At 47.3% G+C, this 68,639-nt stretch overlaps 5 protein-coding genes across 24 annotated transcripts; 2 read left to right on the forward strand and 3 right to left on the reverse strand.

Moving 5' to 3' along the window:
* Positions 1–856: 856 nt before the first annotated feature.
* On the reverse strand, positions 857–9,527 carry TPPP2 (tubulin polymerization promoting protein family member 2). Of its 6 annotated transcripts, XM_067028868.1 has the most exons (6): positions 9,299–9,527; positions 7,959–8,643; positions 7,420–7,661; positions 7,017–7,170; positions 6,059–6,196; positions 857–1,622 (listed from the first exon to the last, which is right to left on the reverse strand). In XM_067028868.1, exons 3-6 carry the CDS (start codon positions 7,590–7,592, stop codon positions 1,401–1,403), a joined length of 687 nt encoding a protein of 228 aa, XP_066884969.1. In that variant the 5' UTR covers positions 7,593–7,661; positions 7,959–8,643; positions 9,299–9,527; the 3' UTR covers positions 857–1,400. The 6 variants fall into 6 exon arrangements, with proteins under 6 accessions (XP_066884969.1, XP_066884970.1, XP_066884968.1 ...); XM_067028869.1 differs by having other exon boundaries at positions 7,420–7,598; positions 7,959–9,527; XM_067028867.1 differs by having other exon boundaries at positions 7,959–9,527.
* Positions 3,776–4,589, forward strand: RNASE13 (ribonuclease A family member 13 (inactive)). The gene has a single exon (XM_059057454.2). It carries the CDS (start codon positions 3,776–3,778, stop codon positions 4,235–4,237), a length of 462 nt encoding a protein of 153 aa, XP_058913437.1. The 3' UTR covers positions 4,238–4,589.
* A 2,210-nt stretch (positions 9,528–11,737) lies between the features above and the next one.
* NDRG2 (NDRG family member 2) lies at positions 11,738–20,640 on the forward strand. Of its 15 annotated transcripts, XM_067028872.1 has the most exons (18): positions 11,891–11,966; positions 13,402–13,464; positions 13,601–13,667; positions 14,388–14,468; positions 14,810–14,851; positions 15,240–15,345; positions 15,577–15,697; positions 15,880–15,942; positions 16,903–16,963; positions 17,166–17,252; positions 17,446–17,502; positions 17,678–17,781; positions 18,237–18,281; positions 18,577–18,628; positions 18,869–18,916; positions 19,169–19,204; positions 19,358–19,409; positions 19,653–20,640. In XM_067028872.1, the coding sequence occupies exons 4-18, from the start codon at positions 14,394–14,396 to the stop codon at positions 19,817–19,819; spliced, it is 1,116 nt and encodes a 371-aa protein (XP_066884973.1). In that variant the 5' UTR covers positions 11,891–11,966; positions 13,402–13,464; positions 13,601–13,667; positions 14,388–14,393; the 3' UTR covers positions 19,820–20,640. The 15 variants fall into 15 exon arrangements, with proteins under 15 accessions (XP_058913398.1, XP_058913403.1, XP_066884976.1 ...); XM_059057420.2 differs by lacking the exon at positions 13,402–13,464 and having other exon boundaries at positions 11,746–11,966; XM_067028875.1 differs by lacking the exon at positions 13,402–13,464 and having other exon boundaries at positions 11,881–11,966; positions 14,303–14,468.
* Positions 20,641–27,544: 6,904 nt separating this feature from the next.
* SLC39A2 (solute carrier family 39 member 2) lies at positions 27,545–29,473 on the reverse strand. Its single transcript, XM_059057461.2, has 4 exons — positions 29,289–29,473; positions 28,980–29,110; positions 28,687–28,734; positions 27,545–28,250 (listed from the first exon to the last, which is right to left on the reverse strand). The coding sequence occupies exons 1-4, from the start codon at positions 29,401–29,403 to the stop codon at positions 27,618–27,620; spliced, it is 927 nt and encodes a 308-aa protein (XP_058913444.1). The 5' UTR covers positions 29,404–29,473; the 3' UTR covers positions 27,545–27,617.
* A 1,150-nt stretch (positions 29,474–30,623) lies between these two features.
* On the reverse strand, positions 30,624–37,552 carry METTL17 (methyltransferase like 17). Its single transcript, XM_059057410.2, has 14 exons — positions 37,416–37,552; positions 37,111–37,264; positions 36,888–37,022; positions 35,930–36,008; positions 35,612–35,693; positions 35,240–35,313; positions 34,683–34,777; positions 34,210–34,280; positions 33,912–34,019; positions 33,437–33,505; positions 32,694–32,744; positions 32,131–32,223; positions 31,720–31,904; positions 30,624–31,644 (listed from the first exon to the last, which is right to left on the reverse strand). The coding sequence occupies exons 1-14, from the start codon at positions 37,494–37,496 to the stop codon at positions 31,539–31,541; spliced, it is 1,383 nt and encodes a 460-aa protein (XP_058913393.1). The 5' UTR covers positions 37,497–37,552; the 3' UTR covers positions 30,624–31,538.
* Between the last annotated feature and the right edge of the window lie 31,087 nt (positions 37,553–68,639).

Raw genomic sequence — 68,639 nt, forward strand, 5'->3', positions numbered from 1 at the left:
GCTCCGCAACGGGAGAGGCCACAACAGTGAGAGGCCTGCGTACTGCAAAAAAAAAAAAAAAAAAAAAAGTAATCAACGTGGGGCATGACTAATAGAAAGCTTGGTGAAGATGAATTTAAGTCAGGTGTTAAAGAGGGCTCTAGATTGGTAGAGTGGGGATGTGGGGAGGTCACTTGGCTCATCTGGGGAATATAAGACTTTACAGGGCTTCCCTGGTGGCACAGTGGTTAAGAATCCACCTGCCGGGCTTCCCTGGTGGCGCAGTGGTTGGGAGTCCGCCTGCGGATGCAGGGGACACGGGTTCGTGCCCCAGTCCGGGAAGATCCCACGTGCCGCGGAGCAGCTGGGCCTGTGAGCCGTGGCCACTGGGCCTGCGTGTCCGGAGCCTGTGCTCCGCAAAGGGAGAGGCCACAACAGTGAGAGGTCCGCATACCACCAAAAAAAAAAAAAAAAAAAAAGAATCCACCTGCCAATGCAGGGGACACAGGTTTGAGCCCTGGTCTGGGAAGATCCCACATGCCATGGAGCAACTAAGTCCGTGAACCACAACTACTGAGCCTGCGCTCTAGAGCCCACGAGCCACAACTACTGAGCCCACGTGCCACAACTACTGAAGCCCACACACCTAGAGCCCGTGCTCTGCAATAAGAGAAGCCCCCACAATGAGAAGCCCGTGCACCGCAAGGAAGGGTAGTCCCCACTCACCAAAACTAGAGAAAGCCCATGCGCAGCAACAAAGACCCAACGCAGTCAAAAATAAATAAATAAAATAAATTTTTTTTTAAAAAAGGCGGCTTTGCAGATGTTAAGTGAGTTGGGGAAAAAAGTGAGTTGGTATAAGACCTGGGAGACCATATCCAGTTTTCCATTTATATATTGTTTAATGGCTAAAAGTCACCTCCATATTGACCATCTCATTTTCTTGCAGCCTCATGAGGTAAGGAAGCCTTCCATTTTATAGAAGAGGAAACAGAAGCTCAGTAGGTTATCTGAGATCAAGTCCTAAACTCTTTCCTTTACTAAGTGCTGTTCCGTCTCTGTAACACTGTGTGCACAGGTGAGGGGTGGTGGGTGGGTAGGAATGAAGAAAGAAGAAGACAAAGGGCATGAAAAGCCCCTTTCTCTTCCAAGGGAAGCTGCAGCCTTGAGCAAATAAGGAAGAGGTGGCACATTCTGAGGCTGGGGCCACAAAGTGCTAGCTTCCTCAAAACAAAGACTTGAGTCAGCCAGGCTCAGACACCGCCCTGCATGGATTCCCACCAGCCTGAAGGATACAGATGAGCCACCTGCCTGTGTGGGCTTTATCCTCACTTACTTGGCTGTGCACACTTCCCTGGGGAGGTGCTCCAAGCAGACGCTTCTTAAACAGGACGTCCGGGCTGATCTTCACATGAGCTGGCTCAGCGGAACTGACGGGGGTGAGAGCGGGAGGAGAGAGCAGCATGCTGGGTAGAGGAGATAACGTGAGCCAGAGGTGGGGTGGGCACCAGTGGGGGAAGCAGGCAGAGATGGAGATGCAGTTGGAGACATGGTGGCAGCCAGGTCATGGAGGTCTTCTGTCCTATGAGGTGTAGAGTCCTCCTGGAGTTGGAGAGGGTGTGGTGTCCAGGAGAGGGGAAAGCCTGAGCAGCAGAAGAAATAAGAATGGAAGAGACTGGTTCGGGAAAAGTTTTAGTTAAGATTGTCAGGGCTGGGACTTCGCCGGTGGTCCAGTGGTTAAGACTCCGTGCTCCCAGTGCAGCAGGCCTGGGTTCAATCCCTGGTCAGGGAACTAGATCCCGCGTGCCGCAACTAAGAGACGCATGCCACAACGAAGATCGCATACGCCGCAACTAAGACCTGGTGCAGCCAAACAAACAAATAAATAAATAAATATTTTTAAATAATTAATAATTTAAAAAAAGATTGTCAGAGCTGCGTGACTGATGGACTCATGCTCGGATTGAGTTCTCATCATGTGCCAGGCCCTGGGCTAAGAGCTCTTGATATACATCTTAATGAATCCTAAGACTGCCACGAGGTACAGAATATTATCCTCATTAACTGATGGAGAAACTGAAGCTTATACAGGTTTAGTGAACTTAGACTGATGGTGTACAGCCTGGAAGCAGTAGAACCAGGATGCAATTCCTGGTCTGTTTTACTAAAAAGCTTTGCTCTTAACCGCCATGCAGTACCGCCTCCAAACAGGTGGGATTAAGGAGGGGGGGGGGCGTCGAGGACCACTCTCAGATTTCTTGCATAAGTAACTGAGGAGAGGGACAAGGCACAAGGGAAAGCGAGCTGGGGAAGGATGGGTTCAGTTTTGGACTCTGCTTTGTGCTGTCAGAAGGAGCAAGTTTAAGGGGGCTGTGAACCAGGAACACCCATGCGTCTCTCTCATGCGCCCCCCACCCTTCCTGAACTACACACTGGCCTTGGGACACTCAGCGTTCTCTGTTTTGACTCCCTTCTCCCGCTCTCCAGGGAGAGAATGGTAAGCTGTCCTAAGCCCACAACCTGGACAACAGGTGTGTGGAAGAAAGGCTGAGAGGCCTGTGGGCATCAAGGACTGTGGCTGGCAGGCTCTAGGGAGCTGGCTCTTTGGTTCTGATGAAGGGGCAGGTGTTGACGAAAAAGAGTTAGGAAAAAAAAAAAGAGTTAGGCCCTTTTTTCCAACATGACAAACTACAGCAAGAATCTGATCTGCTGGACACAGGCGGTCCACACCCCCTCAAGTCCAGGCTATGCTGTCTAATCCCACCTGACAAATTTGAGGCTTCAGGGTCAGCATGCATAGATTTCCAGGAGTGCTGTGACTCTGAGAGGGCCTGAGGTTACAGGTGAGAGTGTCAGTGTGATCACGATTGGAGTGAAGTTGATGGTGGGGATGGTGGCGGGGTCCACACCGAGGTCTTTGATTCTCAGCCCAGCACTCAGGCAGGAGGCCCTTGTGTACCTGGCCTCCGGGCATCTAGTAAGTGGGATGAGAGAGCAGAATACCCTCTGTTCTCTGAGGGTCAGGAATAAGCAGCACTTTGTTCCTCAGGAACATGACGGTGCTTTCCTTGTCACCTTTCCACAGGAGCATGGCCTATGAACCAGAGAAGACATCAAAGGAAACCCAAGAACTTCGGGACTTCTCGCAAGGAGGCTGGAACTAAGTGTTCTGATGACACCAGAGAGGAGGAGACCAGAAAGCAATGTCTCTTTCCTCCCCCTCATCCACCCCCTTCAGCACAGGGGCTCCTCAAACCCAGAGGACACTCTTTCCTCCCAGACTGGTCTTCATCCAGAAACCTTTCTAGCCTCTTCTTACCTTTGGGCTGTCCTTGGCCTCAGGAAGGAAGAATCCCACCCCTGCCCTGCTGCCTTCCAGCTCCTGTCCTTCCACTTCACTCAGAGAAGTGTAGCTGAGCCTGTCCCTTCTGGACCCTCTGCATTTTTACCAGAAGGACTAACTGGGCCAGGGATAAAGGGGAAGTGTCTCTCACCCAAGGACCATTTGGACCTCGTATTTCGTAAGTGTTACAGCTCCCGGACTGGGTGAGGCTGAGACCCTAAGGTAGACCAAGCTAGAGGTGGCTGACCAGATGGGTGACCTTAGGCAAATGTCTCCTCTCTCTGAGGCATGAGGACTTGGGCCGGATGATCTCTGAAGGACAGTCCAGCTTTGAGGGCATAGGGGAAGGCACATGGGGAAGTCTGGGGGCACACTGGAAGCTCTGGGAAGGGGCAGACAGCCACTCGAGACCCACCTCTGCTTCCAACCACCTTAACTCTGCCAGCAGGAAGAATGGCACCACCTGTGGTCCAGCTCCTGTTCCTCCAGCTTGTTCTAGGGCCAGCTTTGGTCGAAAACATCCAGCTACAGCTTGCCATCAAGAACTTCCGTACCTTACATATCGACTATCCCAAGGTTAACTACGCAAAGGGTTTCCGGGGCTACTGTAACGGTCTGATGACCTATGTACGGGGCAGACAACAAAGCTGGTATTGCCCAAAGATCCATTATGTCTTACATGCCCCACGGACAGCCATCAGGAAGTTCTGCAAGTACAGCGAGAGCTTCTGTGAGAATTACAACGAATATTGTACAGTCACCCAGGACTCCTTCCCCCTCACAATCTGCTCCCTGAGCTCCAAGCAGCCACCCACCAGTTGCCACTACACCAGCACCCTAACCAACCAAAGGCTGTATCTGCTCTGCTCCCAAAAGTATGATGCTGAACCGATAGATATCATTGGTCTCTACTAGGGATGGGAGGTGTTAAGTCTGAACTAGCCCCCCTACTGCCGCTACAGACCAGCCTGTCCCCACTCCTGAAGCTCTGATCCCTGGTACAAGGCTTCCTTCCTGGCTTCAAAGGTAGGTAGGATCCCCTCCCAAGAGACCAGGGAGATAGGAAATGTGTCCAGAGCTTTGGTCACCATGCAAAGTTGTACTGTCTTCTAGGCTCTTTCTAACTTGTTTATCTTCCCCCATCACTCCTGCCACCACCCTCCCTCTCCCACAGACAGTTTCACCCACCCAAGAAGCTGACTGTGCCCAGTTGGCAGTGACTGTCCATCTACTGGGCCAGATCCTGTATCGTGGCTGGAGGCCCAGAGCCTCAGCTCACACCATGGTACCAGTTCCGAGTCTCAAATTCCCATCCCTGCCTGCCACCCTTCCCTCCTCAGTCTTCCCTATTTCCCTTATGATTCCCTCTACTCACTCACCCACACGGTAGGTATCTCTAGCTATAGGGACCTACCTGAGAGTCTTAGACTCATATTAGCTTCATTTCTCCAGGCCACGCCCCCTCCCCCGAGCTCTCAGTCTGCTCCTCTCTATGGAATCACTGATTTCCTCTTCATGTAACCTGTCCTTTCTGTCCTCCTTCCACCATGGAGCCCAGTGCAGTCTCTCCCCTACACACCCAACCTCTTTAGTCACCCTTTATTCTTCTCTGACCTCTTTTCCTTCCATCCGTCTCAGCTTGGTTCACTGGAGTTCCAAGTTATCTTCTCCGACCTATTCCCCCCAGATTCCTGCATCCTTTTACTTCCCAACCTCCTCCTAACATCCCCCAAACTCCAGAATCTGCCTCTGACAAGGCAGGGGTGAAGTGGGCCCAGCTGTAGTCACAGAAGGTTTTAAAACCATATCTGAATTATGTAAGATATAACCATTGGATGAAACTGGGTGAAGGGTACATGGGACCTGTCTGTACTTTTTGCATCTGCCTGTGAATCACTGCAAAATAAAAAGATAAAAAAACACATCTGAATTAGTTCTGATTTCATTCCTTTTTCCTCAATGCACCAGAACTCCTACTCTCAGAGTCCTGGAGGCCACCCACCTCTGGCTATCTTCCTGGGCTACCCTTGGCAGTCAGTAGGATCTTCCATTCCATGTCTACCATGATGGAGGTGGGGTGGGGGTACAACTCAGTTCCAGGCTGGGTGTTGAAAATGGATTCTCCCTCCCCGTCAGCTCTAGAATAAACTCATAACAGGAGTTAGGCTAAGTAGATCTTTGGCCCACCCTCTCTGGTTTCTATTTCTCCCCCAACAAAACATGGATTGCAACAGATGAGAAAGGTGGAGGGACTGGGAAGGGTCTAGGTGCTAATACCTGGGTCCTACTAGCTCCAATCAGGAATTTCTACTCCCCTTTGGCAGGTCGAAGGGGATGGATATCAGTATTATGTGAACACAAGTAGCAAATACTTTTGCCTTCACATCTAGCTTCTCTCTTATCTCCAAATATATTCCTCAGCCGTGTTCTTAGAAGCAGCTGTTGAAGGGGATGCCACCTAATGGCGGGGAGGCCAAGTAGAGTAAAGGGTGTGGTGCTGAGAACCCCCATCCTTGGGTTTCTCAGCTCCTCTCTCTGTCTCTGCACCAAGGGGCCCTTCTTCCCTCACCCTGGTGGAAGACAGAGCCCATGAGCTGCTGCACACACAGATGTTTATTGTCCCCCAAGCTCCCCGGTGTTAAAGATGCAGGGTCGAGGGCCGGCAGGCTAAGATGAGGCTACTCCCTAGTTGCTGTCCTTCTTATCATAGGTGCCAGCACCCTTGTAGCCACTCACGTAGCCGGAGCTGTCAGTCATGTCCTCCCGTCCCGCGATGCCTTTGCCCTTGCCACTCTGGTCAAAGCGCTCCTTGTGGGTACCCGTGTACTTGCTGGTGTCCGTCAGCCGGCTCACCCCTCCCACCGTCGTTGCTTTCTGCAAGCCAGAGGAGGAGGCGTCTGAGCCCTCTCCCTTCCCCTCCCTTCTCTAGAGATGGCCTTCTAGTAGTTTGACTAGTTCTCAAAGCTCTTGTTCAACCCTTGGCATGGTCCTGCTTGCTTAGGGCCCAGGTGCAGCTGTAGGCAGGAGCTATAATAAGAACCATGCACTTGTGAGGAAGAAATCTGGTGTATGGGAATGAGTGTGGTGGGGTGTGTGTGTGTGTGTGTGTGTGTGTGTGTGTGTGTGTGTGTGTGTATTTTTCTGCTTCCAGAGGAGCTATTTTGACTAGGCTGCAGCCAGAGGACTTCAACCCCAGACCTAAAACACAAAGTCTGTCCTGTTGGGAAGGCCCTATTTGAAACCTAGAATAGGAAGAGCTTTTAGTAGAGAGGGGACAAGTAGGGAACAGAGGGCGGGTGAGAGGGAGGAAGTCAGATATTCCACCTTACATAAGAGCAGGAAGAGGAGTGTGGATCAGGTACCAAGTCGTCTGCACTCAGTGTCCCCCAAAAGCCACCAGGCCCTAGTTGCCTGGCCCATATCCTGGACGCTTGGGAATGAGTCTAAATTTTACTATTAAAATAGCTGTGGACCTTGGGTAAGTCATTTCCTCTCACAGTTTCCTCACCTCTGAAATGGCTTGATGATCTCTAAAGTCTGTTTCAATACCAACAGTGCCCAGAGGCCTTCTGCCCTATCTCCCTGCAGTGCTGCTATTGGCAGGGGTTAGGGACATCGGCAAGGAGGAAGGGACACAGGAGCAGCAGGGACTCAGGGAAGTAGGGTCAGGGGTCAGGAATGAAGACTCACTCACAGTAACACCGGTGGTAGCTGGGTCCTTGCCCTCCATGAGTCTATAAATGTTCTCCAGGGCTTCATCTGGGCTTTTCCCCTTGAACTGCTTCTGGCCCAGTTCTTTCATTGCTTCTTGGAACTGTTGGAAAGTGATGGTTCGGGCATTCTTGGTCCTGATCAGTCAGACAGAAATCCAGGAACTCAGGAACATGAACTCATCACCTTCCAAGGTCCAACCCTCCCCTTACTCAGACAGGGCCTCTACACACTGAGTGCCCTGAGGACAGGGACTAGCACAGTGCCAGGCACCCAGTAGGTGCTCAGGAGACACATTACAAATGTTCCACCACAGAAACCCTCCCACAGCCCACCACCTTGTTAGTTCTACTCACCACCCCCCGCTCCCGTCTCTGGTCCCTTACTTGACTTTGCTGAACACGATGTCCACGTCAGTGGAGGTGACCCTCTTGTTATCCATGATGCCACAGTCTTTGCACAGCTTGGAGAAGTTCTTGTTGTTCATTTCAGTGCCACTGCTTGACGATTCTCCAAAGACAGCAAACCGCTGGAATATTCTTTCTGCTTCTGATGCCATGGTCAACTGGAGGTGGGGGAGGACAGTATGGGGGGAGACTCGGGGGTGAGGGAGGAGGGGAAGGGAGAACTGAGGAGTAATAATGATGAAAGTTAAAGTAAAATCAGAATCAGCAACAGGAACAAACCCCCTTTTTCCTCTCCCTCCCTCCCCCCTTCCCTCTGATTCCCATCTGACCTACTGTTCCCAGTACGAGGGATAAGTGTGTGCAGATCTGTGGGAGCCGGCTGGCTGGGGAGGCTGTGTGGTAGTGGGAAGACTGGGGAGAAGAGGGAAGCTTCTATGACCTCAGCAGTGTTTGTGTGACATCATTTTCAGCCCTTGTTACAGCCCTAATCTTTGGGAGTGGGGTTCTTAGGTCCCTACCTTGCATGCTGCATTGAGCACGTTGCCAACCTCCTGATCTCTGCAGGTGATCAAGCTTCCCTCATGGTTTCAGCCCCGCTTGACCCAGTCCTCTGGGTCTTGATCAAATTGCCTTATGCTCTGTCCCTCAACAAAAGCTGAGGAGAGCTCAGGGAAGGAGTTAATGGAAACAGGTTGACATCAGTCCAACATTGTCCTTTTTTCTATTCTCCAGGCCCAGGTTCATGACCAACATGGAGAATCCCGCTGGCTTTGGCAGACCAGGTGTAATAGGAGCTTTAAATGGCTTCCAAAGTTGGGCCCCACGTGGAAAGAGCACGGGCCTTGGAGGGTCACACGTCTGGGTGGGTCAGAGTGAGGTTGGGCCTCAGACCTTAGAAAATTTTCTGTGCAGGTCAAGGATGTTCCTTTTTTGTTTGTTTGTTTTGTTTGTTTTTTATTTGGGGCTGTGCAGTGTGGCTTGTGGGAACTTAGTTCCCCGACCAGGGATTGAACCTGGCCCCAGCAGTGAAGGCACTGAGTAACCACTGGACTGCCAGGGAATTCCAACACCCCCCCTTTTTTTTAAAGTAATGCTATAATTTTATTCAGTTTTTTCTAAAGTGTTGTTTCTTCTTTCAGAAGGGGTTTCTCTTTGGCCTTTTCTCTGGCTGGAAACCATACAGATGAATGAACTTCAGGGCCCCTAAAAGAGACCAACTAGGTTGGTGACATTCCTCTTCTTCCCATCTAATCAGTCACCAATTCCTGTAATTTCCCTTGTCTTACAAATCCACTCCTTTCTTTCCATTGCTATTCCTCCCACACTTTATTCAAGTCCCTGTCATCTCATATCTAGTTGATTATCCTGACTTCTAAATGACCTCTTTTCCTAAGTTAAATGCTTCACCCCTATCCACCCCATAATCCATCTCTTTTAAACACCCCATCAGATTAATTTTCACAGAACAATTATTTATCCATTGCTCCTACTCAAGAACACTCTATGGATCTTCAAACCTTTCTGAAAGGCCAAACCTTTTTGCCTGTCATTCAAGGACCTTCACACTTGGCTCCAATCTACCTTACCAAACATCACCCACCTGCATCAACATTACTCTTCACCTGGGGCCATAATGGTCTAATCATTATATGCTTCAGAAGCTACCTGAAGCCTAGTGGAGAGAGAATAACCTTGGAGTGGAATGAATCTGGGGATTTCAGTCTTAGATAAGTCATCTACTAGCTGAGCGGCCTTGGGCAAGTCACTAAACATCTCTGAGCTTTAATTTCTTCATCTGTATAGTGAGGACAATATTACTTACTTTATATAGTATTAGGGGATAATATATGGGAATTACCTTGCACATAGTAGGTACTATTCAATTCATCAAAGTCACTTGTGTATTTCTGTCCCCAAACTTTCCTTCATGATCTCTCTCTGCCTGGATAGAATGCCCCTCCTTACCATTCAAGTACTCCATTGTTGTACTCTTCATAGGGTTTACCCTAGGAACAAAACCCTTTTCCTGGGACTTCCCTAGTGGCACAGTGGTTAAGAATCCGCTTGCCATTGCAGGGGACACAGGTTCGAGCCTTGGTCTGGGAAAATCCCACATGCCGCAGAGCAGCTAAACCCTTGCGCCACAACTACTGAGCCTGTGCTCTGGTGCCTGTGAGCCACAACTACTGAGCTCGCGTGCCTAGAACCCATGCTCCACAATGAGAAGCCACCACAATGAGAAGCCCGCACACCGCAACAAAGAGCAGCCCCCACTCGCCACAACTAGAGAAAGCCCGTGCACAGCAACAAAGACCCAACTCAGCCAAAAATAAATAAGTAAAAAATAAATTCATAAAAAAAGCCCAAAATGAAACAGCTTGAGCACTAGTTGCTTTAAAAGAAAACCAACCCTTTTCCTCCTCTGAATTATACTAAGATAATGGTTCCTAGCCTGTGGGCTGCAGCCTCCTGGGGCAAGGGTTTCTGAGTTATTGCAAGGACCTCTGCAATCTGTATGTACACAGAAGACTGGTCGTTGAGTAAATAATAAGCTCTGCACATGTAGGTGCATAGATGCATAGATGTTGCGATTATCAGAAGACTGAACAAATTTATTTGAAAGTATTGCTGAATTCATGGTTTGTCCCCGTTGGGATTCTAAAACCATCATTTGGAAATGGAAATCTCTGATCTCCCACGTGAAAAGAATGGGAAACTATTGCTATAGGACTTATTGTCTAAACAATTAATTTATATATACATCACTTCTTAATTTTTTCTATCTTTATACCTTCACTCAACTACTGGATCCTACACTCTAGAGAGGGTATGAGTAGACCTCACCCTTCTTTGAATTCCATCTATACAGTGACTTGCATGGAGCAGGTACTTAAAACTGTGGCTTACTGGAGGGTATAGTTTGAAGCTGCTTCTGGCCCAAGAGAGGAAATTAGAGCCAGAAAGTATTCTTGTTGGGCCACTGACACTGGGCCAGGCTGAGACCTGCCCTGACAAGGAGGAACCCCATCTCAGATCAGAAGCAGCCTCGTTACTACCTGCGGCAGGCTGAGACCCCAAGCCTAGGAAGCAAACAGATCCCAGTGGAAATTTCCCAACTCCTGTCTGCCCTACGCCCCTGCGTCGGCCCCTTATCAGGTTCCCCCTGAGTCATCCTGACCCAGAGACGAATTTAGATGCTGGAACCTCCAGGTCCTTCCCTCCCCCACTCCAAGTAAGACTACTTTAGACACATCAGAGGAGGCTGCCGACAGAAGCTCTCACCCTAGGCTCTCTTTCTCCCCCAGTTGCAGTCAGGCTGGGGAAATCTCTCTTCTGTCTTAGGCATCTTTATCTATCTATCCCAATTCCAGCAGGCTTTTCCTTGTCCGGGAGGGTGTTAAAATGACATCCAGAGGGGAGAGGGGACTGGGAGAGGAGCCAGGGTGCCCAGCTTCTGTGCCAGTTTCTGGGTAAATAGTTATGAACGGAGTGGGGGAAGGGAATGGAGGAAAACTTGGGTGCTCCAAATTGGGGGATCTAGGGAGATCCTTTAGATGTGGGGCTGCTGAAAGCTGGGCTTGATCCTGACCGGTTCTACTCTGGGTCACCTCCTCCATCTTGGGCCCTCCTTTCCAATAGACCCTGCCAAGTGGGGATGAAAGGGGCATTGATGTTCCTTGGATGGGATTGGGTCGTGAGTGGTGAGGGTGGTGGTGGTGGGCAGTTCCCAGGCAGGAGGGGGCAGGCAATTTGGGGGTCTTGGGGGGGAGCAGTCTGAGCTGGTGTTGCAGTTGGCAGCTCCAGTTCCATTGGCCATTGTTCCCAACTGGCCTAGCGCCCAGCCCCCGAAATGGCAACTCGGGAGCCAGGCTGAAGGAGGATAGGGTGGGGACCTCAGTGGGGGAGGGGGCCTGGAAGGGGTGCAGGTGGGGAGAAATTCAATCTGGTGTCCTTTTGTCTAACACAACTTTGAGTCTCTTTAGCCACATAACGATCCCCTTCTGGGTGTATTTCCTTTTAGGGGCACAGGGAGGGTGCATATAAGTGGGGGGAGGGCAGGACGAGTGAGGGGTCCAGGACGTCAAACCCACCCAGGCCCTGAGAGACGCAGCAGTGCCTGAGAAACCAGCGCTTGGGCAATGCGATTCCGCCGGGCCGAGCTGGCCTCACCGTCCTTCTCTGGGCCAGACTAGAAGGGGTTAGCACTGAAGCCACAGGGTCTCTTGGGTCCCAGCCCAGGACACTGCGTCCTCCCCAAGCCCCCACTCCACCTCCACAGAGTTAACTCCACCCCTGCGCCTGTTTACCCAAGAGTCAGAACCCCTGGGGGTCCCTGGCCCCTCCTCCGCCTCCCCTTAGGGCCTTGACCCGGGAGTCCCCGTTGGCCATCCTCTCTCCCCCCTCCCGCGATCTCCCTCTATTTATAGCGGCCCCCCGCACTCCCCGTCCCCCCTCCCCGCCTTGTTTTCCAACTCCTCAGGGAGCGGCCGGAGAGCAGGCGTCGGGACCCTGCGGAGAGAGAGGAGGTACCAAGGGCCCTGGGAGCCCCGGAGCTGGAACTCCTGCGCCCTCGACGCTCCCACCTCCAGCCCCTACCGCCCAGTCCGCGCAGGCACACCTTCCCCTCCCAGCGGGCGAGACCCCCGCCTCCTCAGCAGCGATCCTCCCTTAACCTAGTATTCTGTTTCCGGGCGGGTGGAGTCAAATTCGTGGGATGCCAGCGCCCTGGATTCGCCTCCCTTTTACCCGTCCCCACCTCGGAGTCTGGGGTGAAGTAAGGAGCCTGAGTGCGACAGGCAGAGCCAGGTCACGGGCGGGGGCAGTGCTGCGGGCGGGCGTGGGGATCCCCCGCGGGACTAAGGGATCCCCGCGTACCCCACAGCCGCCCCGTTGCGGGTAGCCGGGGCCGGAGCCTGGAAGCACCCAGCAGTTTGCTTTCCTTAGCGCTCCCTTTGGGCCCCCAGCAGAGCCCCTCCCAGAGCGGCAGGCAGCCTGGGGCGGGGGGAAGGGGGGCGTGTTTACAGGGGGTCTGGGGCGGATCTGCGGGGATCCGGCGGCCCGTGGGCGGGCGAGGGCGGGCCGGGGGCGGGTCTGTGGGGAGCCCGAGCCGGGGCGGGCCAGGGAGTCAAAGGCAAGTGAAGGTGGAAGCGGCCGCGGCGGCAGCAGGTAGGGGGAAGGGCGGGCGAGAGGCCGCGGGGCCTGGATGGCGCCGGCGGGGCCAGTGGGGGATGGGGGGCGGTTTGCTCCCGATCCCTCGGAGTTGACGGCTCGCGGGAAGGGGCCCGCCGGGAGGGCCGCTGGGCCGCCGCGCACAAAGGCGGAGGCTCCGCGGGCTGCAGGGCGTGTTTGGGGCGTGCGCGAGGTTGTGTTCGGGGTCCAGGGCGCCCCGCGCCAGCCGTGCGAGCGTGTCAGTCCACACGCGGACGCGCAGCGAAGGGACTCGTAGGGACAGGTCCCGGGGGCTGGGCCCAGTCAAGTCCCTTCTGTCCTACTCATCCCTTCCCAGCCGGCGCTCGGCCTTTGCAGGTCGTCGGGGCAGGCTGGGAAGAGATTGTGGGACCTCCCCTCACTCCCCGCTCCCCCACCCCTTCTCCACTCGCGGGACCCACACCGAGACTGGGTGGAGGAGAGAAGCGAAGGCACGAGGCTTAAAAAAAAAAAATTTTTTTTTAATAGTGGAGAGAAACAGTCGTGCTCTGCTACCCCATCTCACTAGAGAGCTGTCAAAAATCTTGGGGATCCCCTAGTCCCCACTTGTAGTATGCAAATGAGAAATTGATGGCAAGAGTAGTGACAGGCTGAGCCAAGGTCACACTGATAGCAGCAGAACCTCGGACTAGAATCCAGAGTTTCTGACACAAGCCATGCTCTTTCCACCACATCAGCACTTCCTTCTCTCCTCTCCCCGCCCCCCGCCCCCCCACGCCTGGACTGATACCTGCTCTCTGTGTTGCTCCGCAGACCCCTCCAGCCTGTACTGATTCTAGTTGAAGCCTAGAGAAGACTTGTTCACTGGACTCGGGGGTACAAATTGGGGAGGGTTAGTGACCTGGCAAGGGTTGGTGACCCAGGTAGTCCAGGTCTTGGCTTAGGCTTTCTGTCCCTAAAAGACCCAGGGTCTGTCTCCCATGTCATTCACCTCATTGCCTTGTTTTTTCAGACCCCAGAGCCAGGAGGAGTGAGAACTCTGACCCTTAACCCCACTGCATCCATCCAATAGGAGCCCAGTAAGTGACCCCACCCCCAGGCTGCTGGCCCTTTACTGTGCTGGTCTGCACAGGTGCTCTGCTCCTTGCCCCCATCCCAAAGATTGAATATATGCTAATTTATTCACAGTCAGGAGGAAGAGTCTTGAGAGGAAGGGAGGCACTGAGTCAGTTGGACACAGATGTCCCTTGTCCTTCTTTTCTTGTTTACCCCTCCACGTCTTGGTCATGTTACTCAGGTCATTTTTAGCCCCTTCCCCTTTGTGCTGCTGACCTTGGGGCTTTAGTTGAAGGTCGCAGTCCACGGTGAACTCTCATTACCCATCCTTAGTATCTTTAGAGTACCCAGTCACTGAGCCATGAGTTTCACCCCCTACCTAACTAGGAGTGTGGGGTGGCCCCTAAATATAGCCTGGGACACCCGAGCTGCACTGCTGCCCCACCCTGGTATTTCCATCCAGGACAGGGGAGAGGGGTCCAGAGGTGTGTGGGTGTTGAGGGGTGTTGGGGATGGCCAGGCTAAAAGGAAGTGGTGTCCTGAGCCCTCCTCCACAAGCCCTCCTCCTGCCAGGATCTGGAGCTGGGGGCAGGAAAGGCTCTCTCTGTGTCCCGGAGTAGTCCTCAGCTCCTGGGGCCCTCTGCACCCTATTCTCCAGGGCTGAGAGAGGAAGCCAGCTGTTCGAGGAGGTGCGGGGGTATGGAGCCAGCCTCCCCAGTCTCTGTGTTTCCTCACCCTGCCAGGCCACCATGGCGGAGCTGCAGGAGGTGCAGATCACGGAGGAGAAGCCGCTGTTGCCGGGGCAGACACCTGAGGTGGCCAAGGTTATCAGAGACCCTCTGACTCCCAGGCCCGAATTCCAGACCTTCAGGCATCCCCCTCACTCCTTACCTTCCCAAATTCATGATCTCCGTCTAACCATACCCCTGCTTTCTCCATGTCTACCCGCGTTTCTCTCCCCATACACCACAATTGAGAGTCCAGGCTTCTGTCCTGTAACTATGCTAACCTTCATCCTCTCCGTGTCTCTCTTTGTCAATCTCTTTCTGTCTTTGGTCTCTGTTCGTCTCTTTACCTACCTTTCTTTATCTGTATCTGTCTCTCCATCTGACTCTGCGTGGCTGTGTGTTTCTGTGTGTATCTGTCTGTGTGTGTCTTTCTCCAGGAGGCTGAGTTAGCTGCCCGAATCCTCCTGGACCAGGGACAGGTAACAGCTTGGGGCAGCTGCAGGTGGGAGGAGGGGCTGTCCTCTCCCCAGGAAGGAAAAGGCCGCTACCTGGCTCTCCCCTCTCTGCTTCCTCTCCTTCTATTCCAGTCCTTTCCTGTCCCCATCTCTCCCCTTTCGTTCCTTCTCCTCCCTTCTCAGAGTTCCCTGATGCTCTGCGATCTTTCATTATTCTTTTCCACCCTCAAAATCATCTTCCAGTGTCATTTTTACCTAAACTGAATTCTTGCCGATCCTGTTTCTATTTTTTGGTTCCCGTCTCCTCTCTTTGCCCCTCTCCCCTCAACTCCCTGACTTCTGAGGAGGTTCCTCTCCTGCCTCTTTTCCTCTTAGCCTAACTCCTACCTGATGGTGACCTGTTTTCCTGCAGACTCACTCTGTGGAGACACCTTATGGCTCCGTCACTTTTACTGTCTATGGCACACCCAAACCCAAACGCCCAGCGATACTCACCTACCACGATGTGGGACTCAACTGTAAGGACCTGCACTCCCCCTCCCATTTCTTTCTGGGAAGAGGCTGCGGGGAAGGGTAAAACCCCGGTCAGTGTGAGGGGAAGGGTCAGTATGGGAAGGGAGCCATGTGGCATGTCAAGGAAAAGTTCTCTCCTAGCCTGACTGTGGCATGAAAGAAAGAGGGTGGGTTCTAACTTGGGGACATTTTTCCCTGTCTAATTCTACTGTTGGGGTGATGGGGATTCTCTTTAGATAAATCCTGCTTCCAGCCGCTGTTTCAATTTGCGGATATGCAGGAAATCATTCAGAACTTCATGCGGGTTCATGTGGACGCCCCTGGAATGGAAGAGGGGGCTCCTGTGTTCCCTTTGGGGTGAGAATTAGCTCCTTCCCTCCTCATCAGACTGTGAGGCACATGGCAGGTATGGAGAAGATTGGACCGGGGAAGAAGGAAGGGAGGGCGAGTGGTGATTCTGGGAGAGGAAGAGTAGGACACTTGAGGTGGGGGCCGTAAGGGCAGGTTGCTATTTTCCTCAACATTCCTTTCTTCCCCAGATATCAGTACCCATCTCTGGACCAGCTTGCGGACATGATCCCTTGCATCCTGCAGTACTTAAAGTGAGAGGCCTGGGGACCCCTCCAAGCCAGAGTTCTCTTTCCAGCACAAGGTGGCCCTTAGAACTCCTGTGTCCACCATGGCTCCTGGGCGAGTTCTGTCTGGACTAGAAGTATCCTCCCTTCTCCACGCTCCAGTCTGACTGTCCAGAGGAAGTGGGTGGGTGTGGAAAACTGACTTGAGTCAGCAGAGTAGCCCTAAGGGATAGAGGAGAAGAAAAGGAAGCTGTGTGCTTGGTCCTGCCTCAGGCTGAGGAGGGGCTTCTCTGATCTGGAAGCTAGAGAAGAAAGAGGAGGGGGTGACACAATCCCTGAGGAACCAGACAGACCTGTCTTTCCCTCCCACCCCCTCTGCCTCCTCCAGACACACACCTGGTGCCCTGGGCACCCTGTGTGTGGGGGGAGTGGGAGAAGGAAAAGAAAGCCAGGCAAGGCCTCCTTGATGTGCATTTAGTGCTGATGACTCCGGGCTCTGTCTTTGGCTTGGCTTTTCCTGGGCACCAGGGCCCTGGGCAGCTCTGATTCACCCTTTGGCTCTCTTTCTCCCCATTCTTCCTGTTGTTCACTAAAGTTGTACCTTTTTTTTTTAACATCTTGCTTCAAGTTCCCTTCTTCCCAGTTCCGCTAGAGGAACCAGGAACTAAAACAGAACAAGTTGAACTAGCTTCTGAAAGTTGAGAATGGATAAACAGCTACATAGGAAACAGTGTCTGGTTGGTTGGCGAACAGGTGTTTCTTTTCAAGACACTCACTCTCCTGGAGGGAGCTGGGGGAAGACTTCAGGGACTGACGCTGACCACCAGTGTCCATTTTTAGCTCCTTGGCACCTTCTTTTTCAGCATCCCCCAAAGGAAGGTCCCTTTCTGTCCTTTGTGCCCATGGCCTTGGGAAGGAGGGTGAGGAGTTTGGAGAGTCAAAGTTTTGGACACCAGGACCCATGAGACCTACATTTCCCTTTCACAGTTTCTCCACAATAATTGGAGTCGGTGTTGGAGCTGGGGCCTACGTCCTGTCCCGATATGCTGTAAGAAATGAAAAACCCCAGATGAGGGAAAGGCAGGTCCAAGGCCCAGGCAGAGTTTTGTTTACTAGTGTGTGTTTAGGGGGAGGACGTGGGTAAGAGGGTGGGGAGACAGGCCCCGTGCAGCCTGGGGTGGATGGAGCTCACTGGGGAGGGGGTAAGGCCATGTATACCTCTGATTTCCATTCCTTCTACCGCCCCACAGCTTACCCACCCAGATACTGTCGAGGGTCTTGTCCTCATCAACATCGATCCCAATGCCAAGGGCTGGATGGATTGGGCAGCCCACAAGGTTTGGAGGGGCCTGTGTGCTGAGATCTAGGGCGGGCTTCCCCCATTTGGGTCCATTCAGGCTCTAACAACATAACTGATTGGCCTGTGAGCTTCAAGGAGGGAGGATGGAGCAGGAAAGAAGCCGTGTCACTTTGCCTAGGTCTCTTCTCCACCTAATGTTCTGAGCTTTCTTACCTGCCCTTTCCATGTAGCTAACAGGCCTCACCTCTTCCATTCCGGAGATGATCCTTGGACATCTTTTCAGCCAGGTAAGTGGTTGTGGAAGTTGGAAGAAGTAGAGGGGACAAGCAGGGACTGGAATTCTTGAGGTGACTTCCTTACTTGGGATAGGATCTGGGGAGGGAAGAGGGCTTGCCTCTTCGCATCCAGTAACTGTTGACTTCCCTTCCCAGCCCTAATTATTCTCCCTCTTCTTTCCTTCAGGAAGAGCTGTCTGGAAATTCTGAGTTGATACAAAAGTATAGAAATATCATTACACATGCCCCCAACCTGGAGAACGTTGAACTGTATTGGAACAGCTACAACAAGTGAGTGGGCATGTAAGAGAAATGTAGAAGCAGTAACAGGGGTCATGGGAGGCACAGAGAAGGGGAGGGGAGACTGGGAAGTAGGCCGTGCAAGGCAGGCAGGATTCGGTGGGCAGCTGGGGCAGCTGCAGGACAGACCCAAGGGGGAGAATTATGAGGAGCCGGCCCCCTCTCTCCTGTTACTTCCTTAGATTTCTGGATTCGCAGAAGTTAGATGATCTCGTGTCCTTCATCCCCTTCACTGCCCTCTGACCTGGGACCTTGGGCACAAATGACCATAGCGCTCATGCTTGAGGCCTGTCTGCCACCTTCTCCTTCAGTTCCCACCTGTAATCACCAATATTTGACTCTAATTTTGGGGAAGAAGATAACTTCCTCACGGGGGAGCTGGCTTATGTCTGGATGGATAGCACTACTTGCCTAAAATTCCTACTCTTCTTTTGCACCCTCTTTAGTCGCCGAGACCTGAACTTTGAGCGTGGAAGCGATATCACCCTCAAGTAAGACTTTAAGCTTTGCCTCTCTCCCTGGATCTTCCCTAGGTGCTTCCATCCTTTAGAAGGAGAGTCTTTTGCCAGGGAATTTTCTTGTCACCCGCCCCCCCCCCCCGCCCCCATCCTATTTAGCAAATCACGACCCTCTAGGTCTTACCACTTTGAACCCTGTTAGTGGGGTCAGTGAGGTTCAGAAGGCTGTTTCCTCTTGGAGCCAACATCTTCCATCTGCTCTTCTGGGAGAAGACGGGGGAGGGAGTGCCAGGGGCTCACCGCCTACTCCCCGACACTATGCCTCTAGGTGCCCTGTGATGCTGGTGGTAGGAGACCAAGCACCCCATGAAGATGCAGTGGTCAGTAGGGAATCTTGGGGTGGGTGAGGGAGGGTGGCAGTCAGAGGGCTGTCTTGTCAAGAGGCAAGCTCTGTTTGGGACAGGGAGAGCAACTTTGGGGCATAAGAGTTTGAGTCCTGGTAAGAAGGAAATGGGTAGGGGGCTGATAAGAAAGAAACTGGGTCTGGGTCCCTGGGTCCCTTGGTTGGGAGGGGCCACAGGGAGTGTGACCTCATTCATTCAGCCTCTTCCTTACTCCAGGTGGAATGTAACTCAAAACTGGACCCCACCCAGACTTCTTTCCTCAAGGTCCGTAACCGTACTCCACACCCAGCCTGACTCCTGGCCCCCTGTCCAGAGCCATAGATCCTCTCTAGATTCAGCTGCTAGGCTTCCAGGGTCCTACATGGGAGCAAGTGTGTGGGTGGAGTTAAAAAAAATTAAAAACACCCTGAAGGCCTGGAGTGGGGAACCTGGGGAACAGAGACCCTCTTCTACCTCTTGGCATGGCTTTTTATTTATGTGTGTATCACTTTTCCTGGATGGCTCTCTCCTGAACAGATGGCTGACTCCGGAGGTCAGCCCCAGCTGACTCAGGTGAGTACCCCTGCCATCTGTGGGGTGGGATATTAGTGGCCCTGAACTATACCCCTTGCCACACACCCCATCTCTAACATACCACGGCCGTGAGCTCTAGCTCAGCTTCTAACCTCCCCTCGCTGTCTCCCTCTCCTCGTTTTACTTTTACAGCCAGGCAAGCTGACCGAGGCCTTCAAGTACTTCCTGCAAGGCATGGGCTATAGTGAGTATGTGGGTCAGAGGCTGTCATGAGGACAAGGGGTGTTGGCACAGGAGGAGGGAGGGGCACTGAGGGGAGCAACCCATTTAGGCTAATTCCTGGATTTACCACCGTCTGCCAAATCAAGTTCATTGACCCCCTGGCCCCATTTGTAACTCTCATCTCCAGCCAAGCACCCCACTCTGAGTTCCCCTCTCCTCTTCCCCTCTCCTCTCTGACTGCCTGCTTCTCCTCCTGTCTCCACAGTGGCCTCGTCCTGCATGACTCGCCTGTCCCGGTCTCGCACAGCCTCCCTGACCAGTGCTGCATCCCTGGATGGCAACCGATCCCGCTCTCGCACCCTGTCCCAGAGCAGCGAGTCTGGGCCTCTCCCTTCAGGGCCCCCAGGGCACACCATGGAGGTCTCCTGTTGAATGACCCTTGTTGCCCTGATGTGGGACCCAGCCCTCATCTCCCCCAGCACTAACCTGGGAGGTGCGTAGGGCACTGGGCCAGAGTGAGCGAGGGAAGCGGGGCAGATTGTGTGAGGAGAGGAACTTGATCTTTGATTGCTACCCTAACCTTGACCTCTAACCTGTGATTCCCCTCAGCTCCTGAGAGAGATGTCCTAATATCTCTTAGGGACCCAGACCCCTAAATGACCCCCCTCCATCATGGTGTTAAGGCAGAGAAGGCACGTATCCCCTCTTCCCACTCTGGGTGTCTGTAGCTAAGGGATAAGAGGTGGTTGTTGTTGTCCGTGGCGCCTCCTCCAGACTCCGCCTCCTTATGCCATATTGCAGGAGTCGGGGGCTCGGGGCTGGGGCACCACTCACCAAACCTGATATGGCTTCTCGTGAACCCTTCAGACTGCTGAAGGGTATGGGCCTCAATGAATGTGGGTCAGGAGAACTGCTTGTGGGTTAGTGGTCCTCAGGATGTGACAGAAACATTCAGTGTGGAAATGGAAGCTGGAATGGGAAGTGGTGGACAGTGAACAAGTGTGACAAAAGGATTGGAGCTGGGCAATAGGAAGGGGGCTGGGGCCATTGGCTGCTCTAACTTTGGTAGCTGTCTAGACAGTGTGTGTCTAGAGTGGGAGTGGGGGAGGGAGCCAAGCTGGGCAGGGTTGCTTGGGGCTTGGCATCGCGGTGGGAAGGGCTGCCTCGGGGTTCTGACCACAGTGCGTTATGTGTGGGGGTCGCCCTCCTGTCTCCCACAACTTCTGCTGTAACAATAAACTGTAGAGGAATCCAAGTTCCATTATTCTTCTTTGTCTGAGTATGCCTGCCTCATGCCCCTTTCCTGCCCTCTCCCTGCCCTGCTCTCACATTCTCTTCTCAAAGTGACAGAAACCATGGGAGAGGGCTTATATAGCATAGACACACCACAAAATGTGACCTCATAGTTACTGGTCCCTATTCCAATAGAATGGCATTGTCCTCGATATTGATAGTATTTTCAAGTTTGGGGTGGGAGGAGCTACTCAGATCTTAGGATACTTCATATCTGTGGAATGGACCATTGAGAAATGCCACAGGATTTCAGAGACGTCACCAACATCGTGATCTTAAGGAAGCGTAGAAAGCTGACTGAAGTGTTCAAGGACATCTTGTTACTAATTTTCTGGCAGGATCCTCCCTAGGGTCACCTAGCTTCCATTTTAGATGGTTCCATACAATCAGTAGACCAGCCCTCACGCAGTTGCTAGAGGGGTTGGGTTGCTCATAGTTGATCTCGATAGGAAGACTTCAGGAGAGTCACAGCAAAAAAGAAGACTTCCTCTCAGAAATCTCTCCTTTGAATCAGGGAGTTAATTAGACTATGTTTGTGATTCTCTGAGAAGCTTTTCAAGTATGAACAATCATCAAGAGGACTTCAGATATTTTGTGGCTGATGCAGGCTGATTCTTGGGCTCTTTGGGCACAAGAAGTAAAACTGAGGGCTTCCCTGGTGGCGCAGTGGTTAAGAATCTTCCTGCCAGGGGCTTCCCTGGTGGCGCAGTGGTTGAGAATCCGCCTGCCGATGCAGGGGTCACGGGTTCGTGCCCTGGTCCGGGAAGATCCCACATGCCGCGGAGCAACTAAGCCCGTGAGCCATGGCCGCTGAGCCTGCGCGTCCGGAGCCTGTGCTCCGCAACAGGAGAGGCCACAGCAGTGAGAGGCCCGCATACAGCAAAAAAAAAAAAAAAAAAAAAAAAGAATCTTCCTGCCAATGCAGGGAACGTGGGTTTGAGCCTTGGTCTGGGAAGATCCCACGTGCCACAGAGCAACTAAGCCCGTGCGCCACAACTACTGAGCCTGCCCTCTAGAGCCCATGAACCACAACTACTGAGCCCACGTGCCACAACTACTGAAGCTTGCGTGCCTAGAGCCCATGCTCTACAACAAGAGAAGCCACCGCAATGAGAAGGCTGTGCACCACAATGAAGAGTAGCCCCCGCTCGCCGCAACTAGAGAAAGCCCGTGCACAGCAACGAACACCCAACACAGCCAAAAATAAATAAAAATGAAGATAAACTTAAAAAAATAATAATGACGTAAAAATGAGGAGGAACCATATAGCATTATTGGCAAGAGGATTGTGGATAGACTATTACAAGGTCATTTGCCAGATTACCTTATAGAAACCCCACAGGCAATTACAGTTTCCTCAGTGGAACTGAGCTGAGGACTAATGCAGCTTGGTGTCTGGTGCCAATACACTGGCATAAAAGTGGAGCATGGAATATGTTCTTGAATCTTGAGCTTTTCCTCACTCTTACAGGACCAAGTCTATCTATCTATCTATCTATCTATATTTATTTATTTATGCTTTGCTGTACGCGGGCCTCTCACTGCTGTGGCCTCTACCGTTGCAGAGCACAGGCTCCGGACACGCAGGCTCAGTGGCCATGGCTCACAGGCCCAGCCGCTCCGCGGCATGTGGGATCTTCCCGGACCGGGGCACGAACCCGTGTCCCTTCCATCGGCAGGCAGACTCTCAACCACTGCGCCACCAGGGAAGCCTGGATCAAGTCTAATTTAAATACAGTCGGCCAGGACCAGAAGGGGGCAGTATTAGGTGACCAGCAGAGTTATACAAGTTATAGAGCTAGTTATTGATGGTGAGGGTGTTGGCTAACCACACAGAGGGCAGGCAGCAAGCAGTGCTTAAATGCAACACTAAAGAAAAGAAACAGCATAATTGGAGTCAGTGGACCAACCAGCTCCTAGATAACCATGAGGAAAAGGTAAAAAACTCACAGCCTTGACTGGCAATAGCTGCTGTTGCTCGTTCCGGAAGGGAAGGCAGGTCTTCTCAGTCCATTTGCCTAAAAAGATAACACTGTTAGCAGGGTAATCTTCAGAAGAGGGAGTAAATTACAGTTGTGCCTACATAGGAGACAGCGTGTGTGTGTATCTGTCATGGAGGATGTGTGTGAAATGGGTGGTGACTGTGTGTGTCTCTCTCCTACAGATGCCTCTGCATCTATAAGAAACCCAAGAGTTAGGGAGAGGGAGAGATGCTGTCTGCTGGGAGCAAGGGAGAAGGGCTTTGCTGTCCTTGACTGACCTCTCTACTTCGTTGGTCCTGCACACTCCAGGCTAGCCCATGGGGATTCAGTGCCCCCCTGTGGTTGGCATGGTTCTTCCTAACGTTCCCCAGCTCCCAGGTCCCTTCCTGAGTCCCCCACTGTTCTTTGTGATTCTAGCAGTAGCTATGGCAGGAGGGCCAGATACCATGGTCAGCAGTGGTCTGTGGCTCCTGCCCATTCTCAAGTTCGGAGCTCAGAGGCTCAGAGGAGAGGTGGGGCGACTTCACAGATGTTGAACCGCAAACTACCGCCCTTTTGTCTCGGCTTCAGGCTTAGGACTCTGTTTCTCCCTTCCTCTCATTTCCAAGGAATGTTTCCCTGACTTTAGGAACAGAAGCCCAAGATAGCTAAGCAACGGTGCTATAGAAAGGAGATTAAAACTAGAAGAACACGGTCATGAGAGCCTTGGGTTGTCAGGCTGAAAATTCTGGAACTCATAAAGAGATATTAAAGGGTGATTCTCTAAAGGAACACACAAAGCAGTGAAACTACAGTAGGAGGGACAGATGTTAAGCTTTAAAGAGTACTCCTCTAATAGGGAAAAGTCAAAGTGGGAGACATGACCTTTCTAGAGAGATTTTAGGACTAACTGGAAAGTGAGAGTCTATTCTGACCAGAGGCCAGGGGGGTGGTCAGGGTAAACCATGCCCAGAACAATGTAGTCGGTTACACACTTTCTCCTCACCAACATCAGAATTTTCGGCCAGTTGGATAAATATACAGTAAAAGTAGAATGCTTTCCTCTTTTGACATTCAAAGAGTCTAAAGACAGTAACTCAGAATAAAACTGAAATAAAAAGGAAAGCGTTGACAACTGGCGTCTTTAGATTTAGTCCTTAAGCATCCCCACACACTGGGGGTGGGCATAACCCCTGTCTGCACCCCTTTGGCTTCACCTTTGCTAGTAACCATGGGTTCTTCCTCAGGTCAGCGGGGGGAATGTGAGGGTATCTGGACGGTCGGCACACTCACATGTACCAACCCACTCCAAATCTGGCAGCTGTTTCTTGTACTCTGTCACCCAGAGCCAGGAGCAAGGGACCGTTTCCTCTGGTGAGGGAGGCAAGACATTGGAAAGCTGTCCTTCAGGGGAGGGCGAAGTGGCATGAATTGCCTCCTAAGAATGAGTCTGGAGCTCTTTGGTTTTTGTTCCTGGGTGTATCTTGTTGAGGTGTGTTCTCTAATTGGCCTCCCGCCTGGCTCTGAGGTATTCACAAAACTCTGGTTTCCCTTTGATGCTGTTCCCCGTCTCCCTTTCTTCACAAATTCTTATTTTACAACTGCAATATCCAAACCCAATCCTCAACTTGTAAGCAAAGGAAAGGTGGCAAGCTCCAGGGGGTTGCTTCAGAAAATCATTTATTGGTGCAAAATTGGAAAGCTGGCTCAAAGCGGGAGGGCAATTGGAGGTCTCATTCTTTTGTTTTTGTTTCTGTTTAAATATATAAAAAATAGATGGGGTGGAGAACAAGGGGTGGGGAAGGGACACAGGAGTTGAGAAGACTTGAAAACGGATTCACATAAACTCTCTTGTGACTATTCCAACTAGCTTCTCCTCTTATCTACTTTCCTAACCTGTATATCTTCGCTCCTATCTTTATCTTTCAACTCTCATGATTCTAATTTTCTTCAGTTACAACCTATCTCTCAAGGCTGAGAGAATCAAGGTTCACTCCTGAATCTGGCTTCTAGTCACCATGCCCCAGCTAACTCAGCTGTCCCTCCTGTCCTATGGTTCTCATGCCTGTTCTTATTCCATTCTTCCTCATTTCCAGCTCATTCAGAAATCATGTTCATCTTCTGCTCCCTTAGAGCCCTCTCTGGCTCCTTGCTGGAGATTCAGAGCTTTGAAAATGATCAAGATTGTTCCTTTTCCTGATCCCAGTGTTCTCTCTCTGCAGCATTCCCTAGCTCTATTCTAGCTCTCGATATAATATGGTTCAAACTAAAGATGGTTCCAGGCCTGGTTGGTAAGGATCTTGGGAAAGGAAAAGGAAATGGTCATTCGAAGGATGGCTGAAAGCAGAGGAGGCTAAAGGGGAATCTAAAGTCTTCTGGGATGGGAGGGGGCAAAAAAATGCATGACCCACCCATGCTTGAAATCTCCAGCCTCTGCTCATTGACCTCAAATGCTGATAGCATCAGTGACCCAGAAATATGTGAAGAGCCTCGGAATCTAATGTGCTTCTCCTCAAGCCTCCTTTCTATAGCCATACAAATCCTCTGTACCAGAATTAGCTCTCTAACTTCCATATAATCATGTCCCTTCCAATTTCTCCTTCCAAAGTCTGGGCAAGATCACTGGAGTTGAAAGCAGCAGAGAATCAATGGTGTGTGGGACGTCTTCTGTTTGCCTCTCCAGACTTCTTTAGGACCTGAACCTCACAAGGCTGACCTGTCTGCAGTGCACCAACAGACATTTTCGTCCTAGGCTTCTTTGGTTTGGCTTTTTTCGTTCTTGGTTTGGGTATGGCCAACAGGAGACATTGGCAGTAAGTCAAAGAGTAGAAGGAGAGTGAGGGTATTCCTCTGGCTTCCTCCTGGTCAAGTCCGTGCAGGTTGGTTGCATCCCTGTACCAAGGCCACACCTCTTACTGGATGGCCCTCTAGTTTCTGGTAACTGCTCCCTCTGTTCAGCCTAGGTAACAGCATTGTTATTATTCAGCCCCAGGGAATTACACCATCCCTTGTTGCTCTGTCTAAACCCTGCCCACACCTTTCTATATACTCCCTTTATTAAACTTGCCTCACTTATCCAATGTGTTCTCTGCTTTCTTATGAGACCCTAATGAAGAAGATGGGGAGGGAAAGGTAAGGAAGAAGAGAATCTACATCTTGAGCTTTTCTTAGAATCACAGAAACACAGGTTTGAATCCCAGCTAGCTATCAAGTTATTTCACTTTTCTAAATGCACTTCCCTAGACTTAACATAGGGATAAGATCTACCTGGCAGGGTTGGGAAGGGGAGGTAATGTATGTGAAAGCAATAGCACAGTGCCAGGTGCTCAATGTAGAAAATCTATTATTACTACCTGTGAGTGTATTCCATGTTGAGAGCATTTAATACTGAAGGGAAAATGGAATAGGCTGGTGCTTCAGGGAAATTATTTCCCATGTCAGACTTTTTTTTTTGGTACACGGGCCTCTCACTGCTGCGGCCTCTCCTGTCGTGGAGCACAGGCTCCGGACGCACAGGCTCAGTGGCCATGGCTCACGGGCCCAGCCGCTCTGTGGCATGTGGGATCTTCCCGGACCGGGGCACGAACCCATGTCCCCTCCATCGGCAGGCAGACACTCAACCACTGCGCCACCAGGGAAGCCCAATGTCAGACATTTTTATTTAGCTTTGCCTGAAGCTTGCCTTCTCACTGATCCCTGTGTATGTAAGCTGGGCTGGTGAGGAGGTTTGTGTATCTTAATTCATGGGGAGGGGAATGGGATGGACAGAGGACAGATTGAGACAAGAATGAAACTCAGGAGACCTTGTCCATGTTAAGGCCACTTGGGCTTCCACACTGAAAATATGAGAAGGGGCAAAGTGGTAAGCTGTTGAGCTCACAGGGCACACCTTCTCTTTCCCAGTTTCTCCACTAAGTCTGATATATTCCTCCATCTCGTGTGTCAGGGGCTGGGCAACAGCCATCCTGCTCCTCCTCAGTTGCATATAATGTATATGTCCTTAGCAGCTTTTAAGAGAAGCAACACACTGCAGGAGTTACTCAAACTGAAAGGCAAATTGTCTAGCAGGGAGGGGCTGGAGCCCTAGCGGCAGGTCAGGCATGCAGAAGGAAAACCGCTAAGTCGTGGCAGAGCCAAGTAATCACCCCAGGCATTTCTCTGGTGCCTTTCTCCCTCTCCAAACACACTGCTTCTTAATCCCTCAGCACAAGGCAGCTGGAGGGAGACAGAGACTCAAAGAAGAGCAAGAGTGGCCCTGTAGCCACACAGGGCTCAGTGTGAAACATAGGAACCAGATGGAAATAGGCTCCACTTAGCCTTATCTCAAGAGTCTGTTGGACACTTTGTGGGAGGCTGATAATAGGCACTGGGAGTGGGGTGGGTATGGTTAGCATAGGAAAAAAATCTAGATCCCTGTGGTTTCTGTTTTTTAACCTCTTCTCTCTAAATGCTGGGAACTCTGGCTCAGTTTCTCAACACCTGTGCATAAGGTGGTAGCAGGTTGTCGGAATTTCAGCAATGCTTCCATGTCTCGAGAGGCATGGTCTGCAACTAACAGGATGGTTGGGGGCCCAACTGCAGAAAATAAGACTGCATCCCACACTCACCCTTCTCGCTCTCCACTCTACCACCTCCTGTACCAGGTACCTCCTAGGCAATCTGGATAAATGAAGTATAGCATGGCTGAAGGGGAAGGATAAAATGGACATTTTATTACACACAGTAGGATAAATGGGACAAGAGTCAAATCTGGAGTGATGGTCTTTATATCAGTCCTCCAATTTATAGGCACTCAACTGAAACATCCTTTTCTCAGTCCTGCATGAGAAATGGCATCTCGGTCCAGGTTATGGAATGATGCCTAGTGAATGTCACTTTGTCTCAGTGAAGAAGTGTCAGAGGGCTAAGGTCATTTGGGAGGCATCTCTTGGGGGTAGGGAGGTCATCTTAGATCCATCAGAAAAGTCAGGAATCTCTCAGGCCCACAAGGCAATAAAGGCCATGAAAGCAAAACCGGCAGCTACACAGCCCCACTTGGCCAGAGGGGCTTCAGGACCTGTGAGCTCCCGGGGCAGAATTTCCAGAAAGGTGACATACAGGAAGGTGCCAGCTGCCATGCCTTCTAATACAGCCTGGGCCAAGCCTTGACCCCCTTCAGAGACTCCCTGAGGCACAGCCAGCCCTACGGCTAGGCCCAGGGGGGACATGAGAGCTAATGACAGTATGGAGAGCATGGCCCAACGTGATCCAGTGCCTACCTGCACCAGCCGCAGTCCTACCCCAAACACTACGAGCCCCTTGTGAGCCAGGATGGCAAGACAGAGCTGCACGGTAGCTGCAACTGTTGGCTGCAGTCCCACAGCTAGACCTTCAAACACGGAGTGAAAGGAGAGTGAGAGCAGGAGGACGAGGGCTCGCAGGGGACCTCGTGATGGTGAGGGTAGAGGTCCATGGCTATGCGGTTCAAGGACATTGGCCATACCCCATTCTTGCTCCTGCACTTTTGATCTTCCAGCAGCCCCAGGACAGCACTGCAATGCCAGTGACTCCAAAAGGAAGACAAAGAAGAAGCCCAGGGAGATGATGAGCTCTCCATAGGGATACTCCATCTAGGAACAGAAAGAGGGGTTGTGAGATGGGAAAGGAAGGTTAGAAATTGCACTGGATGGACATGGGACTGGGAGGCTGAAGAGAATGGGAAGTGTGGTAACAGAACAAAAAAAAGGGAAATGAAGCCAAGAGTAGACATGGACATTCGACAACAAGAATACCAGAGGAACTAAGGGAAACAATATCAATAGGTTTAAAAATATGGGAAAATGATATGAAGCATATCAAAGGGTCCAGAGAAAGAATGGAAGACTAAACAAGAGTTCTTTCTGGGCTTTCATAAGCCCAGATGGATTGGGTGGCTCCTCTTTTCCTCCACAATGCCAGAAGGAATTCCTGGAATTCCACACATAAATCCTCTCAAAAAGGTCTGGGCATGAAAGACATCTCTGGTTCTCCTTACTCTCCAGGTAGGGGCTGGTGGGAGATACTTACATAAGCTGAATCAGCACCATCAGAATTCCCCTCACTGTTTGTGCTGTTCTAGGGAGAAAAAAAGCACAAATTAGACGAGGGAAAGAGCAGCTCAGCTTCCTGTCCTGTGCCTTCGGCTCCATCACTTTCCTTAAAGGCCAATCTGACCTGTTTCCATCATTCCGTGCAAGAGCTGTCACCTTCCCTGTTGTTCCTCCTGTGTCCTTGGCTTCATTACTTTCCCCCTTTCTACTCCTGGTTCTGTTCATCATTCTGGCCTCACAGCCCTGCAGCTCAGCAACTCTGCTGCTCACCTGTATCACCAACTTCTGGATCTCTGATTCAATTCCCTCCAAGGCTTCAGCAGTCATGTGCATGAACCCCGCTCCCAGGAAAATGCCAGCAGAAGTGCAGCTCAGGAGGCTGAGGACCCGGCGGTGACGACCTAATAAAAAGCAGGAGTTACAATCCAGCTGGCAAAGAGGAGACAGACAACGATGACTAAGGAGCCACAGGCAGCACCCCATGTCCCAAGCTTGGGGAATCAGAGCAAGATATCAGGATAGGGTGACAAGGCTAAGTCAGACTTAGGTTATGGGGACAAAGACGTGGTCAGGCTGTACCTGTGGCTGTAGCAGTCTGGAACCATTTGAAGCAGATGGGGAAAAGGCCACAGACCAGAGTGAGAAGCAGCAGGGAAAACAGGCAGCCAATTTTTACTCCTAGTAGTGGCTCCATCCTTAAGGTACAGGGTAAGTAGAGGCCGCAGAGTAACAAATGCAGTTACAATCTTTGCAGCAGGAGTGGTGTCTCAGGTGGTCAAAGCTGGAGCGTCCACTCTTCTGAGTTTCAGAAGGCTATTGGGTCTTCTTTCTGGTCTGTGTGGCCTCTTCTTGCGCAGCCAGCCTTGCATAGAAAACTTGCCCGGCCCCAGCTTCCCGTCCTTCCCCTACAAGGAGGCCCCTCCCCTGGCTGACGCCTTCCTGAATTTAGAAATCAGAAACTTCAGACTCCCTGCCAGGCACAGCCTGGTGCTGTGTCTTCTTTTCAATGCTCTGACTAACCCAAGGGCTGTGGAGTCTTAGTTCTAGTCTGGGGCTGTTCTAATCCAAAACGGGAGTCTCTGGTAGCTCTCCCCAGCTGTTTTGTGTTGGGGACAATCTGGTCCTGCATCACTCAAGACATTTGATCTAAGCCTTCCACACCCTCTCTACCCCACCTAAAGTCTTATAGGTTGCTATGCTGATACCTGAACTGCATCCTTTCAGAGGGGATTTGGGGCCACTTGGGGTAAGGAGGGCTTGGGAAGTGGAGCTGCCACCACTCTGTGGGAACTAGCAGAGGGGGGACTCCTCTATCTTGTAACCCCAGAAAAATAGCTCCAGGCATGCAAATGTCTACAAGGAAGATTGCTAGTACTACAACATCAATACTGTTATAACTTTTGACTATGCCTGTTTCCTGATATAAATTATAGAAGAGGGACTGAGAGTTTTAAGACAAAGAAAGTTGCTCTAGCTCTGAAACAGCAAGGCCTAAGGGAAAACTGAAGGCTCCTGCCTGGATATATGAGGGTGGAGACAGATTCAGGCCTGAGGGGAATCAACTCTTGAGAGAAATGTATGAAGTGAACTCTGAGGGAGCTGAGAAAGCTGAAAGGGAAGGAGGGAGAAAAAAATAGAAGCCAAGCAGCTGCTGATTCTCCTATTCAGGTGGCCTAACAACCCTGAGACCTGTTGAGCCAGTTCTCAGGGAGCTGGGGATGGCTTTCCCCACTACTCCAGATTACCTCCAGGACTCCCTGGGAAGTCCTGGAATCTGGTGGAAGCAGCAGGATTCTTCCAGAACAGGGTGAGCTGGAGATTTGTGTGGGAAGCACTGAAAATCTGAGGATTCTCTTCATTCTAGGATAGGCCCTGACAACAGACTTCTATACCTTTTAAGAATCACAAGATCCATTTCCATTCTTTGAAAACTTTTAATTATTATTAAAACCTAAGCGAACACAGCTATATGGGGGTACTGTTGCTGAAACTCAGCCTCTGTTCACCGGTGCTGAACAGAGACGCAGACAGAGTTTTCGGTGAAGTATAAAAGAGTAGCTTTTATTGTTTTGCCAGGCAAAGGAGGCCACAGCAGGCTAATGCCCTAAAGACTGTGCCCTCCCTTAAGAGGGAACAGCAAGGGGTCTTATAGTTTGGAAGTGGAAAATAGGGCCATAAATAAGGATCAGGGGCTTCCCTGGTGGCGCAGTGGTTGAGAGTCCGCCTGCCGATACAGGGGACACGGGTTCGTGCCCTGGTCTGGGAAGATCCCATGTGCCGCGGAGTGGCTGGGCCCATGAGCCATGGTCGCTGAGCCTGCGCGTCCGGAGCCTGTGCTCCGCAACGGGAGGGGCCACAGCAGTGAGAGGCCCATGTACCGCAAAAAAACAAAAACAAAAACAACAAAAAATAAAGATCAGGGTAGATGCAAGCTTGCATTCTTCACTTCTGGAAAATTTCAAAGCTCGTGTTAGGTGCTCTCCGGACTGGTTCTGGTGGTCCTTGAGACTATCACACGGTGACCTTCTTTCTGGAATGAACAATGCTCACAAGGGAAGGGAGTGTTAGGGAGTGTTTCCCTGGAGGAGTAAACACCAGGTGCATAGTACAATTCTAGCTAGAAGGCAATCATTTGCAAAGTGCAATTAAACAAGAAAGAAAAGCATCTATGAGAGGATGGCCGAGTGAGCTAAAAGAATAAGGCCTACTATAATGGAGGCTATTTTAACTAGTTTTTTGCTGTAAAAGTACCAGCACTCCCATCCTGCATACCAGGTAGCTTCAGCCTTGGCAGTCATGATAGAAGAAAACACATGTTACACATCCTTGTCATCTCTCAGGGGGATCTTGAGCAGGTGATGGAGGAAGCTCAGATGGTGTGATCACAGGCAAACGATCTCCCCAGGAGCTGACACGGGCACAGCGATACAAATCCCTATATAAAACAGAGGGTCAATGTGGGCTGCAGGTTCTTGCTACCTTCCACTAATTTTGGTCATACGCTCTATACCTGCCATGTCTGCGGGCTGTGATCACAGCATGCTGCATATGCCCATCTGGACAGCACAGGTGACAATGCACATGGCGTGGCCGTTTAAGAACAGGCTGAGTGATTCGGGGCCAGCGATTAGCCTCCTCCGGAGACCCTCGGGCAAGGATTACCATCGAGAACTTTTCCTCCTTTGGTTTCTTGTTCTAAGATATGGATATAGAGATGGCTTAGAGGGTAAAAGACAAGGGGAAAAAAAAATTTTGAACCCCATTCATGCAGCCCTTTTCATATTCTATAAGTCATGCACATTCAGGGCCTAAAATTCCCAAGCTATTCTCTGAATTTTCCAAATCCTCCCGCCTCTGAGTCATTTTCACTGTGCTCTCCCAGGCGACTTTCTCCCTACCACACTATTCCCAGAGTACATACCCAGCTGAAGGGGATGGGATGGTAGGCCTGGGAAAAGCTACAGGCCAGGGGCTTAGAGGCTGTCAACTGGGGACAGGGAAGTTCATGGGGACACTGTGAACACAAACAAAACACATGAGGTAAGACAAAAGAACAGATCATAAAACCGAAAAACTAAGAGTGAGAGTCAAGAAGGGCTAGGGATAAGGAAGCACAGGAGCAGAGGGTAGGAAAGCCAGAGGAATCACTAAGAAAGAAGCTGGGGCTTCCCTGGTGGCGCAGTGGTTGAGAGTCCGCCTGCCGATGCAGGGGACATGGGTTCGTGCCCTGGTCTGGGAAGATCCCATATGCGCTGGAGCGGCTGCGCCTGTGGGCCATCGCCGCCGGGACTGCGCATCCGGAGCCTGTGCTCGGTGACAGTGAGAGGACCGCGTATCGCAAAAAAAAAAAAAAAAAAAAAAAAAAGAAAGAAGCTGGATAGGGACACAAAGTAGTGGAGGTGGCTTGGCTTTACTCTCTTACATTTCCTGGCCACAGCTGAGTTCAGATCTTTGTGTGCTGGGAAAGGGCAAAGTAATACTCACCGGGGCAAAGACAAAACCAGGTCGAGGGTCCAAAGATGACTTATCTTTTCCCTGAAATCAAAGGAAATCCAAAAAATCAGCTTGGGTCTGAGGGGTCCATTCTCATAACTCAATCTCTGCACTCAGTAAATTGAGGACACCTCTAACATTCAATTCTGGTAATTATTAACTATGTTCTTTGAATTAAGCTGGCTGCTTCTTTAATACTCCAAACAAAGAACTTTCTCTTTGCAGCAGGAGAAAGGCAGAAACTTGGCACATAGTATGGTGCTCTCCCTTGTCAGCAACCTCCACTCTCAAAAAGATCCTACTCTAAAACAATTAAATTTATGATTATACACTGGCTCATACTGTCCCAGAGATAAGGTTCTTGGCTCAGATATGCCTTGGATCAGGGGTCGGCAAACATGTTTTTTTTAAAAGGCCCAGAGAGTAAGCAAAATCTGTTTCTTTCCTAACTTTTCAACTGCTGTTTGTACTGTGAAAACAGCCATAGACAACACACATAGAGCCACAGACACACAAACAAGCACAGCTCATATAAAAACAGGTGGCAGGCTGGATCTGACCCACAGGCCTAAGTTTGCCAACCACTACCCTATATCATAATGACTTCATATGCCTACTATCTTGAGAGTCATCCTCACTGTTGTATGAGAGTCACTTCACTTTTCACAGGCATCCCAGTAACTGATGAGAATAGGTGGGGTATGGAGGGTAAGGTGAAAAAAGAAGAACCTTACGTTAAGGACCAGGTCCCTGGCGTCCATGAGAAGGGAGTGCCCAGCTTTTGTTCCATTCTCCACCAATATCTGATTACAAAAGGGGAAAATAAGAAGCCCCGAATTACATGAAAACATAAATGTCAGTAGCTCTGTAAGAACATTCCCAGATGGAATAGGGATCCTAAAAGAAATGGGCATTATATATAAGATATGGATGGAGACCCTAAAAGAGAGACAAAGGGATCTATGTAAGAGAAAAATGGTCAAGAATGAAGACAGGGCTTCCCTGGTGGCACAGTGGTTGAAAGTCTGCCTGCCGATGCGGGGCACACGGGTTCGTGCCCCGGTCCGGGAAGATCCCACATGCCACGGAGCGGATGGGCCCGTGAACCGTGGCCGCTGAGCCTGTGCTCCACAACGGGAGAGGCCACAACAGTGAGAGGCCCACGTACTGCAAAAAAAAAAAAAAAGGGAAAAAGGGGTTTCTACTTACCAGAAAATGACCTGTCTTACGCCACAAGGTTTGGACTACGTCAGTGCGGTTGGCCTTGCTGGGCAGTTCACTGAGAGAAAAGGCTGATACCACCACATCAAATTGTACCTGGTGCACAGGACAAGAAACATGACAGACCTGACATCTCCCTCTTCTAAAAGTACAACAAAAGTCTATCCCACTAAATTTCTTCTGCTTTCTTTTATTTTCTAACATTTAATGCTAGGTTGCAAAGCCAAGGTCACAGTTTTCCATGTGCATACTCCACATTTAGCATACTTTAAACATCGCCACTTGCCTTGGGTGATACAGGTAGAAACTGTCTGAAAAAGACACCCGGCACATAAGGCATCCCAGATCCTGAACCACCTGTAGAGGAAAGTAGAGATGTGGCAACTATGAGTGTACAGGTGTAAACTGAAGTAACATTCTGATAAGAAACATGGCCCCGAGAACAAAGAAAAATGCTGGCTGAGGGTGAGATGCAATAGAGTAAGCAACTATAAAAAAGGGCAGGGAGAATACTGGGTCACCTGTTCTGTTATTCTTATCCTACCCACTAACAGTCCAACAAAGGCCTCCAGCATCTTCTGCTGGACTAACGCATTGGAAGATCAGACTCATTTTTAACTTTTAGCCCTCTCCTCTACTCCCCAATAAAAGACCCTCTCTTAAAAAAAAAAAAAAAAAAAAAAAAAAAGACCCTCTCTTGTACTCCTTTGCTTTTTTAACTCAACTTTGGAAAAGCCCTTCCTTATACTTTGTCCTCACCTTTCAGTAGCTTTTCTGCCAATTCCAACATGGCTGCTGAGCTGTCCACGCACATATATTCACGTAGGCTCTGGCCCCAAGTACTATGAGCAGCCCTAAAATGGCAAAAAATAAATCGCCAGCTATCATGACAGAGTCATCCCTACAAGAGACCCCTCTGTTCCCAACCCACCCTTGGAGAAACAGAGTGCTATGTTAAAATAGTTGGAAAAACTAATAGTGTTATTTTCTTATTTCATTTACAACTCCTTAAAAAAAGGCAGACTCAAACACTATTTGTGCACAAAAAAATCTTGATGATATGTAAAACCTCCACCCTAGACTAAATTTCTTTCCTTTTTTATCCTTCTATTCATGGATCTTTTTTTCACTTGACATTTCTTTATGTTCTGGCCCTAATCCATATACCTTCTCATGCCTTGTCTGATCTGAGGGAAGAAACATTCCAGTCCCCAACTTTCCTATTCTCCCTCTGGTTCTCCAGTCTCTTGATATTGACGTGGTGTAAGCATGGCTCTCTACAGCTAGAACTGACAGAGAAAGAGAAACATACTCACCAGGTGACAGAGCCAGTACCTGAGCCAAAGTCCATCAAGGTTTGTGGCTGGAACTCTGGAAGTCGAGCTTGGATCTAAAGAAATATACAACACCCCACAGTGGGGAAAGTAGACGCTTGGTAAACATGAATTAGGGGACCACAACAGAGAAAATGAGATATGAATGCCTTTTAAGATTCAATGTAAATGCTTTATAGAATAGAAAGCTCTTAAAACAGTGCTTCTAAACCTTTCTTGGGTCAAAAATTCCTTTCAGAAGAGAGAGAACCTCCTAAAAAAAAAAAAATGCACATGCAACGTCCCAAGTATCCTACCCCAGAAGACTATGTTACGAATAAGGGAACTGATGGTAGGAAATTGAGCGAATTTCACCTCATGGAATGCCCTGGAGACTGCTGCAAAGCCACCATCCAGTCTTGCTGCCATATACACCAGGCTCAGTCCCTCATTGTAGCTGCCAGAAAAACCAGAGAGTCATACCATTGGGAAATAACCTCTATCCTGCAGCTACCCTCTAGACTTTTAGGAAATGAAATCTTTGGAAAGGGCTCTTCCAGATCAACACTTTCACTTCTCAACACAGAAGAGTCCTAGGGAGGCTTACAAGCCAGGTCACTTTTTCAAACACACAACTGTGTAACTGTGCTTCCCCAAGTCTCCTTCTTCTGCAGCCCTTCTAGTCTCCCTTACCTCAACTCTTGCCAATGATAGGTAGTTCTACGCAGAGCATGCAGCACTTCTCCACAAAGTTTTTCCATCTGACATGAGTCTGGGGTGAGAACAAGGACTGGAAGTGAGGACCTAGGAAGAATAGGGCTCAGATACAATATCTGAATAGACTGCCTGCCCATTCATCCCCAATTCCCACGTGGGAAAAGCCTCAAAGCTTAAGAAATAAGTCAAACCTACAGAAAAGTTTCAGGTAAGAATAACAATGACCACCACCAAAGTGTATCAGATAGTATATTTCCTCTAACAGCAGTTTATTCAACTCAACCAACTCTATCCCTCAGGTTTGTTCTATATTAAAACGAGGTGTAACAAAAATTTAAAGGCTAGGATAAACACAGTATTTTGTGGATTTCTTCACCTCCCCAAAACTTAATATTGTGACATCTCCAATGCTCCTATACGGAGGAAAGGGGCTTGAAAAACTAAAGTCTCATGACTGTGTTTCGTTCAATACTATCTTATCTACCGAGCACCTACTATGAACCAGATACTATGAGAAGTTCAGAGAATACAAGATGAATAAAAGGCACGTCTCTTAATAAGAGACAACTCAGAACCATAAAAATAACCTGATAAATTATTCTCCTTTCCCTGTAGTGGGTTTTAGTACTGGACACGAACTTTATTTTACTTGAACAAAAACTTAGATGGTCTTAATCCAGTGGACTTGGAGGACAAAACCAAAGATCTAAGGTTCGACAGGATACTGAAGCACTCACTGACTTTTACTCAAGCCCCAAGCGCAATCTCTGAAATAATCTGTCTTCTCTTAGTAAGGCATCATTGTAATAACTGCTCTCGCCAGAAAGTCAAATAAGAAATTGCACTATCTATTTAAGAGACTGCGAAATTATTTCTTGCTCTTCATTTCCCTCTGCTTTTTCAATTTGGCCTACTCTTTATTCTTAAGCCCTACCTGCGTTTTCCATGAATTTTTTCTCAAGATGGACAGCCCGTCTTTGCAACTCCTCTGGCTCTACAGGTAAATGCCGACTCCAGAGATAATTGGTCAGTGCTTGCACCTGCTTCTCCATATTGGGTATCGAGCTCTCTAAGGACCAAAGATGAAAAGTGGAATCACTTGCACGCAGGCCCAGTTTCTGCTTCTTCTTGAGCCTCCATTTCCCCCCGTTACTCACCCAGCAGCAGTAACTGCGTGGCGTCAACCAATACTTTCGGCACCTGCACGCACGACAGCTGCAGGATGCCGGGGTGCCGGCGATGGGGCCTCTTCCCTAGGAAATCAGACTTGTTATCCACCTGGGATACGCCGGGCACGAGGGCAGCGAGCGCCTGCAGGCCGGGAAAGAAAAGCTGATTGGGGGGCAGAAAGCATGGCTGCGGACGCTGGCTAAGGGAGGGGCGGCCGAGAGCGCTCTTCCTCGGAGCGGAGCTGTTTCTGAGGCCCACAGCCTCTTCGACAGCAGGGAAAGTAAGCACTCACTCGGTACTGGGGAGCTATTCCAAGGCGGCGGCGCCATCTGCCTAACGTAAGCAGATACGCCGGTCCTATAGCGGTCGCCATGGAGCCAGAGGTGAACCGGAACCAGAAATTTAGGTGCAGTGACCCTCTCACTCGCCGCGGCGAACATCCTCCGCGGAACGTCGGCACGGGGCAGAATCAGCCAATGAGGAGAACGAGTGCTTGCTAGTAGCCAATAAGCAATCTATATGTAAATCTCTTTGAAGATAGTACGTGCGCCTCAGTTCCGACGTAGCGAGCCGGAAGCGAGGTGGCCTCGACTCTGTGTTGGGATTTGTTTCCGCCTCCAGAATCGAGAGGGCGGGAGGAGCTAGGGGCGGGCCCTGTGTCGCGGTCTCTAGAAACGCATCAGAGACAGGCAGAGTTTCTGTTTGTATTAACTATCTGTGTTCTTTTGCTTCTCTTCTGGAGGACGCTGAAGTCTTGGGATTTTTACCTCCTGTGTGAAACGGAGAGAATGCAGTATCGGAAAGGTGAAATAAGGAAAGCCAGATTTAGGCGTCCGAATTTAACAGAATAATAGGTAATACTAGATTTAATGTTTTTTGCATGTTAGTTTCTCTTAATATTAAGCCAGTACTCTTAGATAAATAGCCATCACGAGAACATTATGTGTCAGATAGTGTGGCAAGCACTTTTATATGGTACTACCGCAATTAGTCCCCACAATTCTATAGGGTAGGTTACTTTAACCCCATTTTGCACCCAAGGAAAGTGAGTGTTCAGGTGGCTGTTACACGCCCAAGATCACAGAGCTTGTTAGGTGAAAACAAGATTTAAACCTCGGCAGTCTAAGTCTGATCGTCACCTTTAAACATATGCTGTACTGCATAATGGTACTTAGAATGCAAGTTACCAAGTGCCAACTACAAATTGGCACTTGCCATCTACCTCTACAAGGATTAAATCATGAGCTGCTGCAGCTGCTGAACCTTAACACTCTGAAAGGAGTTCAGGGTGGAGATCAAGAATGAGGCACTCTGTGCTCTGGGAAGAACCGGCGGAGAAGACCTTCAGAGAGTTAGATATTTTCAGGAGATGATTTTTATGAGCCCAATTCTTGCATCTCCGCATATCTAGAGAAGCACTAAAATCTTTCTTGGTGAAGTCTGCTCCTCATGACTAGCAGTGACCTTAACAAGAGTAGCAGCAACCTTCTGCAAAAACGTGTGCTTGGGACCTCCCTGGCGGTCCAGTTGTTAAGACTCTGCGCCTCCACTTCAGGTGACACGGGTTTGATCCCTGGTTGGGGAACTAAGATCCCACATGCCGTGTGGCTTGGGCAAGTAAATAAATTTTTTAAAATGTGTGCTTGATTGCAGGTATCCCCCGCACCCCTCACCAAAATCACATATATACTGGCCTAACCCCCTGCCTCTTTGAAGCAGAGCTATCTGAAATGCTGTCTCCTGGGCTATAGTCCTCATTTTGCCCCAAAATAAAACTTAATTTACAATGCCACATTGTGCGGTTTTTTTTCAGTCAACACAAGTTAACTAAGAACAATAAGCTAAATGTTCTGAAGTATTAACATGTAGCATTAAAAAGAACTTACCCACTCTAACCTCTTGATTCCTATAGCAAACACATTAGTTAGCTATGGTGTATTTTAAACTCTTGGGATAGAAATCTGGTGGCTGGATGGGTGGCAGTATTGTCTTTGGTGTAACTGCAAGCGTCCAAATATGAAAATGATAACGTATGGGGAACTATATCACTTGGAAAGATAAATGTCTGGTTTGCATTTGGGTTGTTAAACTTTGCTTCTAATAAAGGAGGCCTTTCCATAATCTGAATATTCTGGAAGGAGACTTAAGGGACGCTTAAGACCGCTGTTGTAAATGCCCCACTCACTGCTCTCCTCCCTTTCAGGTTCACCTTCTCTTCCCACCACCCCACCACTTTGATTCATGCTGCCACACTTAGTCTCATTTCTTGTGACACTTTGTTTTACTTTATATTACTGGCTCAAGTGTTAGCAAGATAAACTATATCACTGTAGGTTAGCTATAGCATAAGATTGGCTATGTTATTTTTTGACATAGGGAGGTAGCAGAACATAGGGATAAAGTGCTTGGCATCTGGAGTCTAGTAGTCTGAATTTGAATTCTAGGGCAGCAAGACAATAATAGTTGCTACCTCACAGGGTTATTGGAGTGAGGATTTAATAAGATAATGTCTGGCCCAAAGTAAATGCTCAATGTGTTTATGCTATTATTATTATCATATGTATTTTGGGAACTTAAATGGACATGATCACATTTTAATTTTTATTATGAATTCATGTCTTATTTCCAAGACAAACTTGAAAATGGGGATATTTGGGACCAAGTAAGACAAAGCACTGGAGACTGAGAAGTAATGAGCAGGAGAGCTTGGTGGTGCCTTTGAATGTCCCTCCTGCTTTTCCTTTAGAACTACCAACATAGATGTGGCTTCATTTATTTTGACACTGGCCTAATTAGGATTGTTCCCTTCCTTTGATAATACAACATCTCAAAAGCTGACATAGGTCTGAATTTATGTGTCTTTGTTCTTAAGCCAAAGTGTTGTTCATAAAAACAAAATAAAACAAAAACCTCCACATCAGCCTCCTCAGGGATCAAGGATGTCCTTAACACATCTAAAACAGTGCACATAATTTTTTGTACATTGATAATGCTTAATCAATATTTGTTGATGATGTTAATAAAGTGACATTTGTTTCCATGCTTGGAAAATCTCAGCAGGATAGACTAGGTTGAGGAGCTGAGTCTAGTCATTTAACCAGATCACAATCCCATAAAGCATAGATGAACCCATTTCATACCTATTTTACCAACTTAACACTGATCATACTTTGACCTGAGTAATATTTCCAATTAGTGGCTCTACATTTAAAAAAAAGATAAAAGTGTGGAGAAACTAGACAATATTAAAGAGAAATACCACCCCCCTCCAATTAAGTAAAGGAAAATAAGAAAGATTCTTTGAGGAAGGTTTGGATAAGTTGGTTAGAGATGGATAATGACCAATGGAAAGAGCTAATAATTAGATCTAGAGAAAGTCTCAGTAATGAAGATGTGAAGCAACTGGAATAATATCTTGGGAAGTTAAAGAAATTCTACCATCAAAGATCCCAAGTACTACCCTTTTTATCGCTTTCTTCATTTCTTTTTGTTGTTTTCCTTTTAAAAATCTTCACTTAAGGCATTATTTGTCATGTTTATTTGCATTTGTGTGTCTTCTAGATTAGTCTTTATCTTTTAAACAATTTTCACTTTTATTTGTAACTTTCCTGAATATGTCACCCTTTTTTCTGAATTTTTTCTAATTTTGATACATGTTCTTTCATGTCTTGTATTCTTAGCTTGTTTTAAAATCATGGATTACAGTTTTAATCTGTTTTGTGGACGGGGCTATGTTGGTTTACGTTCTTAAAGAAGCAGATATTAAGATGGAATTAGATTTATGTGATATTTATTAGGAGAATGCCTGTGAGAGGGAAAGAGAGGAAGCCAGAAGAGGCAGGAAGAGCTGTCAGACTGTGATGCATGTCTGACCTCTGTGAAAGAGGGAGGGAAGGAAAACAGGTTGGGTAGGCACAGGTCTAAAAGTTTCAGCTGGGTTAATGGAGGTTAAGGTGGCCATCAGAGGAGTCTTGCATCTTGAGAAATGGATCTATCTGACTTAGTATCCCTGCTACATTCAGTCATTGTCTGAGACAGCTCATGGGAAGAGTAGCAGATTCAGAGGGTGGCACGTGGGGCCATCAGTTAATTATGATGCCCACAGGAGGAGATCTGAGTAGTTCATTTCCACAGCTGCCCTAGAGCCAAACAGATCTACTTCTCCAGATAGGTTCAAGAGACAATTCCTTCAAGCTTTGTATGGGACTCTGTTTTTGAAGAGAAACTTAGAAGATGGAGGTTAGTGGGGAAAATTATAGTCACTGTTACTGCAGTTGATCTCGGGGCTGCAACTGGCACCCATCCTCTCCCTCCTTTACTATCCATTCTCATTTCCCCTCGCTCTCAGCTATTATGTCTTAGTGGCTTGTCTGGTGTTATGACCCAAACCCTTGTTTCTGAGTGGTCCAAACTCTTGATAGTCATATCTTTCTCTGGCTGACATTGCTGCACATATATACACTCACAGCTACAATGGAGCATGGGAATGCTGGGAGGCACCCAAGTAGAACACTGGGTTCCACATGAATTCTTCTCTACTCCCATTGTGTAAAAACAGCCCTACCTCTTCCTGATAATTAGGGTTACTTTGCCCTGATAGTATGGTAGCTCCTCTTCTCATCTGCTGCTCCCTAGACCCAAGAAATCCAAAGTGTCGTGGCAGCAGCTGTAGCTTATAGTTCAGTGAGACCCTTGATATAACCCCTGGCAAGAGTGCATCCTCTTTGGGGACCTGGACCTTTGACCCTGCAGAGCCCAGAGTTACAGAGATGAAAGCATGAAATTTCTGTGGGTCAGTGGGAGTGATGGTAAGTGAAGCCATTCCTGCTTCTACTTCTTGATTACCAGACCTGTGTATTCTTCCTTTTGGAGACACAGTATCATTTAGAGGTTTCTGGTTCAATAAATACACTGCATCCTGAAGGACCGTACCCCATCCTTTCAGAATGTTGCCTCCAAACTGTTGCTTCAGCTGTGCCTTTAGAAAGCCAGGCTGTTACCCTCCCCTCTCCTCCCCTTCCTTTCCCTTCCTTCCCCTTTTCTTCCTCTCCCTTCCTCCCTTCCTCCCTCCTTTCCTCCTTTTCTCTTATCTATCTATCTATCTTTTTTGGACCTGAAGTGACCTTCACTTTCTCTTTTGAAGTAAATACCAATTAACTCTTCCCATTAGTCCCTTACTTTCCTCTAGAGGTAAGTGATATTGTTGAAGTAACTTCAGCAGAAGTTAGGGGAGCTCTTATGAACTGTGATTAAATAGAATGTGGTAGTTTAGCTAATTCTCCTTGGTTATAGCCCTCTGTATCTTTGATTTTACTTATCAAGCCAGCAGAGCCACCTGGTGATGACTGCACTACCTTTTCATCTTATGATATTTGACTTCTATCTTTCCCAGATTGGATAAATAATTTATCCTCACCTGATTCACTGATGCAGGCCACATAGGAGGTCCCAAGCAATAGTCTTGATGCCAAAGGCAGGGTCATTCTTCCCCTTGCAGTGTCCATGGTTATGATGGTAATGAAAGTGGGCTCTCACTGCAGGTATTTAATTGCTGCAACAGAAGGATTTTCTCTTCTTAGGTCAAATATACCCCACTGAACTAGTTTGAGAAATATCCAAGGTATGTGGGTGAAACCAAGCGATGCCCTGTGGGGTTCCCGGGCATGGAGGCCTTTTTTGTCCCCTGTTTCTTGTAGGCAAGACTCCAGCCTCCATGACCTTCCCTCAGTTCCAAAGGGCAGGTTTGAACAGTTGCTAATCAAGGGAGGAGCAGCCAAGAAACCACCTGAGGCCAGATTAAAGGGACAAGAGAAGCTCATCCAGATTAGGGGACTGACCACCTGAGATGAGATGAAGGGAGCGCAGGCCCTGCTCACCCCTGACCTTGTCAGAGACCCCGCCCTTGAACCGTTGCTATAAAACTTCTCCTCAAATCCTCCCGGGTTGGGACACATAGTTTTCAAGGACAGGAGCCCACTGTGTCCCCCTTTGCCTGGCAAAGTGATAAAGCTATCCTTTTCTACTTCACCCAAAACTCTGTCTCCAAGATTTGATTCGGCACTGGCGTACAGAGACGTTGAGCTTTTGGCATCTTGGGGACAAAATTTCTAAAATGCAGGCACCTGTCTGTTTTGCTCACTAGACACACAGCACTTAGAATAGTGCTTGTTACATCAGACACTCAGAAAGAAATGTCAGGGTCTTCCCTGGTGGCGCAGTGGTTGGGAGTCCGCCTGCCGATGCAAGGGACACGGGTTCGTGCCCCGGTCCCGGAAGATCCCACATGCCGCGGAGCGGCTGGGCCCGTGAGCCATGGCCGCTGAGCCTGCGGCGTCTGGAGCCTGTGCTCCGCAACGGGAGAGGCCACAACAGTGAGAGGCCCGCGTACCGCCAAAAAAAAAAAAAAAAAAATTATGACAGTAAAGATCGTACTATGTGAAAGGGGACAGATGTGAGTGGCTTAGAGCAGAGCCTCACCAATAGGAGAAAAATAGTGCAAGGAGTGTTTCCTTCCTATGTGGGGGGATGGGGGAGAGCTGCAACATCCCTACACTGGGGGACACCACTCACTGAGTCAAGCTGTGCTGTCATCTCTGAAATCTGGCAGAAAGTGGAAAAAAATGACCATTTTTATAAAATAGGTAAAGAAAAATTCTGGAACAGTACCTCCATTTTGTTTTTTGCTCACCTCGAGAAAAGTTTTCGTAGAATGAAATTGTAAGTAGGTGAAGTCAAGCAAGCACATGGTAAGTCTGGGGTTGCTTTGGTCCATCCATCCTGAATTTTCAGTGTTTCATCTGTGAAATACCAACAGCAATCGCGAGGCTAGCACCGAGGTATGTTGTTAACACTCTAAACTGAAACAAAAATCAAGGACTTTAAGCAGAACAAGTCCCCACCCTGGTGATCACGTGCCTTTGAAAGAGTTCATCTGGAAAGGCCACCACCACTGAGGGCAACATTTCAGTTATCAGCTCTCAGGCTGCTGTCCTGAGTAGGGAAAGTAAAACTGAAATACTCAGCAGTAGGAGAAAGGTTAAACAAGTGATGGCACCAACGTAGGATGGCGAACGAAGCTGCCATAAATTCCACCCTAGGAGAAAGTTTATGGGAGTGGAAAAACATTCCTTTTATATTGCTGAGCAAAAAAGCAGTACATGACACGTGCCGCAACTACTGAAGCCCGTGAGCCTAGAGCCCGTGCTCCGCAACAAGAGAAGCCCGCGCAGCGCACTGCAACGAAGAGTAGCCCCCGCTCACTGCAGCTAGAGAAAGTCCATGCGCAGCAACGAAGTCCCAAAGCAGCCAAAAAATTTTTAAAATAATAATAAAAAAGCAGAATATGAAATAATATGTATCATATCACACATTTTAGTTTTGAATATAATCAGAAAAAAGTACTGGTTGGAAATTTTCAAATATAAAGAGTGTTTGGTTGGTGAGATTACAGCTAACTAGGTGTTTTTTTTTTAAGATTTGTAACTTTTCCAAATTTCCTAACAATTTTTTATTGAATATGTTACTTGTCTAATTAGAAACATTTTTTAAAATGTTATTTAAAATATTTACCCCTTAAATCAGACATTCTGAGGTCTTTTCCAGCCTCACAGTATCCTCTTCTTGCTGCAGTGGGGACTGCACATTTGTCTAGAATTTTGTACTCTTCCTCCCAGTAAGTGATATTGATAGAGGGATGTTTAAAATCCCAGGGCTGTTCAGAGAATTCCTGACTACTTTTTAGAGGGTCAGTCCACTTCTTTTCCCCAGGCACCCCTCAGAATAAATGCTTTACTCTCTGCATAACTGAAATTTTCTCTTTGCTGTCTTTCAGAAAGCTGATTGGGAACACATACCATCCAAAGACCCTCTCCTCTTTTTTTTTTTTTTTTCTGTGATGAGGACTTTCAATATCTACTCTCTTAGAAACTTTCAATTATGCAATACAGCATTAACTATAGTCACCATGCTGTCATTACTTATTCATTTCATTGAATAAGTAATGAAGTTTGTACTTTTTGACCCCCTGCACCCATTTTGCTCACCCCTACCCCCTGAAACCTCTACTTTTGATCCAAGAATATTTTTTCCAAGATGAATCATCATTCACTTCTCCCTTGGTCTCCTGCCATTCTTTCTTTCTTTCTTTCTTTTTTTTCCCTATATGCTTCTGTTGCCTAGTCCTTCCTGTATTTGGAAGCAGTGACTGTCTCCTATCCTGGAAGAGGCACAATCTATAAGGAGTCTTGTCACTTGACATAGTCACCTTTAAGGATTTGGGCAAGAGATGTGGAAAAGTGTTTCCCCTGGATTAGAGCCATGTCAGTCCTGAAAGCAGAAGTTTAGGATGATAGGTTACACTGGATCCCAAGTAACAGAGGCACATCTGTTGTTTAGTAAATTTATTATTTATATGTCTACATTATTTACTTGTGGGGCTTCCTCAAATGTGGGGCCCAGGGAAAGGGCTCTCCTTTCTTGGGCCTAAGGGTGGTTCTGGCTATATCTTCAGCACTTAGGCAAAGTCAGGCATATAGTCATAGCAGATTCCTAATAAGCAACTGATCAAAAAAATTTTTGAGTGAATTGGATGAGTCCCTGAAAGAGATGTGTTGCTGGCTCTCTGGATGCTCTATATTTGGTGAACTCTTAAAAAAGAAGAGAATGTTTTCAGGGCAGGAAAAGGTTAGAATTGTCGGCCAGGAAGAGACTAGTTTAGAAATGTTCTCTAAACAGAACACAGATGAGCTCTCAAGTTGACTTTGTATGGACCTAAGGAGGGTAGTTTCTACTTGAGCCATGAAGGTTGGACCCAGAGTTCAGATTGAAAGAACCCTGCTTCTTCAGAGATCAAGGGATAAAGAGCTCTGGCCTAAAATGGGGACTAGCCGTACACGTGAACTTTGAAATGAACTGCAGCAGCCTTCACAGCCTGAATGATGGCTGAGAGTGTGGCAAGCACATTGTGTGGCTTGAGACAGTACCCAGAAATTTGCCCTAATGCTCTCTAGTTAGCCTGTACTGTGAAAAGTCATTGTCACCATGGTGACAACGTGCTTTACATAACTATCTATCAGAGGAAATGGGAGAGGCCTTCCTCATGCCAGAGAGGTTTAGGGATAGAATAGGATCTCAGGCCACATTTTTTGGAGAAAAAGACTTTGTCTTTCAAATTTATATCGCAACAACTTAACCAGCTGACTGCAAAGCTGGATAAGAAGTTTTCAGTGTGGGCATGTCCTTGACCTGTGCTCTGGCAAAACCACCTGCTGCCTACTACTGCTTTCCCTCTCCATCTAGAGGTTTAAGGGAAGAAGTTCTAGAGAACAGACTTGGCAAATTTCAAGGGATAGATGGGATGGATCTTTTTTTTTTTACAGACTTGCACATTTCCATAAATTTTAGGCATCTGCTGAAAACTGTCAGACTGTAATTCTTATCTGTAGCTCCTACCAAGAAAATAAATTCTGTAATGTGGAGAATCTTGTCTGTCTTGGGCCTTGTAGCAAACTTAGGTTGTAAGCTGCCCTTCTGGGGCATGATGATATGGATCTACAGAGCTTAGGAAACAAGTCCTTCATTCAACTGCAAGGTTGGGCCTGTGCCTCCTTGCTTAAGGGGAGAAAGAAATTTGGCTGTAGCCTTGGCAAGCTGTCAGAAAATGATTACTAAGATATAAAGAGACAGTTCACAATAGAGGATTATGATTAGTGAAATAAACATTGGGGAAACTATTTAATCTCAGTAGCAAAGAAATACATGTTAAAACATTAGGATAGGGACTTCTCTGATGGGCCAGTGGTTAAGACTCTGCACTTCCACTGCAGGGGGCATGGGTCTGATCCCTGGTCAGGGATCAGGTTAAGATCCCCACACACCACGTGGCACAGCCAAAAATATGCACCCCCCCCCCAACAAAAAAGCATTAGGACACAGTTTCTTCTATTAAAATAGCAAGGTTGCAGTGAAACTTATATTCCACAGCAGATGGCATTATAAACAGGTGTTAACGTTTTGGAGGGCAGTTTGCAATATATCAAGAGCCCACAGGATTGTTTGTGTTCTTTGACCCATTGATCCCAATTTTGTTATTCTGTCAATATTTATAGCGTCCCTTCCAAATGACAGATAACATTCTAGGCAGAGACATCAGAGATTGGTGTTGCATACTGTGTCCTTCAGGAACTGACAGTCAGCTGGGGGAAAACATACCAATAATCAGATAATAATAATACAAAGGTGAATGGGGAAGATAGGGGCCTAACTGCAGGTCTGGTGAGTGTGTGGTAGGGGACAGGGAAGGTTTCCTGCAGGAGATGACACCACACTGAATCTGGGAGGATAAATAATTACCCTAGAAAACCACGTGGGGAAGGATATTCCAGGCAGAGCCAGAATAAGACCTGGAGGTGCCTGTCCATGGTTCAGCTTGGCTAGAGGATAAGCCTGGAAGTGATTTCAGAAAGTTATTCAACCATTCTCAAGGCTGACATTAGAAAAACTTTTTACACCTTTAGTTTCTTTCCTGTGACTCTGGTTTTTATTTTCTGCCTAGAGGTGCATATTTATCCCTTCACTTCCCTGGGATAGACATAGGCAAATCATGCCACCTTGGCTACAGACTCCCCTGTAGTAGCAGCTGGCAAGCATGAGCTGCATTCCCTGGGTCTCTTTAGCACAATGCAGGACTTCAGTGATCCCTGAGCCCCTAATAAGAAGCAGAGATGACTTCTTGGGTAGGAGAGACTGGCAGCTAGAGCCACAGGACACAAGACAGGCAAGACCTACATGATCCTTTCCTTTTCCCATGGCAGCTCCATCTGGCATGGGGCCCCTGGTGCCTTGGCAGAGCAGAGAGTCAGGCCACAGTATAGGAGAAAGTGATGGGAACACACACTAACTGTCTCCAGAGAAGAATGGACTTAATCCTGGTCACCAACATTGCCAAGAATGAGATGGGAAGACTGAAAGCCTGAGAATTATAACCTAAAGGAAAAGGTAAAGGAGAGGGCCTGGGGAAGAAAAAGTTTTGCAACACTAAGAAGAGTCAACATGTAGTTTGTTTTTATATTCCATCTCCTTCAAAACAAGAACAAGCTGAATGGGGTCACAATTGCAGTACATTTGTCCCAAAGTCATATAGACATATGAGAAAGCACTCTCTAGCAGTGATCATGTAGATGCCAGCATAGGGATCTGGGAGTCCCTGGAGAGCTCTATGAATAGGAGAAGCCCTGTTATCACCCCACCATGCTGTGAATGGCTAGATGGCTGAGATGCCGGGTTTAGGGACTCAGGCACTCTCCTTTCTCCTAGGGGGTGGCTCCATTTCATTCGGTAAAGATCTGCTTAGCAAGTGCTATGGACCATGCATCATAAATGAGTGTGTATCTATCTTTTACTTCAATTTTCCAGATGAGGGATAATGATTCTTATCTAAGGGCCTGTGGCAGATCAGAATAGGGTCTGAATCACAGGGGGAGCCCTGAATCCAGGAGGAAGAAGGCCAGTCAGGGCTGAGTGGTCAGGCTGAAAGAACCAACTAATAGAAAAGCAAAGACTTGGCTGAGCAAGAGGGTGACCCAGCCTGCAGTGCATGAGGTTGATGAGGCATTTAGAGAGCTGTCCCCAAGTGTGGACTGTGACCAAAAACATCTTGAGACCAACGTTCTGGCTCTCATGATGGAAGGAGAAGAGGACTAGGGGGTTAGGATTTTTCTTCATGGAAACTGGGAGGGCATTAGAGGGAGCAGCATTACTTACACAGTCAGCACCAATTCTTTCCCTCAGATCTCAGCTCCTGCTCTTCCTACCTTCCATCCTCAGGCCCTCTTCCCTTCCTTCCAGCTGACTCTGGGGGACTCTTCTTCACTGGGAATCTATGAATATTCTTTTTCCCAGGCCCTTTGATTTCCTGGCTTCAAATGAGAGAGCCCCAGGGCTACTTAGGGGAGAGGACAGTCAGGGTGGAGGCTGGCTGGTTGCTCAGACTGGGTTGCATTTGGTGAAAGGATTTATGCTTTCTAGTTAGACTCTCTTCTTCCTTACCACTGCTCTTCCAGATGAAATGGAACAATTGGATTCCTTCCCCTTACAACCTGTGGCAAAAAAGAGGCTCAAGGAGAGGAGACAATTATCTGGGGAGTCCGGGAGTTGGGGCTGCCTTCTATTTGCTTCTTTTCACCCTCCAGGCCATGCCTGGGTCTGATTTCCCCAAGGACCACTGGGCTCCTGATATGCAGTCTCATCACATATTGCTTGAGGTCCTATTTGAGTGTCAAGACTGAAAGTCTCGACTTTCATCCTTGGAAGATAATGGGACAGTACTCCTTACTCAGCCCCACCACATCCAGTCCCTCCCTCCCTGGGCAATATAACAATACGCCTTGGGAGGAAAGACCCTCAACACTTCTCCAGCCACAGAATCCTCAACTCTAACTCTGCGAGATCCTCAGCCCCAGGGCCTAGTAAAGGGGGCTGCACACATGAGATCAAGATGGTGGAAGTGAGGATTCTCACTGGAGGGGTAGCAATAGCCATGGTGACCCTTCTGTGGTCCCGGGGAGAACAGTGGGTGAGGGGCTGAGTGAGGTAGTTATAAATAAAGCAAAGTGAGCATAAGAGGAAGAGGAGGCTGGGGAGGCTTTCTTAGTTTGCAGCATGAGGCAGGTTTCTAATGGTGGAGAACTTTATTTTTATTGAATTTGAAGGGCTAACCATTATTCTAGCCTGCCTCTCACTTTTTAGCTGTCTGACTTCGGGCAGGTCGCTGAAACTTTCTGAGAGTCAGTTATCTCTTTATAAAATGGGATTGTAAAAATGCTTGCCTTAACTCATAAGGTTGTGGTGAGGATCAGATAGGGGGAAAAAAAAGGGAAAAAAAAGCTCTGTAATCCCTAAACCACTTCACAAATGTAAGTTATGGCAATTACTGAGGAGCGATTAGGTGAGGATCATAGATGCTTTGGGATAAGATGGGATCTCTGCACCACATTTAGGAGGTGGGATGTGGCCCTCTTCTTGTGTGACAGCTCCCTCTACCTCAGTTCCTCGAAGAAATCTAGACCCCAGCACTGTGATTAGGAATGTGCTGGGCCAGTGCAGAGGGATGGGAATAAAGGAAGGGGAAGCCCTAGAGAAGAAAAAGAAGGAGATGGGTCGAGTAGAAGAGGGGGTGGCCAAGTGAGTGTCTGAACTGGTGCAGAAGAGGGAGTGTCAGAAAAATTCCAACAGAGAGTGGCGAGAACTTGCAGTACTACATTTCCTGACTAGGAGGAGGGAAGATACTGTGTCTCAGGGAAGAGACATTCTCACTGTGTGCCTTTCACAGAAAACACAGTTGTGACGTGGACCCTCCTCCAGTTTCTGCTGCTAGATCAGACTGTTTTTCTCCCGGGCCCAGGACTCCCACAGCGTCATCATGACTACCCCAGGTCCAGGATCCCGCGTGGGTCCAGTCAGTACCACCACGTGATGATGCAGCACAGGGGAATGGTCTCTAGGGTCTACAAGTCCCTCAATACCTTCCTTCGCCAGAGCTTGCAAAGGATAAATGACGTGCAGCGCCATACCTACCAGGTGCCAGAATGAATGAGTTTTCCGCATCTGAAAACTCACCACCAAGTGGTATCTCTGGGGTCCTAGCGCTCTGACTGTCCTTACAGGTCTTAGGATCTGGTCCTGGCACATCCACGTGGCCTGTGTGCGGAACCAGCAGGTTCATCTGGAGGGCTGGCCTCCCGGGTCACCGGGTCCTCCGTGGGCCGTCTGAGGATTTCAGCGTCCCAGAACCTTAATTGGACCGTCTTCTGTGGTGCTCCCCCTCGTTAGACTTCTTTCCCGAATCTGCACTGACCCCAGCCCACCATCTCTCTCAGGGCGCCTCAAGTGACAGGGAGTGGGGTGAGGAGACATGGGTGTACGACGGGAGAATGGCTATGCTGTCTCCTCCGCGCGATTGCCCTTCCTGCCAGATGAGTGCAGGGTCCCCGTGACATCCTAGGCTGAGACTTGCCACTTGCCCGGCTTTTTCCTGGTCCCCCTTTCGCCTCGGGAATCTTCGCAGGGTTCGCAGTGCGTGGGGTGGGAGCGGGGCAGCATCTACTTCGGGAAGCCTTGCTCCCGCCCTAGGGTATGCTCTCTGAGTCATGGAGGCAATTTGTTCACGAGCTGTTCTCATAAAACTGACCCTGGCTGGCAGCGTTTCCTCTGGCGGCTCTACCCTCTTCTCTGGCGGAGGCGCCGCGCACCGCACCGGCCGGCAGGGGGCGCTATGCTGCTAGCTCCCCACGAGCCCAGAGCAGCAGGTCGAAATTTCCCTCTTGGCTCTGCTCAGCAAGGCTGAGACCGGCTTTATCTTTTAAAAGCGTTTTTGAGACCTGAGAGGAACAACAGAGAAATAGACACATAGGATTTAAATATCTTAAAACAGATCAGCTGCCAAAGTACAAGAGTTTTACCCTTCCGCGGCGAACTGGCCCCCTGCCTTATTCTACCTGCTGCCTTGGGAGAGTCACACTTTTTCAAAGAGAGAACAGCAGCAGCAGACACGTCTACTGAGCGTCCATTGTGTACCGTGAGCCGCCAACAGTAGAGTGAAGATGGAGGAGGACCGGGGGAGGAGGAAGAGAGTATCAGCAGAGCGCTTCTCTTTTCTGCTCCAAGAGCAAGCGTTCTCTGGGAGCGTGTCTCTCTCTCTCTCCCTCTCCCTCTCTCTGTCTCTCTCTCTCTCACTATGATCATTTGTATCTCTATCTCTGATAGTATGGGCATATGGTAAAAATATAACCTCAAACATTAGCGATGTGTATCCAGTGAAAAGAATATCTTCCTTTAATATTTGTCTTTTAGGCCCCAGTTTCTTTTCCAAAAGCAACAAATATTTAGTTTCTTTGCATCTTTTCACAGTCTATACATAATATATATGCCTATACACCTATATACATTTATTGGTATGTAGAGAGGTTTGTGTGTGTTTGTATCTCTTCCATTTACCCCACACATAGTAGTATCATATACAGTGTTCCGCACCTTATTTTTTCTTTTTTTTTTTTTTTTTCTGGTACGCGGGCCTCTCACTGTTGTGGCCTCTCCCGTTGCGGAGCACAGGCTCCGGACGCGCGGGCTCAGCGGCCATGGCTCACGGGCCCAGCAGCTCCGCGGCATGTGGGATCTTCCCGGACCGGGGCACGAACCTGCGTCCCCTGCATCGGCAGGCGGACTCTCAACCACTGCGCCACCAGGGAAGCCCACACACCTTATTTTTTAACTACTATGTTTTGGCCAAGGATGTACCTCACTCTAGTTAATGGCTGCATGGTATTCTCGTCTATGGCTATTTAATCATAGATACAATCATACAGTTTGTTGCAGTCTTTTACTGCTAGAAACAAGATAGAATGTATATCCTGGAACAAAATAGCAACATCAAACCCTTTGTATTCAACTGTTGTCAAGCTCACTCCCATCCATGATTAATGTTCCCAAGACCCCAGCACTGAAGCTCCTGCAAGCTGTGGGGTGGGGGGGGAGTTGTGAGTTGGCAGCACCAAGTTTTCCAGATGCACCCAGTATCTTTGACCCCAAGGAAGCCTGGGAGACTATTATTTTTCAGAACATAACAACACGACCAGGGGACGTTTCCTTGTTATGAGAGCCCAGTGACATATCTGCACATGGAGTCAGCATTATAGTTTCAAAGTTCTGGTCTTTTAATACTAGAGAAAGCAAATACCTATTTATATGTGTCAGATAAATTAGATACAAGTAAGAACAGCTAATTTAGTTTAATATAGAGAGAATTTTAGAGCAAATTGCAAGCTCTCATTTTCAAGCAACTTCTATGGGGTAAGCACTTTACATAAATTGATTCATTTAACCCTCATGACGACCCATGAGGTAGCTACCATTAGTCTCATTTTTAAAAAAAATTATTTATTTTTATTTTTGGCTGCCTTGGGTGTTTGTTGCTGCGTGCGTGCTTTCTCTAGTTGCGGTGAGAGGCTACTCTTCATTGCGGTTCTCAGGCTTCTCATTGGGTGGCTTCTTTTGTTGCAGAGCATGGGCTCTTGGCTCATGGGCTCCAGTAGTTGTGGCACTTGGGCTCAGTGGTTGTGGCTCGCGGGCTCTAGAGTGCAGGCTCAGTAGTTGTGGCGCACAGGCTTAGTTGCTCCGCGGCATGTGGGATCTTCCCAGACCAGGGCTCGAACCCATGTCCGCTGCACTGACAGGCAGATTCTTAACCACTGTGCCACCAGGGAAGTCCCCATTAGTCTCATTTTAAAGGTGATCAAACAGAGGCCCACACAGTTAACAGACAATAGCGGCAGAACCAGGAGTGTCTCCCTCAAAAGCCAAGCGTTCCCATTTATTCCGGGCTGCCTCTGAAGAGGGAGCTGGGGTGCACCTTATGTTTAGGGTATCTCCTTTGGCAAAAACCTATGTTGAAGAGAGCAAGCTGGTTCCAGAGGGCTCATACATTTAAAAAAACTGGTTGGGTAGACCCTGCCAGGGCTCCCTACAGATACAGGACAAGGGAGTAGGAGAATTCCAGTCCACATAGTGTCAAAGCAGTGCTCATCTCTGCATGGGATGGCATGAATGGATCCCTGACATCCTCAGAACATGAGTCTTGCTCATACAGGAGCTTCTGTAGAGGTACAAAGGATTGGACACCCACTGGGAATCTCCCATATCTCTCCTAAGGACCTGGGACTTCGACATGGGCACCAGAGTGGCCATGGCAGTGAGAGGCTGTAGGACTCTTCCTGCTCTCAGTTCATGACTCTGAAGGAAATCTTAAAATTATCCCAAATGTAGTCATCTGGGCCAGGGGCCTCCATTATTCAACAACTTACTTATTTAGCAGTTTCTATTCCAGTCTCTGGAGAGGAATTCCCAGGAAACTTGGGTTCATCATTAACTTCTCTATGCCTTCTAGAAATACCATTTCTAATATACTGCCCTGCAACAGGAACTAATTCAAGAGAGAATTCTGGAAGGATCTGTCAGTGTTTATGAGAATCGCTAGGAGCCAACATGGGCAACCTAGCTACTAAGCCAGGAGGTTGTCTGGAAAATGAAGAAGAAATGTGAGAAGAAAGGGATGGAAAAAGAGAGAGGAGAGAAAGGTATATAATGAGCAAATATATTTATTTATGATATGGAAATTATTTTTCATTTCTGAATTTGTGGAATCCTTTACTGACTGCATTAGATGTGCCAAGTCTTGTGTTAAGGGCTAAAACCAGGAGAGGAGTGGAATGTGTTATGGGAGGTGCTATCTTCTTTTTCTTGTACAAATCTTGTTCCAAATTTATATTTTTATTTTTTTTAAAAGGGACATTTATTTATTTATTTATTGGCTGCATTGGGTCTTCGTTGCTGTGTGCGGGCTTTCTCTAGTTGCAGTGAGCGGGGGCTTCTCATTGTGGTGGCTTCTCTTGTTGTGGAGCATGCGCTCCAGGCACGCGGGCTTCAGTAGTTGTGGCTCACGGGCTCAGTAGTTGTGGCTCACGGGCTCTAGAGCGCAGGCTCAGTAGTTAGTTGCTCCACGGCATGTGGGATCTGCCTGGACCAGGGCTCGAACCCCTGTGCCCTGCATTGGCAGGTGGATTCTTAACCATTGCTCCACCAGGGAAGTCCCCAAATTTCCATTTTGAACTCAGTAAGGTGCCTTTATTCAAGCTCTGAAAGTACTATGGCATCAGATATCAATAAAAGCTCCTAAGATTCTACAGGCCAGTTCAGTCTTTCCCCAACCCGCTTCAACTCTTTAATCCTACTCCAGCCCACTAAAGAGCCATGTTATATAAAAACAGGCCCAGAATTCCCTGGTGGTCCAGTGGTTAGGACTACACGTTTTCACTGCTGAGGCCCCAGATTCAATCCCTGGTTGGAGAACTAAGATCCCGCAAGCCCCACGGTACGGCCAACAAAAAGAGTCCTAATAGTTGGAACAAATAGAGCCAGGAGAGGCTGTTTGCAAAGGAGAAACCCAGGTTCCTTTTTGTTTTTAGTAATGCCCCTTGTTTTCTCTTTACATAAACATTTTGCTTCTCATCACCTCCTGATGCTGGAAACTTGACTCTTTGATTTTTTTGCTGTTCAGTTTTGCCAAATGTTAGAACAGTTTGTTAAGTACTTCTTGAGTTTTCTTCCTCTGTTTCACTTGCATTGGATTTACTTTCTCTAATTTTCAGTCTGGACCTGATCATTGCTTCTACTCTATGTCAACTAACAACCTGAAAACACAAAAGTCTTTCTGTAAAATCTGTAAAAGAATGAGTATCTGGTGCTGTATAAAGGACTCCTCTAGAATCTTGCATTTATTCACATATGTGCTGTTTTCTACAGAATTGTCATGTACATTCTTAGTTGCTTGTATTTCACTATGTAAATTGGGAATTTTATCTTTTTTTGTAAACCACCCATTTATGGACAGAGTACTCTATTCCTGAAACTGTGTTACCCACAAGGTATATCAGGATACATGAAATGTAGTCTAGATTCCCAAGTGGCCTGTGGAAAGTAGAGAAACTGATTTTGTGATAGAAGTAATATCACTTGTATAAACATGACTTATTGGGAGTTCAAGGGGTGGAGGAAGTTACTTTCCCTGATAGGTCCAGGAAGGCTTCCAGGAGGAGACTCCATCAGAGCAGGGCCATGAGGATAAGCAGGGGTTTGCTCAGCATTAGGGAAAGGCTGGGCATTCTAGGTGAAGGAATTGGTGTGGAACAATGCACAAATGTGGAGAAGGACTGAATGCTAAGAGATAGAGGTTAAATCACTGGCCCAGCTTCTAGGTGAGAAAAATTGGAATTAGACTCTTGAACTGGCATACCATAATCTTTCAACAAAATTAATCCACATAATTTTTACTACCTTTCTATATTCTCATCTGAAAATATGATCCTGTTACCATTGTTGTCCTTATATAAATATGGACACAAATGTTGACCTAGACAGGACTGAAGGCAAAGCTAGTAGAACTCTGTTTTGTCATCTTGTTTTGTGGAATTCCTTAATTCCTTTGACTATTAAGCACGTTTTTTCATATATGTTGTGTGTTAAGCATTTTTATAGGTGATGAGGGTATAAAAGTGAATTAGGTATATTGTACCCCTTCTGTGATGCTTTAGTGTCTAAGTGGGCAGCAAGGCTTTACTCAAGTGTTTCTAATATGAGGCGAAACCCGTATATTCCAGTCATAGCAGTCTACCTGGCTCAAGAGCTGATCTGATTGGCCTAGTCAGTGGATTTTGTTGTTAACAATTTAAAATAATTTAAAAATAATTTTTGGAGTTTATGATAACCTTTCCAAACAGGGATTTTCACATAGAAAATGTGGATCCCTGGTTTGCCTTAAAATAGCCCACCAAAATGTGGCCATGTAACCATCAGCTAGAGCAGAGTAGCAACTGCCACTTCTAAAAAGCTCAAGAACTCTTCTCTGATTCCACCCCTCCCTCCTGACTCCCATCTTATCTGTTCACTCAGAGATGATACCTATCTGGCTCCTGCAGACATTTGTGTTTATGAGCCATCAGACTTGTTAAGTGTCCTGAGAGAAGTCTAGATGATACTCTACCCTATCCTTGACCATTCTCCTTTAGATTGTATTCAGAGAACATCCCCAAACACATTTTCTGATAGTTTTCTCTATAGATTCCCTCTGCACATTTTAAATTGCCCTCCATTGCCTTCAAATTAAATCCAAATGACCTAGTTGACAGGAAAGATCTTGGGCTGAGAATCTGTTTATTTGAAAAGAAATTAATACAAACTCGTATTGAAAGTATACTGAATTCTCAGCATGATTTTGTCTTTAGTATCAAAACACTGCTAAATGTGAGCTTGTTCTGTTATTTCATTAGTTTAATCACCACATCAACAGCCACTGAATTATCAGCCAATGTCATTATGCCATTATTTGTAATCCAGGGACATTGTAAGATATAGTCTTGGGAAACAGTCTTCTGCATTGTGGTAAAATCAACTGTTGAGGACATTGGCCACAGGGTTTCTCAAAGTTATCTGATGTCTAGCACTGGCACATGGCTTTCCTAATACAGTGGTGATAACATTTTATAATTATAAGCATTGCTTGGTTTAGCCTCTCTTTTGAACAGAGTTGATTAAATATGACCAAATCTTTGATTTGGGGCTTCATTTTTTCTACTGTCCTTGGGTTCTATAGTCTTCTGAGAAAGCATTTTTCCAGGTAGAATTTTTCAACTTAAACCTCGAGATACAGCTGTTTATAAAAGTATGAAAAGTATACAGCTGTTTATAAAAGTATTTTAAACCTCGAGATACAGCTGTTTATAAAAGTATAAAAGTATGAAAGCTGTTTATACAAGTATAAAGTATGAAAAGTGTACAGCTGCTGAGAAGTGAGCTGACTGATGGTGAAGAATACACAGAGAAATATTTAAGGTGTTAATTGTTATGGGTTTATTTTAATGTAATGAATAATCAGTGTGTCAGCTCTGTGGTTTCATATGTATTATTGCTTAGAACAAAACTGTGTGAAAAACTGAGTTGATAAAAAGGAAATATTAATAATACAGATGGAATGGAGCTATGGTGCAGGATATCTGATGTCTCGGAAACCCTGAGATAAACAGTCAGGCTTACCTGGGTCTATGCCCTAATTGTCTTGTTTCTCAGTTTGAGCTATTCCACTTGTTTCTCAACAATAGTCATTACGGCTGGTAATTTTTAGTAGTTAAGGCTTTCCTTTTGATGCCATTCAGGTTAATTTGGGGCCTCTTAATTGTTAAGGTATATTCTTTCTCCAAAGCCAGGATATTTTCCTGTGTGGAATGTTATCTCCTACTTCACCTCAGTCTCACGTGAGAGGAACAAGCTTGTTTGTCTGTTAAAGCTCATGGACTTAAAAAAAAAGACAGATCAGAGTTTGACTCACAGCTCTGCTCTTCACCAACCATGTGACCTCACTCAAGGAGTTTGCCTTCCCTTTTCAACCAGGGAAACAGTAAAATTCTTTCTGGATACACAGACATCCTGTTTGATGGTGGGTCATGCTGGATGTTGAGCACAGGTGAAAACACTAGAAAGTGTAGGGAGTGTTACCAACTGGACAGCATTATTGTGAGGCTTAATCCCAATTGCCTTGTATGAAATAGGTGCATCAAAGAGGTGGTGGCTTTCTTGTTATTTTTAACCCTTTTGGCATTTATTTTCGACACTCCATAAGGTATAAATATCGTGAATGATGCTGAGATATTTTAGGCTGTATAGCACCCATCGAAGCTTTCTCTTAGGTTTAATAAGTTTTAGGCCTTCTGTTTTCCTATTAGACCAGAGGTTGGTGAACCTCACTGGAGAGTGCCAAGAACAGAACTACTCCATTAATGTTTGCTGACTGACAGGTATCCCCAAGTGCATTAGCCAGTTAGCCAGTCTTCACATCTAGACAGCCTCAGAGGCCTAAGATCACCCTGTAGTCTTCTGTGATGATCTTTTATCTTGCTCAATTAAACAACAGTTCTGAGGGGTAAGGATTTGCATGCTGCCTGCAATATAATAGTTAAATGTTTTTCTCGATAATAGTAAAGCAACAGTAACAATAATAAATATACATGCTCCATTAGTCAGGTTTCTCCAGAGAAACAGAACCAATGTTATTAAATATATATAAAGAGATTTGTAGTAAGGAATTGATTCATGCAGTTATGGATGCTGGCAAGTTCTAAGATCTCCAGGGTGAGTCCGCAAGCTAGAGACCCAGGAGAGCTGTTGGTGTAGTTCTAATGCAAAGGCAGGCAGGCAGGCTGTAGACCCGTGAAGAGCTGATGTTTCAGTTTGAGTCAAAAGGCAGGAAAAAGCCGATGTCCCAGTTTGAAGGCCATCAGACAAGAGAATTCTGTCTTATTTGGGGGAAGGGTCAGCCTTTTTGTTGTATTCAGGCATTCACCTGACTGGATGAGGCCCACCCACATTAGGGAGACAATCTGTTTTACTCAGTCTACCAATTTAAATATTAATGTCATCTAAAACCACCCTCACAGAAATACCCAAGATAGTGTTTGACTGAACACCTGGGCACCCCATGGCCCAGTCAAGATGACACAAAATTAACCATCACATATACATACATACATATATTTTATTTCAGGTAATCAAGCTATTTCTTCTGGATTTAGGTATAATCTTTAAAAAAATAAGATTTACATAGTAGAAAAATGCAGAAATGAGGATTGCATTTTCTGTAGACATTCCATCACACACACACACACACACACACACACACACACACACACACACACACCCCTACTCCTTTATCAGGAATTCAGAGAATTACAAGAGTCTCAGTTGGAAGGAACTTGGACATTTGTTCCAAGTCCTTCATTTAACATCTGAGGACCAGAATGGTAGAGTGATTTATCTAGCTGACACAGAAAAGTAGAGATAGAACTGGGAAAGAAACACATGGCTCCTTGAAACAAGGATTCCATAAGTACTACGTGGCTATTTAAAAAACGAGGTGGGTCTATGTACAACCTGTAGAGATCTCCAGGAGAACGTGCAGAGTCAAGGTAGTGGGACAGAGGGAAGGAAGGAGGGAGGAGCTGGAACTCGATACACCAGAGGAAGGAAAGTATGACAAAGTGAGCTTCTCAAATGAGTACTTAGATGAGTGAGGAAGAGGTGAAAGGGAGAGTCCTGAGGGCCTGGAGTCTGGAGGAGGAGGGACTGGTAACTAGGGGAAGTGAGACAGAGATGCCCTACTCTCTATCTCTCCATTCCCTCTTCTAGGACAGAGAACATGACTCAGATGTGTATCCTCTTCCTACTCACTCCTGGACAAGACAGTCTTCTTCTAGGCCAAGAACTTTGTAAATTTCCTCAATTGACTCCTCAGCATCGTTAGTAAGGGTTAGGGGGCACTCCTTGCATTTGAAGTTAGACCTCCGCGCCCCTGTAGGGTTGATTCTCCAGGCTAAGCAGCATCAGGCATGGTTGATCACTCCCTCCTCCTTGATGAGGCTGACCTGGCAATGGGGCTTCTTGTGACACAAACAAGGGAAAGCATTGTGAGATCAGCCCCAATGCCCTCAAGACAGATAGCCGTGTCAATCTGCATGTTGGGTCTGGGACACCACTGTCTCCTGGCTCTTTCATGACCCCTAATTTAAAATGCTACAGGTAGAGAATTCCTTGGTGGTCCAGTAGTTAGGACTCTGCGCTCTGGCTGCCGAGGGCGGCTGGGTTCAATCTCTGGCAGGGGAACTAAAATCCCACAAGCTGCCCTGGCAAATAAATAAATAAAATGCTACCCATAGTTTCCCCACCCCTCCATTCTCCTTCCTGCTCTATTTCCCCCATAGAGCTCATCACCCTGTCTATCTAACTTACATATTTATTGTTTCTTTTTTGTCTGCTGTAGTCTCTGATGACTCCCACATACCTCTAATGGTGTCTCACACATAGGTACTCAAGAAATGCTTGCTGAATAAGCCTCCTCAAATCAATTGCCACGACACAATATTCCTGAGATGTCAAGGTCCCTGACTGATTTAGGCTGCACGGCAGCCCTTACCAGCTAGCTAGCTGCTTGTGCAACTGAAGCTCCACACTGATCACCCACGAGGCCTAATAGGGGTCTGATGTAGACACCTCCTTTCCTAGTAGGACAAGTGCTGGTGATCCAATCCCCTTTTGTTTGGTGAACCTCAGTCTTTCCTTCTAACGCTTCCGCTCCGGAATTTGCACCCCTCGCTGACCCCAGCCGGCTGCCTCTCTCACAGCCTCCCCGATGGCTGAGGGCCTTTGACCGCAAAGCGGGGCCATGTGTAAATGCGCCTTCCCGCCAACAGAGGGCAGGTGCTGCTGCGAAATTCTGTGCTGGGCTCGCGCCTTGCTCCAGCCTTGCCGGTTTTCTTGGCTAGTTCTCCTCTCTTCCCCAAACTCCTCGCGCCCTCTTCCTGGGCGGGATTGAAGAAAACCGGCCCCGGAGAGTCAGCAAGCTCTTGAGTACGCGCGACTGTGGTGATGGGACGGTGGGCATCTACTCGGGAGAGCCATGCTCCCACCGTGGGATGATGCTCTCCGGGCTCACTGACCGATCTGCGCACGGCCGCTCTAATAAAACTCCGATGGTGCTGACCCTGAGCCCCGAGTGACCGGGCCCACGGAGTTTTCCTTCGAGTCTCTTCACCCCCAGAGCCCCTGCCACCGCGGGGGCAGATCACGGGCTCCTGAGAGGGGTCTGGAGGCTCTACCCCAAGGGTCTCCGCTTCCTTCATAGAAAATAACCTCAGACGTGCAAGCACAGCCCGAGGACAAGGCGCTGCCAGGAGGGGAGGGGGCGCGGAGTAGGGGCGACCCCACCTCTCCCCTCGCTTTTGCTCTAGCAGGCGGGTTCCCACGGCCGCCACCTTGGCCGGCAGGGGGCGCTGCGCCGCCTGGAGCCCGCGGGCCGAAAGGGACCAGAACTTTTGCCTCCTGGTTCTTAGAGATGGCTTCGAACTTTCAAAAGCCTCCTTCAATCACTGAGGAAAACCGCAGGATAATAAGTAAGTAGGCTTCAGATAATGAGCGCCTACTGTGTACCACGAACTCTCCATCACGAAGGTGGCTGATCTGCGGAAGGAGGGCCGGGCGAGGAAGGAGAGGTATCTGTGGCGCTCTGCTTCTCCGCCTCGCGGGGAGAGGTGGGAGTTTCGAGGTCAGCTCTATGCTGCATCACCAAGGCAATTTACGTTTTATTTCATCACTTCATTGTTTGAACTTTCTATGACCAGGGACCCTTCCTTACTCAACTGAGAAAGGGCTACAGTGAGGTAGCCTATTTGACTTTTTCCGTTCAAAATACAGATGCGTTGTACCTGCAAATGGCAGACGTAAATTCAAACGTTGAGAGCAAATCTAGTAAAAAGGATGTTTCCCTCTGGTCCTTGTCTAATAGGCCCAAATTTTATTTTCCAGACGCAATAATTTTTCAGGTTTTTTTTGGTATACTTTTACAGTCTTTATATAATCTACACGTTAAACACATTTATAAGTTTGTTGACATGAGTACAGATGCGAGTGTTTCTCTCTTTTTTCCCCCCACAAATAGTAACATTTTATATTCAGTGTTCTACATCATTACCTCTTTCCCAGCGATAATATATTTTGGACATATTCCATGCCCGTAGCAAGAGTGTACCTTATTCTATTTAGTGACTGTATAGTATTCTTTTGTAAGGATATACCATTGTATTTTATCCAGTCCCATATTCAGGATATTCTGTTTGTTTCCAAACTTTTACTAGTATAAACAAGTTGGAATGATTATAGTGGGACAAAGCAGCAACATTAAGCACCATGTGTTTACTTATATAGTGCATGTGCTATTGGCAAGTCACCCCATGTACTTGTCATGGGCTTCCTAGGGCCTTATGTGCTGAAGCTCCTGCATCGGTGGAGGGTGGGGAATGCTGTGGCCTGACAACAGAAAAGCCTGCCAGATGCACATGGTGTCACTGGATCTAATGAAGCCTAGGGAAAGTGAACATTTTCAGCACAACTCGGTTATTTTTTCTTGTAATGGGAATCTGAGGAGTCAGTATCAATTGGATCCAACTTTGGTCTTTTAATACTGGAGAGGGTTAAAATAAAAACCATGTTTATGTATGGAGGATAAACTAAGATGCCAAGATAGATAACTAACTTATTTTTATATTCACACTGAACATATTCTAGAGCAAATTGAAAGTTCTCATTTGTAAAACAATTTCTTTACTTAAACTGACCCTCACAATAGCCCATAAGGCAGGTATAATTATCCCCATTTTGGAGGTTATACTGAGGCCCAAAGAGTGACATAATAATAGCAGGTAGAAGCAGAGCCACAAGTGACTCCTTCAGAGTGTGATGTTCTCCTTCATTGTTGGCTGCTTCTTAGAAGGAGGCAGGATGCATAGTAGGTTTAGGGTAGGTTTCATCCATTCAGGTGGCCTCTGAGCCTCTTGTCTGAGATGGGCATATCATCCAGGCTGAAATACTTGCTTCATCAGGTATGTCAGGGTTTTGTTTCCTAGGTAATAATGTTTACTTAATAAAATGTATTTATAGAATGTGAATCTCCATTCTAATGGCTCTCTCACCTTTTATACCCCCAAGGACCCTTGTTATTTTCCCTTCATGCACAAGCTATGTTTATAAACACAAGTTATAAAATTATTTTTTGCCATTTTAATTGATCACATATAATATATATATAATATGTATAATTGTTGTGTGATACTTTTGAGTACCTGAGTTAAATGGTTTTACCATGGCATAGATACTTTCTGTTCAGTTGTTTCATTAGCCTCTGCTATTCCTCCTTAATATAGGTAAACGTGTGTTTCTTTTTGGATATTTACAATAACATATAGTATAATACTTGCACTCTAGTAAAGCAGTTGTCAAAATGTGGTCCAAGGACCCTGATGGCTGCAAGGAAATAAATTCTTCCAACAGTCTGAATGAATTTGGGAATAGATTCTCTGTTAATCAACCCTTTAGATGAGAATGCGGCCTGGCCAACGCTTTGATTGCAGCCTTGTGAGACCCTGAGTGGAGGACCCAGAAAAACTGTGCCTAGATTCCTGATCCACAAAAACTGTGAGCTAATAATTATATGTTGTTTTTAAGCTGCTTTTTCATTAATTTATTATGCAAAAATGAAAAATTGATACAATTTATGTGTCTTCATTCATTCAAAAACCTTACTTAACATCTGATCGTTACCAGGTACTGTTCTAGGCACAAGGGATGTAGCAATGTACTGAGGCCTTTTATTCCATGTGATGGGTCTCAGCCAAAACCTTTGATCATTTCTCCCTTTATTCAATGGGAAAATGTCACAATGACAGGTAGGTCAGTTGTGTGCACTCAGGTGATGATTGGGTCAAGTTAACACAGGTTTATCCTAGGATATAGGTGCATGATTAGAAGTATTTGTAGCTGGAGTTGTCTTGGGCTCCCAAGGCAAATGGTACCTCCACTTCCTCTCACCTTGGAATAGCCCCAATACCGAGACACTATCAATTTCCATCATAGGCTTCTGAAGTCAGGATCAGTTAAAGTGAGTCCCAAATGCCAGGCTGGGGACAGGTTACAACAGAAACACCTGAAGAAAGATTTGGAAGTGCTGACTCCTGAGCTCCCAAACTCTGCAGTTTTCTAAATGAACAAGGGCATAGGCAAGATTCACTTTGTGACTGAGTGTAACACAAAGATTAGGTATCGGTGATCACACAGTGCCTTAGTTTCTTCTAAGGAGTCTTAATAAAGACCATGGAAAGTGCCCACTGAATTCAACCTCATTTGACCTCTCAGTAAAACAATCCCCATTCTGAGACTCTGCGGAGGTCATGATGAGTGACCAAATATGATGTTGTATATATTGGTTGGCTACGACCATTATCCACTGCCTAGAATAATAGCTTAATACCAGAAAAACTGTGGTTGGATTTCTGGCCTCACAAAATGTCAAAGGAGAGCAGCAGGGTGGGTGTGAACCCAGGTTTCAGTATAGGACAACCTCACCTCGACCACACACCCCGACCTCTGCCCAATATTCCATAGCAGCAAGACTAAAAATTTTTGCTCTCAGTATCACTTTACACTCTAAAAGTTATTGAGAACAGCAAAGAACTTTTGTTTATGTTGATTATACCTATTTATATTTACCTTATTAGAAATTTGAACCAAGAAATTTTAGAATGCTTAGTAATTAATTCAAAAATCATTTAATAACAATATTGAATCATTAAATGTTGATATATATTGTATATATATTTTAAAACTTATTTTCTAAAACAAAAAATAGTAATAAGAAGAATGCCTTCTTTATATTTTCTTTAATGGCTGACTCTATATTGACAGCTGGATTCTCACATCTGCTTTTGCATTCATCCATTGTACTATGTTGTTTTGCTAAACTATGTAAAGAGAACCTGGCCTCACATAGATATGTGGTTTGAAAGGTAAGAACCTAATAGATACTGTGAAAGGGTTTGTGGGACCACCATGTTCCTCGAACCATATGTGACCTGATGAGTGCATGCATCTCTCATTTCTCAGGTCACAGTGGTTGATTCTGAGATCAACCCTTAACACAATCAGATACGTTTGATGGGAATGTTGGCGTATGAAGACAGGGCCATCCTCTGCTGGACTTACTCCTGATGAGAGGGTGTATGGTTTGGAGTTTTTGCAGTCACCTTACAAAAATGTGAGAGAAATTTGCCTGAAATGTGCACCAAGATCTAGGAGAGATGGAAATGGAGAAAGAGGAAACTTTGGTTCTCGTTTCATTATCTGAGTTCTGATAAGCTGCACATTACAGCCAGTTATTTCTCAGGACAGTTTAACTGTTCTTGTAGATTGTTAGGACATCATCAGCAAGGCCAAGTACTTGTGTAGGGAAGGGGTTTTGGCACACCGTTGTGGCCGGAGGAGCTCCTGAAACAATCAGAGCTGTGGAGGACCCTGTGGGTCACAAGCCGGTCAAAATCCATGGGAAAGTGTAGAGGATATTAAAATAGATGAATAAATTTAATCCTCCACTTGGTTTTAAATCTCCTTGTTTTTTAGATAACTGCTCATGATGAAAGGATTGTGGCAAATGGCTCGTGCATTTTGTAAGAAGGCAAATGAAGAATTTGTTGTTTCTCATTATTAGCTGTGTCCTAGGTTCTTGGCTCCCCTCCAGACAAATTTCACCTCACAGGCAAGACTGAATTTCTAGTGAGTTCAGAAGTGCACTGACCTAATATAATATAGGTGGCTCCTGATGTCTTTTGCCAGATTTGGTAATGTCCAGATGGTGCACCATGGGTCGTATTTTCTAACTCAGCGAGAATGTGTGAATGATTTGATCTACTCGGTGTTCCTGTTATGCATTGTAATCACCTTGCTACTCCCATTCACTAATGTCTCTCATGTCACCAATTCTGAATCCAATATACCTTTGAAATACTGAGAATTTTGAAGTAGACATTGTTCTTTTTTAAAATTTTTTTTTAATTTTATTTTATTTAGTTTTTTTATACAACAGGTTCTTATTAGTCATCAATTTTATACACATCAGTGTATACATGTCAATCCCAATCGCCAAATTCATCCCACCCCCACCCCCTGCTGCTTTCCCCCCTTGGTGTACATACATTTGTTCTCTACATCTGTGTCTCTATTTCTGCCTGCAAGCTGGTATATCTGTACCATTTTGCTAGGTTCCACATATACGTGTTAATATACAATGTTTGTTTTTTTCTTTCTGACTTACTTCACTCTGTATGACAGTCTTTAGATCCATCCACGTCTCAACAAATGACCCAATTTCGTTCCTTTTTACGGCTGAGTAATATTCCATTGTATATATGTACCACATCTTCTTTATCCATTCGCCTGTCAATGGGCATTTAGGCTGCTTCCGTGACTGGGCTATTGTAAATAGTGCTGCAATGAACATTGGGGTGCATGTGTCTTTTTGAAATATGGTTTCCTCTTGGTATATGCCTAGTAGTGGGATTGCTGGATCATATGGTAATTCTATTTTTAGTTTTTTAAGGAACCTCCACTCTGTTCTCCATAGTGGCTGTATCAATTTACATTCCTACCAACAGTGCAAGAGGGTTCCCTTTTCACCACATCCTCTCCAGCATTTATTTATTGTTTGTAGATTTTCTGATGATGCCCATTCTTTTTTTTTTTTTTTTTTTTTTTTTTTTTGGTGGTATGCGGGCCTCTCACTGTTGTGGCCTCTCCCGTTGCGGAGCACAGGCTCCGGATGCACAGGCTCAGCGGCCATGGCTCACGGGCCCAGCGGCTCCGCGGCATGTGGGATCCTCCCAGACCAGGGCACGAACCCGTGTCCCCTGCATCGGCAGGCAGACTCTCAACCACTGCGCCACCAGGGAAGCCCAGTAAGGTTTTTTTTAATGTATATTTTGTGGAAAGCATTTTCATGAGAGATGAGGATGTAAAAATGAATTAGGTGTTGTTTAGCCCTTCTGTGATACCGACAGCCACACTGGGTAGAAGGACCTGTACTCAAGTGTCTATAATATGAACTAAAAATCATATACTGCAGTCACAGGGAGTGCATCTGGCTCAAAAACCTGTTCTTGATCAGCATATAGTTTTACTTTTAATATTGGGTTTTGGAATATTAACACTTCAAATTGGGATCGTTCACATAAAAATTTGCATTCCTGTCTTATCTTTAAAAATTGGGAGATGTTGTCGGTGCACTGAGTCTCCATTACCACAAGGGATCAACTAGAGCTGAGTAGTTCCCACCTCTGTTGAAGGTGGCAGGGGTTTTCACTCACTCTATTCCTATCTACTGATCACATCCTGTCTGTTCACTCAGATACTGCCCATCACACTTATCACAAGCATCCTGAGAAGAGACTCACCCAATATCATGCCCAATCTGCAACCATGCTCCACCTTTAAAACTGTATTCAAGGCCCGATGCAGGGGACACGGGTTCGTGCCCTGGTCTGGGAAGATCCCACATGCCGCGCAGCGGCTAGGCCTGTGAGCCATGGCCGCTGAGCCTGTGTGTCTGGAGCCTGTGCTCCGCAATGGGAGAGGCCACGACAGGGAGAGGCCCACATAACTGAAAAAAAAAAAAAAAAAAAAAATTGTATTCAGAGCACACCTTCTATGCTTTTCCTGATTGGTTCGTACATAGCTTTCCTCTATGCATATTTACCTTACACTAAATCTCTTCATAGAAATTTTTGTTGGCTAAGCTACATATCATTCAGTAACTGCCACTAATCACAACTAATAATTTTAGGTAATGTGCTTCTTCCTCTTGGTTGTTTTCAGACGACTAGGTTAGTCTCTCACTACAAAGGTAACTTTTCCCTCAATATAAAGACAAGATTTTTCATGTTGTATAAATTTCTAAATCTTTGCTTGTCCTGCGGCCTGCCACATACCCTCTTCAAAAAGTTAAGGTCAGGGGCTTCCCTGGTGGCGCAGTGGTTGAGAATCCGCCTGCCGATGCAGGAGACACGGGTTCGTGCCCTGGTCCGGGAAGATCCCACATGCCGCGGAGCAACTAAGCCCGTGAGCCATGGCCGCTGAGCCTGTGCGTCCGGAGCCTGTGCTCCGCAACGGGAGAGGCCACAACAGTGAGAGGCCCGCATACCGCAAAAAAAAAAAAAAAAAAAAAGTTAAGGTCAGATAAAAGACCTTGATTTGAATCCAAGCTCTACAATTCTGAGAAGTGAGACCCTATATGTACCACTTGGCCAAAGGGTTGGATACTTTAAGCCCACAGCCAGTTATGCAGGGCCATGAACACACGAAATTGTGAAACCTATAAATAATAACACATACTTGTTAGAACTATTGTGTGAATTAAACAAGAATAGCTAAGCATAATGAATTTCCAAAAAAGGCAGTTCCTCTTTTCTTGGCCAATTATAAAGGATATTGAGATCTAGTTATTAGATCTCAACTCAGTTTCCTGCCAGCTATCAGTCAGCTTTTGCTC

Source organism: Kogia breviceps, chromosome 3 (genome assembly GCF_026419965.1).
Source record: "Kogia breviceps isolate mKogBre1 chromosome 3, mKogBre1 haplotype 1, whole genome shotgun sequence".
Classification (NCBI taxonomy): domain Eukaryota; kingdom Metazoa; phylum Chordata; class Mammalia; order Artiodactyla; family Physeteridae; genus Kogia; species Kogia breviceps.

Excerpts from the sequence above, each read along its gene's own strand:
- METTL17 (XM_059057410.2), bottom strand. The coding sequence starts at position 37,496 with ATGGCGACCGCTATAGGACCGGCGTATCTGCTTACGTTAGGCAGATGG. Across the intron at positions 37,265-37,415 it reads GAATAGCTCCCCAGTACCGA|GCGCTCGCTGCCCTCGTGCC; the intron begins GTGAGTGCTTAC and ends CCCGGCCTGCAG. Across the intron at positions 34,778-35,239 it reads GGTACTGGCTCTGTCACCTG|GGCTGCTCATAGTACTTGGG; the intron begins GTGAGTATGTTT and ends TTGCCATTTTAG.
- RNASE13 (XM_059057454.2), top strand. The coding sequence starts at position 3,776 with ATGGCACCACCTGTGGTCCAGCTCCTGTTCCTCCAGCTTGTTCTAGGG.
- NDRG2 (XM_059057420.2), top strand. The coding sequence starts at position 14,394 with ATGGCGGAGCTGCAGGAGGTGCAGATCACGGAGGAGAAGCCGCTGTTG. Across the intron at positions 15,346-15,576 it reads CCACGATGTGGGACTCAACT|ATAAATCCTGCTTCCAGCCG; the intron begins GTAAGGACCTGC and ends GATTCTCTTTAG. Across the intron at positions 15,698-15,879 it reads GCTCCTGTGTTCCCTTTGGG|ATATCAGTACCCATCTCTGG; the intron begins GTGAGAATTAGC and ends TTTCTTCCCCAG.
- TPPP2 (XM_067028868.1), bottom strand. The coding sequence starts at position 7,592 with ATGGCATCAGAAGCAGAAAGAATATTCCAGCGGTTTGCTGTCTTTGGA. Across the intron at positions 7,171-7,419 it reads ATCGTGTTCAGCAAAGTCAA|GACCAAGAATGCCCGAACCA; the intron begins GTAAGGGACCAG and ends CTGACTGATCAG. Across the intron at positions 1,623-6,058 it reads TGACTGACAGCTCCGGCTAC|GCTTTCCCCTCTCCTGGACA; the intron begins GTGAGTGGCTAC and ends TCTGCTGCTCAG.
- SLC39A2 (XM_059057461.2), bottom strand. The coding sequence starts at position 29,403 with ATGGAGCCACTACTAGGAGTAAAAATTGGCTGCCTGTTTTCCCTGCTG. Across the intron at positions 29,111-29,288 it reads CCAGACTGCTACAGCCACAG|GTCGTCACCGCCGGGTCCTC; the intron begins GTACAGCCTGAC and ends GCTTTTTATTAG. Across the intron at positions 28,251-28,686 it reads ATGGTGCTGATTCAGCTTAT|ATGGAGTATCCCTATGGAGA; the intron begins GTAAGTATCTCC and ends TTCTGTTCCTAG.